This window comes from Gigantopelta aegis, chromosome 4 (assembly GCF_016097555.1).
Source record: "Gigantopelta aegis isolate Gae_Host chromosome 4, Gae_host_genome, whole genome shotgun sequence".
Classification (NCBI taxonomy): Eukaryota; Metazoa; Mollusca; class Gastropoda; order Neomphalida; family Peltospiridae; genus Gigantopelta; species Gigantopelta aegis.
In genome coordinates, this window is record NC_054702.1 from 23,251,248 (window position 1) to 23,323,336 (window position 72,089).

At 37.3% G+C, this 72,089-nt stretch overlaps 2 protein-coding genes across 2 annotated transcripts in view; both read left to right on the forward strand.

The window, feature by feature from the left end:
* Nucleotides 1-8,956: 8,956 nt before the first annotated feature.
* Nucleotides 8,957-54,641, forward strand: LOC121370060 (putative E3 ubiquitin-protein ligase UBR7). Its single transcript, XM_041495160.1, has 11 exons — nucleotides 8,957-9,161; nucleotides 13,623-13,756; nucleotides 17,036-17,096; nucleotides 17,567-17,662; nucleotides 18,942-18,995; nucleotides 22,744-22,849; nucleotides 29,344-29,483; nucleotides 31,976-32,122; nucleotides 34,001-34,166; nucleotides 41,419-41,480; nucleotides 54,059-54,641. The coding sequence occupies exons 1-11, from the start codon at nucleotides 9,012-9,014 to the stop codon at nucleotides 54,152-54,154; spliced, it is 1,212 nt and encodes a 403-aa protein (XP_041351094.1). The 5' UTR covers nucleotides 8,957-9,011; the 3' UTR covers nucleotides 54,155-54,641.
* Nucleotides 54,642-70,501: 15,860 nt separating this feature from the next.
* Nucleotides 70,502-72,089, forward strand: part of LOC121372136 (E3 ubiquitin-protein ligase TRIM13-like) — a 3,273-nt gene continuing 1,685 nt past the window's right edge. Inside the window, exon 1 of the mRNA XM_041498402.1 lies at nucleotides 70,502-72,089. This exon is cut by the window's right edge and continues 1,685 nt beyond it. Coding sequence (XP_041354336.1) covers nucleotides 71,185-72,089 — 905 coding nt within the window. The 5' untranslated portion in view covers nucleotides 70,502-71,184.

Consider the following 72,089-nt stretch of genomic DNA (forward strand, 5'->3'; position numbering starts at 1 on the left):
GTTATTGGTACAGCAACCTTTAAAAAAACCCACCCCATAACACATGGTATTACCATGTCTCGCTTAAGCCGACAAGCCAGTTCGAACGAATCAAAACTAAAGTGTCCACTATCGCAACGGTCTCGGACATTTCTTCCTGTCCAGTCTTTCCACGTGGTTTTAATCGCATTCACCCACAGTTTTCTTAAAGCAGCATTACTAGGAAATGCGTAAAGACTAAATCCATCGACTTTAATATTGCTGCAGCCGCCAACAACACACCGTTTAACCATAATAAACGCAAAAGAAGCAATGAAATTTAATCACAATGGCGCTGGCTATCCAAAGAGTTCCCTGCGTTTTGGGTCAAATCTTATAAAAATTCCCGAAACGAATCCAGCTGGTTCTGTTTTTCAGGGCAATATTTTTTAATCGGAAATGTACCGGTATATATATATATGTGTGTGTGGCCGAGTGCATAAAGCACTCTCACACAAAAACTACACAAGTTCGATCTCGATTATATTCTTTAATTCATGACGATAACATATAGACAAAGTATATAATATGGAGAATTGGCCCCAAACGTCTTTCTCTCGTGCCAAATATTCTCTCTCTCTCAGTCTCTCGGTGAACTAGCTTTCACTCAAGTCACTCTGATAACATCACACACACCTGACCAATACTGGCAGACCATTACTGTCCTGGGTTCCTTAAGATAATCCCAGTGACAGTGTTTACCATATATTAATGTCCCAAGTGTCTTGGAGGAATTTCCCAAGCACCTTAAGTCTAAACAAAGAAAAATAAACCTCAGACGCCTTAGTGGTGTTTATGCATGTTTAGTGTTTAGTATAATAACAAATTATGCTGGGTGCTTTAGTTGAATCCCTCATATATATATATATATATATATATATATATATATATATATATATATATATATATATATATATATATATATATATATATATAATAATAATAATAATAATAATTTTCTAATCATATTAAACAATGTTTTGATTGATATAGCTCAATACATCATATATCTGGAACAGCACTTTAACTACTATTTTGCCAAATGCCCATTTTACTCTACTAGGCCTACGTCTTTCTTTTTTTTTGGTCTGGCATTAACTAACAGAAGGACCAAAAACATATTGGAATTATCAAAACTGATAATCCAAACAAAACATTTCAAATAATGTTAACGTTAAAAAAACTGCAATGGTCGAAAATAGTTTACACTGCTACATTACCTCCGAGCGACGGTGCCAGACGAAACGAGATCTGTGGCTTGAAACCATTTTTGATGCCAACATCTTCAGACGTACTGTCAGCCTCTGCCTTTTCAACAACCATTGCTGCAGCTGAAGGTTATAGGTCCACTAGTTGTGAATGTTAATATAGAGGAAGCAACAGCACAGCAAGTACACTCAATAGAGTTATTTCAAAATGTATTCACACTTGTAAACGATTCTTTTCACAAACCTTTCCTTTACACGACGTGAGCGAATATTAACTGCACCACCATCATATTATCGTTGTCACTGCTTTCAAAATCAACATTGTCTTCGGAAATTTTTATCCAATCTTTTTTTGATATACTTGTTCCACACTTCGAGTTTGAATCTGACTTGAGTGAAAATGATTGTCAAATTCATACTACAAAAAGAATACGAATATAGCCTGGCTAACGATTTTAAGTCTCGTAAGTTGGATAACTTGTTCCCAATCCTTTTGTATGTAATATGTAATATATATGTATATATTATATGCAATAAAATATGTTTTCCATCAAACGATTCTGTTTTCAAAGTTCAAAAGCCACGGACATGTTATTCAATGTAGTCTCGATAACATGAAGAAAACAATATCCCGAAAAGTTCTTTGATTTTCAACAGTCTTCAGTGTATTGCAAATTTCCAGCAGAATATTTGGCTTAATTGAACTGTATTATTTCTTCCAAATAAGTTTCAAATTTTGCACAATATTTTTGTCAATATATTACGGTCTTCTATTTCCATGTATTAATATTGTTATCTTTTCTTTTTTTTTCTTTCTTTTTGGAGGATTTTTCCCCCCTGATATCGTATATACTGTTATAGAACTTTAAAAAAAAAATCATCTAAAACCTACACAATTACAAAAGAAAATAACAAAACTGCTCTCCACTGGGGGTTTTCACAAAAGTGAATGACAAATCATTTGTCTCTTTATAAAATATCTCTACGGCTCTATTTGGAAGGTGAGAAAGCGTAAAGCTAACAACACGTGCTATGGTTAGACAGTATGGCAAATAGACATGTTGCGATAAAAGAAAATATTTACCAACAAACCTCGTGGTTTAGAACATGTGACTGAGCCAATTTCGGCTTGCCACTCTCGTTGTTGTTTACCGAGACAATACTGGAGCACATGGAACAAACAGTCTTAAACTGTGTCCGTGACTTTGAACTTTGAAAACAAAATTGTTAGCCACTATATTGTGTCATCATGTGTGTGCAGTTTAATGAAAGTTTATTAATATAAATAAATGTTGTTGTTTTTTAATTTTAATTGAAATATACTTATATACTGAATGATTACATGCATTTATTTAGAAAGAAGCCCCATTGGCCTATTTCTCGTTTCCGCCAGTGGACCACGACTGGTATATCAAAGGCCGTGGTATGTGCTATCCTGCCTGTGGAATGGTGCATATAAAAGATCCCTTGCTACTAATGGAAAAAATGTAGCGGGTTTCTTCTCTAAGCCTATGTCAAAATGATCATATGTTTGACATCCAGTAGCCGATGATTAATAAATCAATGTGCTCTAGTGGAGTTGTTAAAGAAAACAAACTTCTTTATTTACAAAAATCCCTCATAAAGAATTCTGTTTGCATTTGACAATGTTGGTCACAATGATTTCCTCAATGAAGAGTGATAACAGTAAAATGTAAGCTTTTTATAATATGATCCACAATTTCCGCTGGAAATAAAACATTCTTCCTGTCTGTTTCATTTGTCTTTGCTTTCTCTGTCATATTCTCTTTCAGTCTGTCTTGTTCTGTCTTTTTCTTTTCTCAATGAATATATGATATCTGTAGTGCAAATATAAATTTCTGTTATTTTTTTAAAAAACTTCAAATATGAACGGGGAAACCGGGATGTAGACAAGGTGTCTTTTTATCTCCTTGTTTGTTCATTATACAATGCATATGTCGAATCACTATCTCTTAAAGTTAAAGAAAATGAAGATATTAAAAGCAGACACATAAATAATCATATGTACACATATGTATTACAATATGCAGACGATACAAACTTAATTTAGCTTAGATTGATAAAAAAGAACGTTATTAGAACTAAATGTAACGAATGTGTTGTGTTCTGGATTTAAGCTTAATACAGATATATAATAGTGTTGTGATTTGATTTGGCTCCAAATTAGGTTCAAATAAAACAAACTTTTCCCTGCATACCTACCATTGGTCAAAAGAACCGTTTAAAATTTTCGGTATATTCTTTTTTATAGGTCTATGGAAAAATATTCTCATTTTGTTTAGAAAAAAAACAACTATCAAAATATAAAGGATACTAATGTTTTGGTGTCGGTCTAACATGTCTTTAACAATTAATGAAAAAATAACTATAATTAAATCCCAAATTATTCCTCTCTGTACCCGCCTATTCGTTGTTCTTCGTGATCCACATACAACATGAAATACACTATTTTACAAATTTATCCGGCACGATAAGAGGGACAGAATCAAGCGAACAGTGCTAATGAATGAATGATAGAGATCCGATGTGTGTGTGTGTGTGTGTGTGTGTGTGTGTGTGTGTATGTGTGTGTGTGTGTGTAACGTGGATACGACTATTAGTGTCAATATTAAGTATTAAAACTAAGGTTGCTGCTGTTGCTGTTATTGTTTTGTTGTTGTTTTGTTTGTTTTTATGTTTTAATTTTGAACTTCAACTATACATGTACTGTTTTGCCAGACGTATTATATTATTTGTTCTACCGAGAAGAAAGTTTGCAGCAGAAATTAGTGGTTTCCTTTATCCTTCCGTGCAACAATTTAATTATGGTTTAAGGACTCTTGATATTTGTTATTTTCGTTGATAATTAAGCATTATGATTTTATTTATACACTGACCCACATTAAAACGTTACAGTATTAGTTTATATATTTGTTTCCTTGTAATATATGATCCACACTTTTATTTCGTGAGTCACCTTGTTATCCCAAAACTGAAGCAGTAGTTGAATTTATATAGACCTGATCTATACTCTGTAACAAGTTTTATACATCTGTTACAAACATTAAACATTACTCAATGTCTTTGTTTTCTAGATATTGCATTATTTATGAAAATATGATGCGTTTTCATTCATTATGGGTCATTATGTTAATGGCTAATGTCATGTCATTGCATATGTAATTAAAACAAATGAGATGCAATATTGTCGTTATCGCAGTCAACTAAAGCAAGAGCCGCACACATTTAAAAGCATAACATACAAACCTGATTAGTATTAAAATATATCTGGGTTGTATATATTTTTTAAAGAATATAATTAATAATTTATGTTCCCTAAATTGCTATGAGTAGTATAAAAAATGTCTAATTATTTTGACAATTTCTTCTGAAATGTACGGAGATCAGCAAACACATGGCGTCAGACAGATGTTTAATCACCACATAGATAATGAGAAAGGAAACACGCTGCCGCTACTCCATAGACTATACGATTAGCACCAACTTTTTTTTTTTTAATGTACCATCCCACAGATAATTCATACCACATTACCATGATTATCAGATGGCACCAAACATGTCTTGGACAGGGGTGCAGAAATGGAACATATTTCACTAGTCAGCTGGACCAGAACCAACTAAAATTTACTAGCCCGCAATAATTTCTACTAGTCCGCAAGTCTTTAGAATATTATATTATTAATGGGACATTCCTGATATTTGCTGCAATTTTTAAGATGTTATCGACTAACACAGACTTTTTAACGATTGTAATTACATATCAAATATGTATTCCTGCATACCATATTAGTGGCTGTATAGTAACGTGTTTCTGATCATTCTAATATTTGTACTAGCGTAAATTTCATTTTATTTCCTAAAATATGTTTTTTCATACGTAGGAAATTATTTGAAGACAATTTCCAGTTTGGGCTTCTTACAAATATTAAGACGACCAGAAACACATTGAATATACAGACACTGATATTCTAAACAAGAAAATATATTTAATATGTAAGTTTAATCGTAGAAATATTTTATTAGTCAGAAACATTTTACAATGCAGCAAACTCAGGAATGTCCCTTTAATATAACGAATATATTTACTGGTCACACGAAACAACATTTATGACAACAGGTTCTGTCACATATCTCACCAATGACAGGCATGACCATATTTACTGTGCTCTTTATAGTTAGGCATACTTCGAACTTTGATTGGGTGAGATGCTATTTAACATTTTACTGGCTACAGCGGCAATAAGGAGGCAAGAAGTCTAGAAGCATTTTCAGTATTTCCTGACAGTGTTCTCACAGGCCTTCGTATTATAATAAAAAAAAGAGAGTAAAGTTTGTTTTATTTAACGACGCCGCTAGAGCACATTGATTTTTTATCTTATCATCGGCTATTGGACGTCAAACATATGGTCATTCTGACACTGTTTTTAGAGGAAACCCGCTGTCGCCACATAGGCTCTTTTTACGACAGACAGCAAGGGATCTTTTATTTGCGCTTCCCACAGGCAGGATAGCACAAACCATGGCCTTTGTTGAACCAGTTATGGATCACTGGTCGGTGCAAGTGGTTTACACCTACCCATTGAGCCTTGCGGAGCACTCACTCGGGGTTTGGAGTCGGTATCTCGATTAAAAATCCCATGCCTCGACTGGGATCCGAACCCAGTACCCACCAGCCTGTAGATCGATGGCCTGCCACGACGCCACCGAGGCCGGTCGTATTATAATAAAGGCATATGGATTAATTTCATTTATTTTAATTTAATTTTCGTGCAAATATCCAATTAAGGTTAAAGCACACTGTTCTTCAGACGGTACGGTTATCCGGGCTGTTTCTAAAAGACGGGACCGGCCTCGGTGGCGTCGTGGTTAGGCCATCAGTTTACAGGCTGGTAGGTACTGGGTTCGGATCCCAGTCCAGGCATGGGATTTTTAATCCAGATACCGATTCCAAACCCTGAGTGAGTGCTCCGCAAGGCTCAATGGGTAGGTGTAAACCACTTGCACCGACCAATGATTCATAAATGGTTCAACAAAGGCCATGGTTTGTGCTATCCTGCCTGTGGGAAGCGCAAATACAAGATCCCTTGCTGCTAATCGGAAAGAGTAGCCCATGTAGTGGCGACAGCGGGTTTCCTCTCAAAATCTGTGTGGTCCTTAACCATATGTCTGACGCCATATAACCGTAAATAAAATGTGTTGAGTGCGTCGTTAAATAAAACATTTCTTTCTTTCTTTCTAAAAGACGGTGAGTTAATAATTAGTTGTTAGTGAAAGGTCGGTGTTGTGGTCATTACATCATTAAAGCCAGTCTGTAAAGCATATTGCATGAGTAATACCGTACTAGATATTGAGAATGACATGGAAATCACAGCAAGTGGGAAGTAGAGTACATAGCATACGTTATGCTAAAACACTGCATATTTAAACGGTTTACAAACGTTAGTATTATTGAATTTTGAAACACTTTTTTAAAGTGTTAGATGGCTGTTAAAGTTATTATCATGTTTAATTGAGTTACTAGTTGAATACAGAAACATAAAATTAAAATGTTAGTGTCCCCTAACTTATTTTAACTAGCATATTTCCAACGTTGAATTTAAAATTGTTCCACTAATTATCTTGTTCTACATTTTTGATATATTATTTTGTACTACACACAGAGTTGAATACAGTTGAAATTAAAACTGTTTCTCTTTGTGATGGGTCTTTAATTATTTTGCCTGGACTATTATGCTGTATATAGTTATACCAATTCATAGGTTCTCTTTAGCAGCAAACGGACTAGTACTGTATTTCTTACAAACCCGTTGGTTAGAACACCATGTGTTATATTTGATAACACATAGTTGTTTACACACATACGTGTGTTAACAATTTCAAGACATACGACTGGCTGCTCCTAGGTGATGATCAGGTCAGCAATGCCATACGTCCAATAATAATTTTAAAAAACCAGTACGGTGAAAATCGATTACACTGTGACGTATAGTTAACCTGGCAATCACGTAACCTGTGACGCGTAAGGCAGCTACAAGTGCAAAGGGTTGTAAATATATTTTAGTCGAAACAGATGTTAAAGGAACATTCCTTAGTTTGATACATTGTAAGATGTTTCCGACTAATAAAATATTTCTACGATTAAACTTACATATTAAATATATTTTCTTGTTTAAAATATCAGTGTCTGTATATTTAATGTGTTTCTGGTCGTCTTAATATTTGTAAGAAGCTCAAACTGGAATTTATCTTCAAATAATTTCGTACGTACGAAAAAATAATATTTTCGGGGAAAAAAAGAAATTTAAAATAGTAGGGGCTTACAAATATTAGAACGATTACAAACACGTTTAATATACAGCCACTAAAATTTTATGCAGAAAAATATATTTGATATGTAATTACAACTGTTAAAAAGTTTCCGTTAGTCGATAACATCTTTAAAATTGCAGCAAACTCAGGGATTAAAACATTTGCTTAAAACCTGGTTTTGGGGGATATGTAAGAAATAGAATAATACATTCGTGTCCGTTAGAAACCATTTATCTCACAACTCGTTGTTTAAAAACATATCAAACTCGCTTTCGCTTGTTAGATACCTTTTAAAACAACTTCTTGTGAGATAAATGGTATCTAACGGTCACCCATGTATTATTTTCTATTTATTACCCACATGGTCTACAATAAACGGATCCATGAATGTCGAAGTTTTATCACGTAATCTTTATTGCCTGGGTAATAACAATACCTTGAAAACTGTTATTGTACACTACTGACGTCACGAGTCGCTATAGCACCTTCAAGCTTGCGACAGTCACGGTTTCGAAAATTGACATCAATCCACGTCACTGTATTTGACATCGCTGAGTGTTATTAAGGTCGATTGTGAAGCGATTACAATGATATTTAACGTCTGTTTTAAATCATAGTTTGTGGATAATTAATTTATAAATTATAACATTCGCAGGAGTGCTATTCGAAATTTATAAAACACGTTTTGAAATTGTTTTATATCGCTCACTCTCGCTCGAGGAATAAAATAATATTCCCATTGAGTTATTTCTCGTTCCAGCCAGTGCACGACTAGTATATCAAAGGCCGTGGTATCGACAGTTATCCTGTCTGTGGGATGGTGCATATAAAAGATATCTTGCTGCTAATGGAAAAATGTAGCGGGTTTCCTCTTTAGGAACGTGTCAAAATAACCAAATGTTTGACATTCAATGTGCTCTAGTGGTGTCGTTAAACAAAACAAACTTTTGTAACGAATTATTTGCTCATTTGATGATCAAATCCAGCAATGTTCTACATATGGCTATGATGTACTTGCACTTGTATACATTGTGAAATATGTATAGTGTTCTAAATGGTGCTCTTTTTCAGTTTTTACGTCAGAGAATCCGAGGAATCCCTTCGGGAACATTCAACCAATCTCCTCCCCCCAAAAAACTAAAAAAACAAAGACAAAAAAAAAAGAAGCAAAGATTGCGTGAATCCGCTCCTGAGCCCAGTTCAGCAAGTCATTTTTCGCTAACACACAGTAACAGTTGCAAATTATTTTTATTGGCTCCCGAAGTGATAATACGGTTTACTGTGTAGCGCAAAAACCAGTCTAGCGACGTTAGCGACAAGCGGTTGGCTGAACTTACCCCCAGTTGTAATGCGCTCGCCAGGTGGTTTTACGTAGTTTTGATTGTCCCGCGTCAATCCCATGAACCTTTGCGCACCCGGAAATTCAAAGTCGCGGGTAAACAGAAGAAAAGCAAAATGTCTGATAACGTATCTTCGAACGCAAATACCAGCGAAGAAGATCCTGGTGTTTCAATGATCGACATCTTAGCAGAAGAAGAACGTCTTACGGCCGACGCACACGCTGTCCTAGGAGATAGTGATGATAAAAACTGCACTTACTCGAGGGTAGTCAAGCGATAAGATTAATACTCCGTCACTTCGTAGTGTCACTGCTACCCTAGTAGGGTCCCTAGTCCCTACTGCTTCTACTAAGTTCTAGTGCTGGTGCTATACCTCGTAACAGCAAACATTTAAAGTTGATTTTGTTAAAAGATTTTCGGTAAATCTAGTTTGACGTGACAATTTTTTTTTATAAAAATAACAAATACCATCAACGTCCCAAACTGCGTCCACCTAACGACAAAAACACGAATACGATACTTACGGAATTACTATTCTACATTTTTGAGCTACAATACGTGAAACAAAATAAATTGCAATCAAATAACGTAAAAAATCAACAGTGTGGACGTAAAACAAATCCATTCTAATAAATAAAAGTGAAACACCCTCCGCCGGCTCCGGTAACCAGGAAAGGGTACAACGTTTCTAACTCAGTAACTGCATTCAGGCGCATGCATTTGCGAAAAAGTATCGTATTGCGCATGTGCGGTTCATCATTTTCTATTTTTAAGGAAACTACATGAAAAAATATATGTTTCTTAATTATGGAATTTATGCACAGTTACCGAACAAAACAAAAAAATTCAATTTGTCAAGCGTTCTGGTCCGGTCCGCATTTACACTCATAGCTCAATGTCGGTACTGATCGGCATTACATTCATACCTGCGAATAGTTTGTAAAATATTTTTTTTTTAATGAATTGATTCTAAATTAACAAAACTTATATACTCAAAATTATTTACAACTGTTATGCATGAATTATGAATACTATTCACTACAATAGAGGCACAAAAATGTAGCATACCTTTTGCAGATCGAATACAATAATTGAAAACAAATTCTAACAACAGGGGTCTTAAAAATTGTCAAAGCTAAATTCTTTGGCCTTGTTGATCTGGCACGTGTGAGATCATCTGACATGCACTGAATGTTAATTCATCTTTCTCCATTTTAAGTCAATTTCTACGAGTCATGTGGACCCGATATCGGTAATTTTAAGGAATAAACAAAAATGACTTAGTAAAATTAATGGTTTTAGGGGTTTGTAAAGTTTTGTATTTAGATACTTACTTTTTTCAACTTTATTGTTTATAAAAATGTTCCTGAACTGTGAAGAAAAACCTCATAAATGAACAACATGCTGATGACAACAAATTGGATGTTGATTGCGCGAATCGTGCACGAGAAAACAAAGTGAACGGAATTGGAAGCATAACGCAGTTAGGGACGTTGACGATATTGATCTTTGTTTTATCATTCATGAATGGCGTATGGTCGAGTATTGTAGATAATGTAAGTTCGACAGAGGTGCAGAAAGTACTTGCCCGCTCACCAAATGCGAGTAAAAATTCTGATGGACAAGTTAAAAAAATGCAACTGTCAGTCGGACGGGTGATCTCTCTTTTTCTGACTAATAGACTACGGAAACAGTGATCTAAGCCTAAGGTCAATACTTCACAGAAATTGCTTGTTTATGTTGAAAGAGTTGCCGCTGTGTTTTGAATAGTATGTTCTGTTAAATGCTTGCTGAATGTCACTTGAATTTTGTAAATCTTGATGAAAGAAATGTGAAAACATATCAGAATATTTTTAAAATGTATTGATTTGTCAGTCAAGGTATGGGACTTGATTTCGTTTGCCACATAATGTTTAGCACTTTCCAAGGATACTTAATAATATATAATTTGAAGTGGAGACAGTGTACATATATTATAATATTTTTAAATTGTAATATTGTCCTATAGGCTGGTAGACTAGTAGTAGATATTTCTTGTGGGCTAGTAAAGTTGGGTTCTGGTCCGGCGGGCTAGTGAAATATTTTTTTAAAATTTTGCACCGCTGTTCGAGACTGCGATTTTTGTGAAATTTGTGAGCATGCTTGCACTTCAGCCATTGTTTTTGCTACTAAACACATCAGAAAAGACACCAGTAGATTACGAACAAGTTTCACAAAAATAATGCGATACAAATAGGTATCGTTAACGTCCCTAACTGCGTTATGCTTCCAACTCCGTGCACGGTTCACGCAATCAATATCCGATTTATTGTTGTTCCTTTGTGAGGTTTTTCTTCACAGTTCGTGAACATTTTCATTAGAAATAAAGTTCAGACAAGTAAGTAAATCAATACAAAACTTTAGAAACCCTTAATAGGTTTAGCTCTGGGCGAGTGGAAACTTTGGCTAAATTATCTGTTAAATCTTCAAAAATTGCAGAAATTAGTTATTATCTAACAAAATATCAATTATTATTAAACAGTATTTAACAAAATCAAAATAAAATTTGCCAATTATTTTTAAAATTGGCGAGTGCCATAGCTAGCACTGCCTTAAAACCGTTAATTTTGCGAAGTCATTTTTGTTTATTCCTTAAAATTACCGATATCGGGTCCACTTGACTCCTAGAAATGGAGTTGAAATGGAGGAAGATGAATTAACATTCGGTGCGTGTCAGATGCCCTCACATGTGCCAGATCAACAAGCCCAAATCATTTAATTTTTGAGCCCCATATTGTTAGGATTTGTTTTCAATTATTAAAATTTGATCTGCAAAAGGTATGCTACAATTTTATGCCTCTGCTGTAGTGAATAGTATTTATAATCCATTCATAACAATCTTAAATAATTTTGAGTGTTTAAATTGTGTTAATTACGAACAACTTCATTTGAAAATTTATATTTTACAGTCTATTCACTGGTATGAAGGTAATGCCTATTTGTATTGACATCAAGTGTTAGTTAAGACACATCCTACCAGTACTAGTAAAAAAAGGCACCCCACTATTCATGTTATATGGAGAACTAGGAAGAAGACCCCTTAAATTAATTATTCAACAAAGAATTATAAGTTTTTGGGCCCGTATCGTATCTGGTAAACAAACAAAATCATAGTTTTTACTGCATGAATTAATGTTACACGACTCTTCCCGTGTTCGAAGATTAAATTTTTTGGTCAACATCCCAGTTGGATACTAACATTTCAAAATCTGGTATCCCAAGTGAGAATTTATTATCCCGCTTAAATGATATTCATAAATAAGATCATAACAAACTTGGACAACACTGTTACTTAACTTCACCGGTAAATAACAATTTTCATTGTTTCAGCGAAAAATAAAAATGCAGGATTAAAAAAATCAACAACATTATATGGTATCCCGGTGGGATACTGGGTTATTGAAGTCTGGTATCCCTGGGATATCGGGATACCGTTATCTCAAACACTGCTCTTCTGTTAATGGATATAGTTATAAATGGATAAAAATGGTCGAAGATATATTTAACCAGCTAGGCATGACAAATGTTTGGATGTCACGGAACTTTTCATACATAAAATTACTTCTTAAGCAAGTAAAATTAAGACAAAATGACCAGTATTTACAACAGTGGAATAGTAACATAGCTTTATCATCAAGAGGTAAAACATACACTATATTTAAAGAAAACCTTAGATTAGAAAAATATTTTATTATATTACCACAAACATTTTGGGCTATAATACTCAAATTTAGAACATCTAACCACTATTTACCAATCGAAATAGGACGCTGGAACAACACCCCAGTAGAAGATCGAACGTGCACATTATGTAACAATAATGACATTGGAGACGAATTTCACTATTTATTATCCATTAAAGGCTTTTGTAGGAGATGTCACTGGCACTATAATCACTTCTTATAATCTTGATTGGTTAAATTTTAATCACAAGACAATGTTTTGTTACGTCACTGTGTTTGTTTCAGCGCTAAACCTACCATTAGTGATGTCACGCCACTGCCATTCTGCTAGTTAACGAGTCTACTGCTGACATTCAACCCATATTACTGACATTGTTTACAACTGTTGCAAATGAAAAGAATGATAATGGATGATAAAAAGAATACCTCCTTCATGTCTTTTATCAACACGTGCTGATAAATTGTGATATCACAAGACACTCGGGGAGTATCCTTTATATATCTTGGGACTTTTTAACGTAAAAATTGGGAATTTTCAGTTCCACTTTCTTTTGAGAAGGTGCCTATATTTGGACCCACAGAATGCCTGGAGAAATCCCTGACATACATATATTCTCTGAAAAGACATCCGTAAGATAAACAATCTTTTTTGTGGGAACCATTTCATCTCTTTGTATGTGACACTGACTGTAAAGGCAAACAAAATAAATTTCTGGTCTCTGGTCGGCATTCACATCGATTTTGACCCTCACATGTCGCCATTTACCAAGAATTATTTTCCGCGGTATGATGTTTTTTTCTCTGCTTTTCTTGCTACTATGTAAATGCCATCGCACATGAACTAGGACGTGCATTCTGATTTCAATTTAAATATGCCCTTTATTTCAGTATTTTTTAAGTGCAATCCATACTTTAAAAAAAAAAAAAAGGAAAGCTGCATCAACTTTGGTCTGACCAGAGACCAACGTTTTTCCCCCAAACTGGACTTTTTTTTTTTTTTACAGGGATATGTTAATCGTCAAGCTCTCTATGCCTGCCAGACATGCTCTTCGGAAGATAGCGGACCAGCTGGCGTGTGTTTAGCATGCAGTTACGAGTGTCATGAAGGCCACGAATTAGTGGAACTCTACACCAAAAGGTGCTTTTATTTTAAAGTCACAGATCATGCTAGTCTTTAAACACTAATGCATATTATTCATTATTAGATACAGTGAAACCTCTGTAAACCAGAATTCCCTCAAAACCAGATGTTTTAAAGAGTCCCTTTTTAAAAACCAAGACAGAACTTAACCTCTAAACCGGATCCCTCTTAATACGGGACTTTTGTCTTGGTCCCACGGGTGTCCGGTTTAGAGGGGTTTCAATGTACTTTCTTTGTAACTGAAATCAGACATTACTCAGATTTTATTGTTACGATCATCCATTTTCTTATATCTGAAGTGTTTCTGGTCATCCTGGTGTTTTTAATATCACAAAAGGCATTTTTCATATTTTTAAAAACGCGCGTGCGTCTGAAAAGTAATGGTTATGAACTCAAGTTCTGGTCTAAGGGTATTTCACCATTTCAATGGCACAGACTCGTGTTTCACTCTGTTGTAGCTTTATCTAAGTGTGTTAAATTTTATAGATTAACCAAACTTAATGGCCATTTTTCTGGGTTGAAACTAGAGTGCCATTTTAAAGGGAATTAATCCACGTTCAGGACTCAAACTTATCAATGGCAATTGCTGTAGTTGTGACATGAATTGTTGTCAGTCTGTGGCTTGAACGGTGGCAGTTTTTTGGCTGATGGATAAATAACATTGCTGTTGATAGAAGGGACTATTTGTGTTTTTTATATTTGTTTTTCAAAAGTTACTGAAGAAGAAGGAAATGTTTTATTTAATGACTTATTCAACACATTTTATTTACGGTTATATGCATCAGGTATGGTTACGGACCACACAGATATTAGAGAGGAAACCTGCTGTCGCAACTTCATGGGCTACTCTTTTCAATTAGCAGCAATGGTTCTTTTATATGCACCATCCCACAGACAGGATAGCACATACCACGTTCTTTATTACACCAGTTGTGGGACACTGGCTGGAAATTTAGTTGTTTTTTTTTTTTTTTAAACAACACCACTAGAGCACATTGATTAAATCATCATCAGCTATTGGATGTTAAACGTTTGGTAATTCTGACTCGTAGTCATCAGAGGAAATCTGCTACATTTTTCCTAATACAGCAAGGGATCTTTAAATGAATGAATGAATGTTTAACGACACCCCAGCACAAAAAATACATCGGCTATTGGGTGTCAAACTATGGTAATGCAAACAAATAAGGTGATGATGAATATCAATATAAAAATTTAAGATTTAAATAAAAACAGTGTTAGGAACTGTGCAAAAATACAAATATAATTTTTACTCAAAATTTCAATTTGTGCTGTATTGGCCATTCTCAAAGAAAATGTTACACCCCTGCACCACAGTGAGGTTACAGCACGCGCAGGGGGGGAATCTTTAAAATGCACTTTCCCACTGACAGCAAAGCACATGTCACGGATGTTGACCAGTTTTGGTGCACTGATAGGATGTCTGTGGGAAAGTGCATATATGTGGTACATAATTCCATTTTATAGTTACTGTTTTGTAATAAGCATCTGGATTGGTTAAAATGCTATCATGTGATCTAAAAAACCAACGTTCATTCTTCCATGAATGTGAAAACTGCACTTTTTCGGTAAACAAATAAAAACAGAATGTTACTACCGGAACTACTTTTTATCAGTTACGTCAACAACGGAATCCCTGAGGATTCCATCGTTCCTATTTTTATCCCAATATGAACGAATGAATGTTACGACCGTATCCCAATATGGTCTACACTGTGAGTGACAGTGACAAACGACACTCACAATGTTAGGTGACAGACACAAACATTTTGGTGGAGACTTTACAATAAGCCACCGCAATTCAGCCTTTAAAGATTTCGGTTTTGAACTGAGACACATAATGTATATGACAGGCCACAAAAACGAAGCTTATCTATTAGAAGTTATAGCAGAGAATGCTCAATAAATCAAAAGAGAGATATGAGCACTGCTCTGTCACATTTGACAAAAACACCAAATTGACAACTTACATGCACAAAAAAACATACACCTTCGTGCACCTGTCCTTTCTGAAAATAATATCACACACTCACAGACTTCCTCTGAAATCCACATAGATAGTAACACTGAAGCCACTTTATCCCTTTCAAGTCAGTCTTCACATTCATTTTTCACAAATTCAACTCTATTGACAACTGAAATTTTAATATAGTAATTGATAAATCTTCTAAATAATTTGACGCTCTCCCTCATGTTAATTAGTTCACAATTCATACTCTAACTGCTTTACAACAAATCTTCCATTTAAGTATATAGATAGTTAAATTCTTAATTAATTATCGTTTGATATTTTTGGAAAAAAACTTTTTGCGTTGTCAGTTGATGTTCATTTATTTTACATTTTATAACTTTTTATCCATGTTCGATTCAGAAAATTAAAATTTATAAAACCTTATGTAAATCAGTATAATAAATCGGGAGATTTGACGGGATAAAACGAATGTAACTTTCGAAGGGAATTCCCTTATTTGTGTATTGATACAGTTGTAAATCATTGTGGAATAAAGTTCGGTTGGGTTTTTTAATATACATGTAGTTTTTGTATAATGGCAATATTAATGCATTTGGAATTATAAGAATTGAACGTTATATTTTTGACGTTCTTGTGATGATAAACACCAAAACCATTTTACACACTGTATGAACGGCTTCGCATTAACGTGCTACGTCATTTATACAGTGTATAAAACGGTTTTGGTGTTTATCATCACATGAACGTCACAAATATAAAGTTCAATTCTTAAATAAAATGTAAATGTGTAGCAGGTTTTCTCTAGGACTATATATCAGAATTATGAAATGTTTGACATCCAGTAATCAATGATAAATAGGGACAGGATATAGCCCAGTGGTAAAGCGCTCGCTTGATGCACGGTCGGTCTGGGATCGATGGGTCCATTAGACTAATTCTCCTTCCAGCCAGTGCATTAGTGCACAATGATTGGTACATCAAAGACTGTGGGATGGTGCATATAAAAGATCCCTTGCTACTAATGGAAAAATGTAGTGGGTTTCCTCTCTAAGACTGTCAGAATTACCAAACGTTTGACATCCAATAGCCAGTGATTAATAAATCAATGTGCTCTAGTGGTGTCACAAAACAAAACTTAATTGATAAATAAATCAATGTGCTTTAGGGGTGTCATTAAACAAAACAAACTTTAATATAACTTAATTTTAACAGTTCAAGCACTGTGTGTGCACCATATTTGTTTTTAAAAATATTTTTAATATTCTTCTCTTTTTTTTTCTTAGAAATTTTCGATGTGACTGCGGTAATATCAAGTTTCCTGGGTTCAAGTGTAAACTGTACGAGGTATGTATTTCAAATGTGACAAAATCATTATTTTTACATACAGGACCTGCTTGAATTATGGGGTGGATAGAGAATGGGTGTGAAAATATATTTTCACAAATAGAATGATGGATATACATGTTAAAAAATGTTTATGCCAGCTCATTTTGCCTGAATATCTCCATCGTATTTGCCTGAATGCGAAGATTTGCTCTAACATATGATGGGTGGTCAATTTAAAAACAGACAGAACTCGTCATTATTAGATTTTTTATTCCAATAGTGACAAATCTTTGAGCCAAAATATCCCAACATCATACTCTTATAATATCTGACTATCAAAATATGCCTCTAAAACTTTCTTCTTCTTCTTCTTTTTCTCTTTTTCACCTTATCTGTACCCATTTTTTCAAACCGTCAAATATGTTTTTGTTTAACTCTACGTACATACGGTTCTTTTGTTTTTCCGATTTAATTTTTTTTTGTTTCAGTTCAAAGATGAAGTGAACACAAAAAACCAGTACAACCAGAATTTCAAAGGCTTGTACTGTACGTGTCACAGACCCTATCCAGATGAAGAGAATGATGTAAGTAAAATGTATAAATCATACAACAGGATGTTCATCTTCATGGCACAATCCAGCTCAATTGGTAGAGCATTTAATGTTTTTGTGAAGATCTTAGTTAACCTTTAGACTACTGGATTAATTTTTGAAAAAATCTACATTGAGTTGGTACAAGTTTATAATTTGTACTCATATATTCACTTACATGTTTTATAAATCCCCCCAAAATAGTTCATTTTTGAATCGGTAAGTATTAATTTCGTGGGTTTTTATAATTTTAATGATATTTTAGATCAGTTAATGTTTATTAAAATTAGGCATTTGTGTCCAGTATTAATGTCCATTATTCACAATATTTTTTTACCAGAATTGTTTTTTAAAAAACAAACTACGATTCATATCCCAATATTTGGTGATTTTCGTTGTTTGTAAAACTATTAAATTTATTGTTAAATTAGCTGTCACAATCAGCTATCGATCCCTAAAAATTACCGCGACATGCCACCTTTGTTGTCAAGCGAAAATACTTTTTGAACTAAAAATTCCAAGGTGTTTTTTCATTGAAAAATTAAAACCAAAAGCTAGCATGCTGTCAAGTAATCTGTTACCTGTATTAAATATCTGTTTCTTGTGGGTGTCGTGTGCAAAACGGCAGGAAATATGAATTGGGAAATGCAGTTTATACAGTGTACAGTATGTCGACTGCTGTGCCGTTGGGCAAGATATCTCTGCTGCTTTAGTCAGAAGGTTAATCCATATGTCAGACACTCGGTGAAAAAGTCATTGTATTAAAATCTGCTCAGATGTTGATAAAAAAACCTAATAAAATAATCTCTTTTTTTCTCTCTGAGAAGGGGTATAGGCTGTGATATGTGCTATCCTGTCTGTGGGATGGTGCATATAAAACATCCCTTACTACTAAAGGAAGAAATTTAAACTTATTTGTGGCTGATTAGGATGGATATTACAAACATTGCAAGTGTTAAATCATTCTAAAATTCTATAAAAGTATCAGTAATAATAGTGAAAATGCAGGTTTATTCTGTAAGACTATGTTATAATTACCAAGTGTTTCACAACCAATAGCCGATGATTAATAAATCAATATGCTCTAGTGGTGTCTGTTAAACAAAACATACTTTAACTTTTAACTCTTTTTATTGACATCCAATAGCCAATGATTAATTAATCAGTGTGCTCTAGTGGTGTCGTTAAACAAAACAAACATCTAAACTTCTTTCCTTTACACACCAATATATTCATGTTTATTATAACAAGCAAATGTTTTGGTTCTTTTTAGGTTGAAGATGAGATGATTCAGTGTATTATATGTGAGGACTGGTTCCATGGCTTGGTAAGCTACTTTCAAGGTGCTTTTTCTTTTAATTTTATAGTCACAGCTTTAAATTGCATCCATGTGCAAAAATGTGTATCCAAAATATCAAATATTAAACTTAAATGTTAGAAATAGTATGGAAATGTATATGGCCAAATAAATGTTGCACACACACAAACATCTGTAACTTCTCTTGAAAGGTACTTAACATTTAGACAACTGGATTCATTTTTGACAAAAACCTTGTTAAGTGGGTACAAGTTTATAATTTTTACTCATATATATTCTCTTAAATGTTTTATAAATACTTAAAATAATGGTGCTCTGGTGGTGTTTACTACTAGTGGTGTTTAATGTTTACTATGTGCAAAACCTACATTATTGCCTCATGTATGCATACTTTGATTGAATATTGCTGACTTATAAAGAATATTACACCTCTAGATATTTTTTTTATGTTGTTACTAACATCTTGGGCTATAATTCTGACTAAAGGTCATTTCAAGGTCACATGATCCACACGGTCAAATTCAAGGTCAAACAAAAGATCCTTATGGAATTCCCTTTCCAGCAACACCAACATTATGAAGATCGGCCTACTGGTTGCTGAACTATTGGGGTCTAACGATTGGTGGCCATGCCCGTTTTGACCAAAAATGTGAAATTTCGGAGGGCCATATTTCCAAAAGTATTGGTCGATGAAGCTAAAATTTTATATTTAGGGTTTGCGACCAAAACAAACATATACCAATTTTTATCAAAATATGAATCGATCGGGTTACACCCATTGGGTGAAATAACACAGAATGACCCCAACCTCCTCGTTATCAACATCATAACTCAATCAAATCAAAAACATCCCAGAGGAGGTTGTTTCCATGGTTAATGAGTTGAATGAGTGGTCTTGACATTTAACAAACTTAACCCCAGTAACATGGGGTTTATTCAACGATAGGTTCTAATCTCTTCATGTTATCCAAATTCTGCAATCTTAGCAAACTACCTGATCCTACTGTTTCCTTAACCTGGGCGAGCTTCCTCACCATTTCCTCTAAGTCCGATAATCCCAGCGACTCTTAACACCTCTCTACATCTACCGAAACCTTTTTCTTAGCAGGTTTAACTGTACCTGCAGGTTTTTTTTTTGACAACTTTATTTTTCTTTCTTACCTCGGATCTTTTTTTTATTTTGCTAACAACTTCCAATTTATGACACTGACATAGTCCAATGGTTAAGCACTTGCCTGATGTATTATCGGTCTAGGATTGAGTCTGATCAGTGGGCCCATTAGGCTATTTTTCATTCTAGCCAGTGCTCCACTACAGGCATATCAAAGGCTGTGGTATGTACTATCCTGTCTGTGGGATGGTGCATATAAAAGATCCCATGCTATTAATGGGGAAATGTAGCAGGTTTCCTCTCTAAGATAATATGTCAAAATTAACTGATGTTTGACATCCAATAGCCGATGATTAATAAATCAATTGGCTCTAGTGATGTCATTAAACAAAACAAAACAAAGTTTTAGCTGACTGGAAACTCCGGCCGACTTACATTTCTGCATTGCACTATTTCCACACTATGTCATTTTCTTCAAAACAAACAAACTGTCATCATGACTATTGGCAATAATAGAAAGGACATCATCATCATCCCTAGTATTCTTACCATGCGGACTCAAACTTCAGTTCTCTGAATCTGAACAAAACAACTCGAATAAAGCCACATTACTCCTGGCCATAACCGACCAGATGAAACTAACAACTCAATACGTAAGTCAAAGCAAAAAGATACTCACTGTGCAGTGTAACAGAAAATAAGACAATGAGGAATGTTAGTTTTTTGGTTAAATATATAAAGAATAATGCATGAGTGACCGTTAGATACCATTTATTGCACAACGAGTTATGACATAAATGTTATCTAGCGGACACGAATGTATTATTCTATTTCTTACATATTCTCAAAAAAACAGGTTTAAAGCAAATTTTAACATCTTTTTCAACTAAAAGCTATTTACAGCCATTGCACTTGTAGGTGACTTACATGTCACAGACACATGATTGCCAGGTTAACTACATGTCACAGTGTTAATTGAATTCCACTGTGCTGTTTTTTTTATTGGATGTATGGTATTGGTGACCTGGTCATCACCTAGGAGCAGCCAGTCGTATGTCTAGAAATTGTTAGCACACGTATGTGTATTAACAACTATGTGTTATCAAAAATAATGCATGGTGTTCTCACCAACGGGTGTGTAAGAAAGTATGATTGTCACATGCTTTAAAATTAATGTTATCCAGGGTACGCAATTAACATAGGAAAACTGACCCCCGTTTGTTATTTTAAAATTTACAAAACAAAAATGAACCAACCCAAAAGCAACTACAGTCGACCTTCGATAACTCAAACTTTGATCTTTCAAAAACGTCGATCTCTCGAAGTGAAACCGTGCTCCCGGCCGAACTGCTATACAAACTAGTAATAACAGACTTCGATCCCTCAAACTTCGAACATTCGAAAAACTCTATCTCTCAAAGTAATTTTTTGGTCCCACCATAAAAAATTAAGGGATATTGCACTTCCAAAACTCAAAGTTTGTGGAGTGACTGAGCATTTTAACTGTACCGGTAATATTTTAAAGAAAAATGAATTGTCACCCAAGCCAAGCATGAGTGCCCCGACTGGTCTCGGTCTCGGCTATCGATGATACACTCGGTAATTAAAGAATAATAGATCGCCGACTATGCGGAACAAAATTATCCTACATGCCTGCATTTGGTTGTCGGTGTTTGTACACGCAAGCGGGCCTCATTACACAAAGTACGGATAGTCTTGTAATCTTCAAAGAACTGTTGTAATAACAATTAACGCTGTTTGTTTTTTCTCTTAAACGAGTGAATCAAGTCAAATTTATTTGCTATTTAAGTGTGAATTCAAAATGATTAATTACTAGTCATTTAGTTATGTTAGAAACTGATACGTCAGAGATCGAGCAATCTGGGGAAGGACCCGGCAACTGGGGGATAGCCAGATCGGTTAATAGTCACGCTTTCTTGTCATCCAAGCAATCTGGCAAAGGGCCCAGAAATGGGGGGGGTAGCCAATGTACTTAGTGCTAATCGACATCCAGTATTTTAATTTATTAATAAATACAATAAAAGTACATAGAGATGTACATCAAATTGATCGTATTTATCTCGTTTCTGTTAATATTTACTTAGTTTTATCATATACACAGAAGGAATGTGCTAACATGTGTGTTGGGGACAGGGATGGAGCAGCAAACGTGTCTTCCGATATCAATGAAATGATAATACTACAATGCAGTTTCACTTTGAGGTCTGCTGTACGAATTTTGAAAACTTGAACTCCCTGAAACTCCAACTATTTCGTCGCCCCCTTCAACTTCGAATTAACGAAGTTCGACTGTATTTTGATATCTGGGTTTGCTACATTTTGGTAGAGCTTACTAAAATTATTAAAGGGCCTGTTTAAAAAACAAGCATGCTGGGTCAGTTAGAAAAAATGCTGATTTTGTAGATTGTTACTTTTGTGGTACCTAGTTAGTAGCAGATAAATATATAAGCAAAAAAATAAGCAGAATTAACACCCACGAATTAATGTCCACGAATGGTAAAAAACCCAGCATACACATGTATGTCTTAATTATTCCCTAATTTGACTATTATTTGGCAAAACATTTATTTTGTCTAATTTTAACTTTTAACTACAGTATTAATGTAATATTATATAAAATTGCAGCACCTGGAATGCCCCCCTCTGGACAACTACGATTTTGATGAAATGGTCTGTTCCACTTGTATGAAGAAACTGGATTTCTTATGGGCATACACAGTGTCATCTACAGGTTGAATTTCTAATTTACTTTCTAAGGCCCAAAACACACTTTGGGTGAATGTGACAGACAGTCTGGTGTATTTTGATATCTAAGTGTATAACTGTTACATGTTATTAATATATTAATTGCATTCATATTTTTACACACCCAACAATAATTATGGTAATTGCACATTGATTAATATATACTTTTCCTGTTTATTTAAATTAGAAAAAAAGAGAGTAAAGTTCAGACATTGTATAACTGGCAGTTTGGCAATGTGAAAATATAGCAAATGTTCTGTGCTGTTTGTTGCCAAATCTGTAGTTTATGCCAGCACAGACGCGGTGTGTATTGAGGCTGTTATTTCATTGTGTTTCCTTTTTGACCAATACCATACCTGATCAGTGTGTTTTGGGCCTAATAGTTGCTAGTGTTGGGAAACATGAAACTTTTTTGTTGATAATCGGTTTCCACCATTTGTTAGTGTTAAATTAAATGTTGTTTTGTCTAGAGACACCACTAGAGTACATTTGGTAATTCTGACATATAGTCTTAGTGGAAACCCGCACGGTTATTTATAGCCATAAAATAACTGGCATTTTTTAGGCAGATCACGGCAAAGGCTTGAGGCAGTACAGCAAATGCCGTGGAGCCGTCGTGAATTTCGAAGCCTGTTTTGTATATACATATTTGGCTTGATAACTGCTACATGCAGCACACTCAATTCACAAAAGTGCGCATGTTAATTACGTTACATTTCGTCTTGAAACAAGTGTTGGGGTATGTTTGTAAACAAACAAACAACGTTAATTTAATTCATAAAACAATTGTTAAAACAACATATCTAGATTGTCATCAAATAATAAAACTCGCAGATAATTTGATTGCAAAAGACTTAATTAAAAAAAGAATTAATGCACTAAAAGTATACTTTTGCCAGCTTCGATCAACATGTTTTTGTATCACCTGTCAACACATGTCTATCACCGCTGTAAATTGTAATGCTCAACCTTGCATATCAACTTACACAAGTTTACATAGAAGCTTCAATACATAATTTATTGTAATTTATGAATTATTTCATCTGTTAATGTAAACATCTAAGCATAGTTTGAATTTCCCTCTGAGTGACACAACACAACCATTATGGCTGCTCAGACTATAAAGTTTACAGCATTGCCTATTTTTATCTACATTGTATAATTTGTTTCATAAAAGTTATCATTGATTGTCCTATATGGCTAACAAACACTATTTGTGCTCATTTACACGTTAATAAAACAACTTTTGTTGAATAATGATAATAAATTTATATTGATCTCATTTGCATAATTTAATTTTTATTAAAACAGACTATAATAGGAAATGTTTCTTGTCTAGAACTTACAAAATGTCGGATCCATTTCCTGTTTGTTGTTTTTGTGAACAGTAGCAACAGAAATGGTTGTTTTAATGTTTGCTGAACAGACTTATGTGTCGTCATGCAGGCCAGTAAATACTGGGGGGTGCCACTAAAAATGTGTTCATTACTGGATTTAAAAAAAATTAAAATAACTTTCAGTAGTAACATGTTTATTGTTCCATTGTACTGTCGTCGTGAAACAAATATTTGTAAAGAAAGATCTTAACTTTAAAATATAACACAAATGTTTAGGTGAGCAGACTTAGGTACCACCAGTGTACTATGGTGATGTCAAATTGATAGTCAGGGGTGCAAAAAGTACTCGCCAAATGCGAGTAAAAAATCTGCCGAACAAGTTTAAAAATGCAACTACCAGTCCGATGGGTGATCTATCTTTTTCTGACTTAATGTATTATAATTTTATTTATTTATTTTACTATTTTTTTTGTTTTACTTTGAATCCACGACTCCGCATGAGCCGCACAAGAATTCCAAACCATTCATTTTAGAATGTCGAAATGCACAACAATACATGCACTGCATTACCAATAAATGACTTTAGAGTGCTGAACTGCGCAAGAGCGACATTCGGGAAACGGGTTATAGCGGCAACGGAACTTGTCAAAACGGCCCCAAACGAAAATGGAACCAAAATGGCTAAAGTGGAACCAAAAAAAAAAATGTATACCTAAAACAGTGAATAATGATATCATCAATAAAACAACAGCTATATTAATCATTTATTATTTTGTGTTATTTTTATGTCTATATAGGGGAGATAGAAGTATTAGCAGCTAGTTAGAAGTCTGTGAATACACTGAAATGTCGCTACAGCTAATAAAAATAATAAAAAACTCATTTTTGCCATTACATTAAGGTGTCGTTATAACCAAATCGGTTCCATTTTTATCAACATAAATGGTTCTGTTTTGATAGTGGTTCTGATTTAGCCTAATTCCCAGGAAAAGGACCTGTCATGGGTCAATAGTTTCTGAAAATTATTTGTTTACGTTGAAAGTATGTTACTGGTGTATTTTGAATATATTTTTCTATTAAATACTTGCGGGATGTCACTCTAATTTTGTTAATCTATCTGAAAGAAATTTGAATAACGTAGTTGTGATCATAATATATCGACGTGTATGGATTTGTCAATCAAGGTTTAAAATATATACCCTTTGTATAATGGTAAACATTTAATGTGGCATTTTAGCCATTTGGGATCTGATTTGTGGCCCCTTTCCGCGTTAGACAGGTGACCACTTATTACAGGTTCATTTACATTATAAATAGTTTGGAACGGAAACAAGTGGTGCTTAAGGTAGCTGGCCATTGATTACAGGTGGCAGCTAGAAAAGATTTGACTATTCAAAATGTGAAAAAATATTTGCTGTCGCTAGTAAAAATTTCGAGTGGGATGTAGCTCAGTGGTAAAGTGCTCCTCTGATGCATGATCAATCTAGGATCGATCCCTGCCTGTTGGCCCATTGTGCTATTTCCTCTATCTAGTGCACCACCACTGGTATTCAATATAGTAAAGGTCATGGTATGTGCTATCCTGCCTGAGATGGTATATATAGAAGATCCCTTGCTACTAATGGGGAAAAATCACCCATCAGAATGTAGGATGTTTCGGACACCCATACGAATGTAGGATGTTTCGGACACCCATCAGAATGTAGGATGTTTCGGACACCCATCAGAATGTAGGATGTTTCGGACACCCATCAGAATGTAGGATGTTTCGGACACCCATACGAATGTAGGATGTTTCGGACACCCATCAGAATGTAGGATGTTTCGGACACCCATCAGAATGTAGGATGTTTCGGACACCCATCAGAATGTAGGATGTTTCGGACACCCATCAATGTAGGATGTTTCGGACACCCATCAGAATGTAGGATGTTTCGGACACCCATCAGAATGTAGGATGTTTCAGCCTGGACGTTTTGGCCCGAGGGTAGATCCCAGTAGGAATAAGACAGTTCCTGAATTCCCAAGAGCTGTTAGCTATGACATGCGTGGTGGTCAGCCCAGTGTGTAAACAGTTGGACTTGTAACTTTCTGAACTAAGATTTCGTGTAGGACACCCATCAGAATGTAGGATGTGTACACCCATACGAATGTAGTGTTTCGCTGTTGGATTTTACACCCATCAGAATGTAGGATGTTTCGGACACCCATCAGAATGTAGGATGTTTCGGACACCCATACGAATGTAGGATGTTTCGGACACCCATCAGAATGTAGGATGTTTCGGACACCCATCAGAATGTAGGATGTTTCGGACACCCATCAGAATGTAGGATGTTTCGGACACCCATCAGAATGTAGGATGTTTCAGCCTGGACGTTTTGGCCCGAGGGTAGATCCCAGTAGGAATAAGACAGTTCCTGAATTCCCAAGAGCTGTTAGCTATGACATGCGTGGTGGTCAGCCCAGTGTGTAAACAGTTTGGACTTGTAACTTTCTGAACTAAGATTTCGTGTATTTTTTCCCCCATATTTCGCATGGTTTTGTTGTGACATTAATAAAGTTGGGATTTTAATAAAATATTCTATTTTTTGTATTTATTAATATTTTATTTTATTTTATCAATATACATGTATGTTGGTCGAAATGTCCATCCACCCATCATACATATTTGGCTTGAAGGTGGTAATTGTTACATGCGGTACTATGGTGATGTCATATTAATAAATAATGCTAATGGAATGTATTAAATTAACCGTTCTCAACAAGTTTGTTTTCTTTTTCTGTTTAATTATTTAATTTCTACGTCATGCAGTGTATTGTCATAGTAAGTGAATCTACAAATGTCAAGCATAGACTTGACTTGACTAGGAGTTTAACATGTCCATATATCTCTATGGTTTCAAACATGCCTATCACGAGTCCGGCCTCCAATAAGATCGGGGGTCTGACTTGGGACAGAAATCACCTAACCACTAGGGCCAATTTAGAAATTTAGAAATTTAATGCCAAAAATAATAAATAGGGAAATGTGGGTTAATAAATTTTGACCGCATCCTTAAATAAAAAAAATCCTATAAACTACTTAATACCCATAATAATAATTAATTTTGATGGGGTGGTGTAAATATATTATATAATTTTTACTATAAATAAATATAATTTATACCCCAAGAGGTTCGGAGGAAGGATGAGAAGGTTGGCCCAAGCCCCCAGAAAAGTTGGTTAGTAAATTTTGAAGAATAAAATTACCAATCATATTTCGAACATTGGTGTGACCAAATGGAGGCCAGGGGCATGGGGAGGCTAGACCCTTCACAGAAACATAAGGCCAAATCGCCTACGCCCTTTGGCCCCCCAAAAAACCAACTTCTGGTATCACATTCCCCCCCCCCCCCCCCCCCCATCACCACCACCACCACGACCACCACCACTAGGTCCAACTGCAGCTCGATCCACTCATGGCAATTCACCATTTTAGTAGAAGTTATTAAGACTTAAATTAATGGTGTCACTAGTAGAGTGGTACAAAAGATTCCAATGTTGGTGAAGTTATTAAGAAGAAGCGTCTGAAAGTTTTGCCGTGAAGAGTAAAACGCACTCCGCTGACTCGCGAAGAAAGACCAGAGGCGGCCCCTCGGTTGACCCCTAAAACAACAAGATTAAGTAATTCATAAGACACTGCCACCCTTTAATCTATAAAACCTGTGACAGTACACACGGTAATACTAACCAGGATACTGCCACAGGCACAGACCAGACACCTGCCCTGTTAAATTACACTAGTTGTTTTTATTAAAAATCTAAAATAATAGTTAAAATACAGATAAAAATAGGTAAATGATAAATGAGAGAGCATGCTTGTAACCTATCATATATATTTATACCATGCAACTTTCCGGAAGAGGGAGGGGATTACTGCCAGATAAGCCCCCCTACCCCACCCAGTACCAAGTAAAACACACACACTAACATACGATAACATATAAACACAAAAGTTAAAAGATATGCCACTGTCAAACCACCAAACTAAATTTGATAGGCTGGGGCAGTGGCATACAAAGTAATATTATAAAATTAGAATTGTGAATAAACAGATATCTTTATTAATAATAATTAAAAATTCATTCTCTAAAATAATTCAAGTAACCAACCACCAAACAAATTTCAAAATATAAATAAAGAATTGAAGAGATATCTTAAATATTAAAAGTTTAAGGCTAAAACTAAAACCGATTACACAAGATGAACAGCCGATCAATAAGTGTAGCGTGTGTACAGACAGCCATGACTGACCTCCGACGTCAGAGCTGACAAGGCGAAGTTTTCACTCAAGATATCAATCGCGATGCGCCAAGTTGTTTTAAGGCTCTGTATATTAGCTACAACTAGCAATGAATACAGCAGCTACTGGCGGTGTTATATATTATAAAAACTGACTACGAAAATAAATTTAATAATTAATAAATATAAATCCTATAAAAAAAACTAATTAATAACCATCAATTAATTAATATTAAAATCAACAATCAATTATAAATTAAGCAAAATAATAGCCAGGCTACCGAAGTAATAATTAATTTATATTTTAAAAATTACAAAGTAATTAAATCCGAATAAAAATAAATAAAATAAATAATATCTATATACCCATTATATAATAAGACTACGACGCCTCCCCACTGGCGGGGAGTGTTTAGGTCTATCACCTCCTACTGTTACCAGTAGCACTGCCGGCCTGGAGGGTGGCATATTCATCTCGCTATCAATTTTTAATAAATATAAAATTTTATTTAAACTTTAAATATTCAATATTAAATTTAAAAAACGGACCGATTTTGCCCATATCCCCCGTCGAGAGCAAATCACAAGGCGAGTTCTAAATGGAGCTACTCAACGGCGGATTGTGGCTCACCGATCCAATTAAATCTTAAATAAATTAAATTTTAATTAATATTATTGATCAATGTTTAATTAAATATTTTTATTAGTCTTCAACACGTAGGCCATGAGTAATCTGTCTATAGTTAATAGACTTTTTAACTATTTTTTTACTGTATTATTTATTTTAATGAAACTGTCTGGTCCTAAGGTGTACACAGAGTTGAAAGAGTTAATACCCAATCTGTATGTTTTATTTCAGCAACCACGCTAAAAACAGAGAATGGTCATGACATTTGCGTAGATGTAGGCGAGACATCGGAAAACATTGACATTCCATCTAACAATCGAGGTGATGAGGAAAAATCTCAGAATGTGACAGCTGGAGCAGAAGTAGCTACGGTAAAGACCAAGAAGGAAATGTTTTATTTAACGACTCACTCAACACATTTTATTTTCAGTTATATGGTTGAGGACCACACAGATATTGAGAGAGGAAACCCGCTGTCGCCACTTCATGGGCTAATCTTTTCAATTAGCAGCAAGGGATCTTTTATATGCACCTTCCCACAGACAGGATAGCACATACCACAGCCTTTGTTACACCAATTGTGGAGCACTGGCTGGAACGAGAAATAGCCCAACGGGACCACCAACAGGGATCGATCTTAGACGGACTGTGCCAATATTTAACATTTGCACATTTAAAAGATGTCTACATATAGCTCAATAGCCTTTCAATCAGGTTTATTTGCTGTAAATGTCACTTTTAAAACAATTGCCATAGGCAGGCTCAAAATTGCTGTCGGTGGACTGTTTCACCCATTGCAATTCTTTTTAAAATTACCGTGGGAGACAAATTGTTACGTTGGAGCCTTGCACACACAAGTAAGAGCACTTTCGTGATGTTTTTGGTTTAGACACCACTAGCTCACACTGATTGATTAATAATTGGAAGGAGGGATGTAGCCCAGTGGTAAAGCGCTCACTTGATGCACAGTCGGTTTGAAATTGATCCCCGTCAGTGGGCCCATTGGGCTATTTCTCGTTCTAGTCAGTGCACCACGGCTGGTATATGAAAGGCTGTGGTATGTGCTGTCCTGTCTGTGGGATGGTGCATATAAAAGATCACTTGCTACTAATGAAGGAAGGAAATCGTTTATTTAATGACTACTAATGAACAAAAATATAGCGTGTTTCCACTCTTAAGATTTCAGGGTGAGCTATAAGTATTCTTTTCTTATGATGGTGGCAGAAACAATGTCTAAAAGATTTGCATTTAGATCCATTTCTTACAAACTTAAGTCCTAGATTGATCGAAACTTTGTTTACAGTTGCACCTATGGATGTTCATCACAGTGCATGTAAAAAGAATTTAAAATTAGTTAAATAAACATTTTTAATTAAAATGCTTTTGTGTTTAGCTTAACATTGTTTTGTAATTGTTCCTGTGGATATTCATCACAATGGATATGAAAAGAATTAAAAAGTAATTAATTAATTTTTTTAAATTAAAATGCTTGTGTGTTTAGCTTAATGTTAATATTTTGCATTTGGCTCCATTTCTCACAAAACTTGTTGTGTAATTGTTCCTGTGGATATTCTTCACAATGAATTAGTAAATATCTTTTATGACGTCTAAATTTGCCATGGTTGAATAAACTTGAAAGAAAACCAGATCCTCCTGTCGTGTTAAGGAAAAGGTTGATGAGTTTATGTTGTTTGTAAATGGTAAACATTTCAGATGTGAATACTAATTAATAAAAATAGGTTAATTTATAAATGTTATGACATTTCTTTTAACATTAGCTAAGCTTTCGTGATACCAGAATTTCCTCAAAACCAGACGTTTTAGGCAGCCCTTTTTTAAATATATCTGTACAGAAACTACTGTAAACCGGATACCTCTTAAAACAGATTTTTTACTTGATCCCGAGGGTGTGGGGTTTTGAAGAGTTTCACTGTATGGTGTTTGCTTATAATCAGCTACACCAAATTTGTTCATGTTTTGTGAGACATTTAATTCCATGAACATCTTGTGTTTTAAAAAAGGATACAGTGTCAAGACTGATCTTTTAGTAAATTTTACACAAAAGGTAAACTGATTATGCCAAATAAGATTCTGTAACTGGTGCATGAATTAAATATGAAATGGGGGAGACCTTAACATGTACACTGCCTGTTGGTCAATCCCCAATGTTGATACAAATCGTAATAAATATTGTTTTAAAAAAAAAGAAATATGAAATGCAAGTTGTGGATGCCTGTAACTTGTAACTCAACTTAAAATCCATATATATTGACTTAACAATAATGTATTGAGGACTCAGCAGTAGATTTTGATGTTTTTGCATTGGAAAAGCATGTATTAATAATTTAGACAATGAAAACAGACTCCTACTGACACAGCAGTCACAGCATTTGAGCAATCTGCACTCCTAGTGTCTGACAAAGCATGTCACAGCATTTGAGACAATCTAAAACAGACTCCTAGTGTCTGACACTATAATGTCACAGCATTTGAGCATCTAAATACAGAAGTCTGACAAAATGTGCACCGAAGAAACATTTGATAGTTTAAAAAAAAAAAAAACGCCAACTGAAATGGGACCATTCTTGTTCACCAAATCCATATTAAAAATCTAATTATCATCAAAATATACCATACATGTATCTAAAAATTAATCTACCTGCCAGTTTAACTTACTTTTAAGAATGTGTTTATTAGCAAATCTCAATTTTGCCTTAACACCAGTTTGAACCTCTTGTGTCCACAGCATAAGTACATATAACAGATTGCTTGCTGAATAACAAATCTGATGGGGTGTTGTGTGGACAGACATTTCTGTGTTGTAATTTAAATCTAAATGTGTTTTGTGGCTTTGTTTTTGCAGAGTGAAGAGGAAATTCCTTCCACTACTGAAGAGACATCGGTTTGCAAACTTGAAGAATTACAAAAGAGGGAGATAACTGTTCCAGATACTAATGCCTTCTGGCCTAAAGGATTTAGATCAAAACTGTGTAGATGTCCTCAGTGCATAGTAAGAAAGTTAAAGTTTGTTTTGTTTAACGACACCACTAGAGCACATTGATTTATTTAATCATAGGCTATTGGATACATGTCAAACATTTGGTTATTTTGTCATAGTCTTAGAGAAAACATGCTACATTTCTCCATTAGTAGCAAGGGATCTTTTATATGCACCATCCCACAAGACAGGACAACACATACCACGGCCTTTGATATACCAGATATGGTGCACTGGCTGGAATGAGAAATAGTCCCGTGGGCTCCACTGGGCTACATCCTGCCCTTTGGTGCATAGTAAGGTGATCTAGAACATTTTATGGTTAATATTTAATGCTTTTCATTGTGACGGATAGCAAAGAAGAAAATGAGAGATGAATTTTTTTTTTTTTTTTGTTGCTTTTTATCTGATTTCATAAAATGTTAACAAAGATTCGATCTGATCCACAATGTTAAAATGACTTTTATTTAAGAATGACATAGATTTTGAACTTTTTACAGATCAATTCAGCTTTTATTTTTTAAATATACAGTGAAACCGGACCCTCTGTAAATCAGAATTCCCTCAATCTTTACGTCTTACAAAGTCCCTTTTTACAAACCAATGAATGAATGAATGAATGAATGTTTTTAACGACACCCCAGCACGAAAAATACATCGGCTATTGGGTGTCAAACTATGGTAATGCAAACAAATAAAGTGATGATCAACATCAATATAACAATTCAAGATTTAAATAAAAACAGTGTAAAGAACTGTGCAAAAATACAAATATCACAGATAGATACTGACTTTTACTCAAAATTTCAATTGTGCTGTATTGGCCATTCTCAAATAGAATTTTACACCCCTGCACCACGGTGAGGTTACAGCACGCGCAGGGGATTTTTTGAAATACCAGGACAGAACTTGACCTCTCTAAACCGTATCCCTCTTAAAACTGGACATTTGTCTTGGTAACAAGAGTGTCAGGTTTAGAGAGGTTTCACTGTATATCGCATCCCTGAGAAAAATGGTGGTCAAAAGAGGGATTCATTTACACATGTATATGCCTCCAACAGGGCACAATATTTCACAAGAACAGTTGTTCTGTTGACGTGTCGGTTAAGCAAGTGGTGAACAATTACATTGTAAAATTAAAAGTACCATATATCAGTAATGAAAGAGAAAATCAGTTTGTTTTAAATACATTTCAACCACCAATGTAACACAGAACCATAGTTCAAGTGTTTGAGGATTAGGTAGGCCTAACATCGGTTACAAGAAATATATTCACGTAACCGAACATTCGCTTATCAGAAGATTGAGGCCTTGTCACGTGAACTGACTCCCAGTTACCTAAGATTTTGAAATATTGTCCCCTGCTCCAACCCTCACTGATGATGCATACATGAATGTAGTCTTACCATTTTGATTATAAATACATCACATTTTACCATGGAAGTCTTTTTCTCTGAAATCTTCCTGTTAGCTCTGGTTTAAGCTTCAGTTTTGAGTTTAACAACCCTTATTTACATGTCCTTGCACAAACTGAAAATAACCAGCTTGGTAACAATGGTCATTGGAATGAATGAATAAATGTTTAACGACACCCCAGCACGAAAAATACATTGGCTATTGGGTGTCAAACTATGGTAATGCAAACAAATAAAGTGATGATCAACATCAATATAAAAACTCAAGATTTAAATAAGAACAGTGTAAAGAACTGTGCAAAAATACAAATATCACAGATAGATACTGACTTTTACTCAAAATTTCAATTGTTTCTCGAAGAAAACAAGGGAATTTTTGCTGTATTGGCCATTCTCAAAGAGAATGTTTCACCCCTGCACCACGGTGAGGTTACAGCACAGTCATTGGAAGGATTGGGGTTTTTTTATTTACCAGGGGATGTATGAAAACAAGGGTGTGAGTTTCTTGCTGGATGTCAGTGATACGGTTCACGCCTACGAGGAGCGAGGGCGACTGAAGGCGGGGCCAGCCTCTCGGGATGCCCAGGAGATTGAAGCCTTGTCACAGATGAATCGAGTTCAGCAAGTTGAAGTCATCTTAGGTATGTTTAGGATCGATTCCCATCGATGGGCCAAATGGGATATTTTTCATCTTTCCAGTCAGTACTCCACAACTGGTGTAGCAAAGGATGTGGTATGTACTATCCTGTCTGTGGGATGGTGCATGTAAAAGATCCCTTGCTGCTAATCGAAAAGAGTAGACTATGAAGTGGCGACAGCGGGTTTCCTCTCTCAATATCTATGTGGTCCTTAACCATATATCCAACGCCATATAACTGTAATTAAAATGTGTTGAGTGCATCATTAAATAAAACATTTCCTTCCTTCTTAGGTATGTCTTTTTCAGGTGTCTGAAAATTGCGAGAATTGTCGTTTGTTTTCATATTAAGTTTAGGACATCATTCACAAGGTTATAAGAGGTTAAATTAAAAACAGGAAATTGTTTTCCCTAATATATTTTGGCATTGCACATAAATTGGTCGCGTAAATTTTTTAATTCTTTGCGGCCTGATTCTAGATTTTCATGGATGTGGTTTGTCATTCTAGACATCAGTCAGGGATGTGGTTTGTCATTCTAGACATCATTTGGGGATGTGGTTTGCCATTCTAGACATCGTTCAGGCATATGGTTTGTCATTCTAGACATTGTTCAGGCATGTGGTTTGTCATTCTAGACATCATTCAGGGATTTGGTTTGTCATTCTAGACATCTGTCAGGGATGTGGTTTGCCATTCTAGACATCAGTCGGGAATGTGGTTTGTCATTCTAGACATCATTTGGGGATGTGGTTTGCCATTCTAGACATCGTTCAGGGATGTGGCTTGTCATTCTAGACATCGTTCAGGCATGTGGTTTGTCATTCTAGACATCATTCAGGGATTTGGTTTGTCATTCTAGACATCTGTCAGGGATGTGGTTTGCCATTCTAGACATCAGTCGGGAATGTGGTTTGTCATTCTAGACATCGGTCGGGGATGTGGTTTGTTATTCTAGACATGGTCAGGGATATGGCTTGTCATTATAGACATCGATCAGGGATGTGGTTTGTCAATCTAGGTATTGTTCAGAAATGCTGTATATCATGCTAGATATTGTTCTGAGATATAGAGGATACCAAATGAGTGGCCATTTGATACCATTTATCTTACAACAAGTTGCTTAAAAATGTATCTAACGAGCAAAAGCGAGTAAGATAAATGGTCTTAAACGGCCGCAAATTTAGTACTCTATTTATCACCCACCTACAATTACCGTGGCATTTGTTGTATATTCTGAAAATGTAAATATTTACGATGCCATGATAAATGGTGTTTCATTCTAGATGTTCAGAGATGTGCTATATCTTTCTAGATATTGTTCAGGGATGTGGTATATCATTCTATGTCATTCTAGACATTCAGGGATTTTGTGTGTCATTCTAGACATTCAGGGATATGGTATGTCATTCTAGACATTGTTCAGGGATGTATATCATTCTAGATATTGTTCAGGGATGTGGTATATCATTCTAGATATTGTTCAGGGATGTATATCATTCTAGATATTATTCAGGGATGTATATCATTCTAGATATTGCTCCGCAAGGCTCAATGGGTAGGTGTAAACCACTAGCACTGACCAGTGATCCATAACTGGTTCAACAAAGACCATGGTTTGTGCTATCCTGCCTGTGGGAAGCGCAAATAAAAGATCCCTTGCTGCTAATCAGAAAGAGTAGCCCATGTAGTGGCGACAGCGGGGTTCCTCTCAAACTCTGTGTGGTCCTTAACCATATGTCTGACGCCATATAACCATAAATAAAATGTGTTGAGTGCATCGTTAAGTAAAACATTTCTTTTTCTTTCTTTTTTTTGATAGTGGCTTGCTTGTGCTATATTGCATTCTGACAGTGTCTTTCTAGATATTGTTCAGGGATGTATATCATTCTAGATATTGTTCAGGGATGTATATCATTCTAGATAATGTTCAGGGATGTATATCATTCTAGATTTTCCGTTTCCGATTTTTCCCTTTTCCGTTTCATAATGTTACAAATTCTGGGTTTTTTCTGTTTCAGTATTAAACAAATTCTGATTTTGTTTCACTCACACACACACACACACGCTCAGTGATGCAAATGAGCACACACACACCAGTGGCATATAACATGGCAATGCCGTAAATGTTAAAAATTAATAAGCAAACATAACATAATATATCTTTCACTTGAGTAAATATCGGACAATTTTAGCTCACAATGTTCGGTTTTTCCTGTTAAATCGCCGGGAATAAGCGAAGAAAACATGACTGGTAAAACGTCTAGATACTCTACATTAAACATTTGGCGTAACATACAAAGGTACTAGTGTCGTAGCGTAGCACAGGCAGATGTCGGTGTCCATAGTTTCTAGTTTGAAAAATAAATTTTAATTAATCAAATGTGCTATTTAAAGTTAAATAATGTTTTGGAAAAAAATCGGGAATTCCGTTTCAGATAGGTATTTCCGCGATCGCGGGAAAATCAGTGCTTCTAGGTATGTCATTCTAGACATTCAGGGATTTCGTATGTCATTCTAGACATTGTTCAGGAATGGGTACTATATCATGCTAGATATTGTTACAGGTGTGGTATATCATTCCAGGCATCAGCAAGCAAGATTGATATTAAACAATATATTAACCAACTTGGTAAGAAGATTGGAACAGTGCACTTGTTAACAAACTTCATTCTGTCAGCCCACTCTGCCCCCTCCCCTCAGGAGCTGTTCCTCATTTTGGTGTAGAGGTGGCAAGATTCCCATGCGTTACCTTAAAAGTGGCAAGAGTCTCATGGGTTACCTTGAGAGTGGCAAGAGTCTCATGGGTTACCTTGAGAGTGGCAAGAGTCTCATGGGTTACCTTGAGAGAGGCAGTAATCTATAAGTCTTTCTGACATTACTAATGATAAACCTACCTGTATCAATTTAAATATTTTCTGCAGATATGGAATCAATATCTCAAATAAAATTTGAAGGGAAGAAACATCCAACAAAAACAATAGCGTCTTAGCGGTTCCCAGTCTATTGCTACGCAGCTATTGCTCCAGTGTAGCATTAGACTGGGTACGAGTTGGGGGAGATATTGTTACGGCATAGCGTTAGACTGGGTACGAGTTGGGGGAGATATTGTTACGGCATAGCATTAGACTGGGTACGAGTTGGGGGGAGATATTGTTATGGTATAGCATTAGACTGGGTACGAGTTGGGGGAGATATTGTTACGGCATAGCATTAGACTGGGTACGAGTTGGGGGAGATATTGTTACGGCATAGCATTAGACTGGGTACGAGTTGGGGGAGATATTGTTACGGCATAGCATTAGACTGGGTACGAGTTGGGGGAGATATTGTTATGGTATAGCATTAGACTGGGTACGAGTTGGGGGAGATATTGTTATGGTATAGCATTAGACTGGGTACGAGTTGGGGGAGATGTTGTTATGGTATAGCATTAGACTGGGTACGAGTTGGGGGAGATGTTGTTATGGTATAGCATTAGACTGGGTACGAGTTGGGGGAGATGTTGTTATGGTTATAGCATTAGACTGGGTACGAGTTGGGGGAGATGTTGTTACGGTATAGCATTAGACTGGGTACGAGTTGGGGGAGATATTGTTATGGTATAGCATTAGACTGGGTACGAGTTGGGGGAGATGTTGTTATGGTATAGCATTAGACTGGGTACGAGTTGGGGGAGATATTGTTATGGTATAGCATTAGACTGGGTACGAGTTGGGGGAGATATTGTTATGGTATAGCATTAGACTGGGTACGAGTTGGGGGAGATATTGTTATGGTATAGCATTAGACTGGGTACGAGTTGGGGGAGATATTGTTATGGTATAGCATTAGACTGGGTACGAGTTGGGGGAGATATTGTTTTATTACCAATATGGGCAGTGAGATACGGGTGAATATATCTTCCATCTTTTCCTAGGGACAGATGATCCGTAATTTCGAGTATGGAGTGGGTTATTGTCTATATATGGCATAGCATTAGACTGGGTACGAACTAGAAAATACTGTTACTTAACTTCACCAGTAAATGACGACTTTCATTGTTTCAGCAAAAAATAAAAACGCACAATTAAAAATGCCTGTATGCACCTTTTGTCAAAAGAACAAGAACATAAAATGGGATGGTTTTCGATGGGGTGGTTTTGAATAAGTGCTAATAATAGATGGGTTTATTGGCCAGTGACGTCAAAGTACTGTGCGCAGCCATGTTTAGAATCATGTGATCAGTCCGCCATTAAGTGAGTGAAACTCGCACAATAATAACATGTGAAGGCATTGCATCTGGCTGCATTTTTAGTATTTATTACCTTTTTAGTACATTTTCTGAAAAGAAAACCAGTATGTCGGATAATTCAACCTCATTTAAAGACTGTAGATTCATATAAAAGTTGGTAGAAGTGTGATAATTAAAATCGTAAATAATTAGCATGATTCTGCAAGTAAGGTTTTGATTGGTGGACATGAGCTCCAACTGGCTGGTGTTAGATCCACATGTAATAGTGGAGCTAATTTTAATTAGATTGTGCCGTCACATGTAAAACCCATCTATACTACTAAATGCTAATAATAGTAATGGAAATGATCATTTTTGCAGTGACATACACACACAGACTCGCAAATAAATAAATAAAAAAGTAAAATACAAATTAAAGAAACAGTATTATTATATTATTTTAGGGCTAAAATTAATTAATGCAGAGTACTGAAAATCAATTAACATTGTTGTGGCATTTCACAGTATTTCCTTGCAGTAAAAACACCAACACCTGTATAAAAATGTAGACTAAATTAGGTTATAAAGCAACACGTTATCAAATAATTTTATTGGTCGCCACATACCATGACATTAGATACTGAAAAATACATGTACCGCTTCTTCATTGCTCATCTTTACGTTGATCTGATGGTGCTGACAAAAAAAGATCCCATTGGTTGACCTGGAATATTAAAGGTCATTTCCATCCTAGATGATAGCCAAGTTGCTTGCCTTTTCTATTATATACCCGACTTTGAAAATGTAAATTTTTTAATTACTTTGTATACGGTAATATCTACATTTGACATTTTATAGCATCTTTATAAACCAGTTTAGAGATTTAAAAAGTTTAATTAATTATTTTTCCAATTATTTCAAGTCTGATTTCAAATTTATATTTTTGTGTTCAGTGTTGGGAAAACACTTGCACCAATATAGGCTACGTGTTAGGGGCCGTCCATAATTTTCAACATTTTCATGAGCGTACAAACCGTACGCGGAGGAGGAGGGGGTTAAGGGGCCAGCGTACACTTTTTTTGAAAATGAAAAATGTCGATCAACATTTTTCATTTGGGGATATACGCTTTTAAGGATGGGGGAGGGGGTGGTCAAAAGTGTACGTTTTGTACGCTCGTGAAAATGTTGAAAATTATGTGTTTGGGATGCTAATTTATGGAAATAAAACAAGCTTTCTAATAATTATTGTAAATATTAGTATCTTCTTTTTTTTTTCTTTCTCTTTGACCATAGCAATACTTTTAAGGGTTTGTATGTAGGCTAGTGCGTGTCTTAGAGGGTTCTCTTCTTTTTTTTTTTCTTGCACCCCCCACCCCCTATATTGTGGTATTGAGAATAATTAAATTATCCTGTCATCAAGTGCCTATGGGACTATTCGAAACACAATTAAAAAAAAATTAAAATTATATATATATATATATATATATACACACACAGACATACAGACACACAACACACACACATATATATATATATACAGACATACAGACAGACACACACACACACACACACACACATATATATAATTTTTGTTGAATAGTTGTACTCAATATAATAATCATTGAAAACAAAATTTCGGTTCCATCATTTTACCGACATGGTACCGGAAACAATTGTTTCCGTGAAATGCAAAGGCTTGGTTTCCTTGAGAGTGACCAGATGCTCATGGGTTCACTTGAAAATAGGAAATACAGCACATATATTTAGAAGCATCGGTGACTTTTCGTTATGTGTTAATAATTCTGTGCAATATCCGTTTGTTGACCAAAGTGCCAAAAGACTGTTTTCATGGTTTGACCACAGTGTTAATTTTTCTGTTTTCGAAGATTTTATTTTTGGTATATCGTTATGATATTTTACAGATTTTACTGGTAAATATGTTTTTCATTTTGTATTCATAATTCAGATTTTATGGACTGACCATAGTGTTTATTTTTGTCATTTTGATGATGATTTTTTTTTAAAATTGTATTTAATGTTAATATTCTTCATTTTGTCTTTAATATTTCATTTCATTTCAACTTATTTTCGTGCTTATATCCAATTAAGGTTCAAGCACACTGTCCTGGGCACACACCTCAGCTTTCTGGGCTGTCTGTGCAAAACAGTGGCTTAGTTGGTAATTGTTAGTGGTTAGTGAGAGAGAAGAGGGTGTGAAGGTCTTACACCTACCCACTGAGTTGTTAAAACTCTCTCTGGGTGGAAGCCGGTACCGGGCTGCGAACCCTGTATCTACCAGACATGTCCGATGGCTTAACCACGACACCACAAGACCGGTATGTCTTTCATAAATGTGACTCTCTACACTACCCTAATTTTATTAATAATTTTAGAACTTTAAATTAAGGTTGATCGACATATACATGTACCATTGTTTGACACACCCAGTGGCTACATCCCACCCTGTCGAGATATTATGGCTAGATAAATTTCTATATTTCCGTTCACTGAAATTATTTGTTTGAGTCGGGGCTGCTAAAAGTTTTATAAAATCCACTTGCAATGGGATCAGTGATTTTTAAAAATTTCATAGCCACGATTAAAAATTCACTGGTCCCACAATTTTACTAAATAATAGTAATAATCAGATATGTCACCTAAAAGGGGAGATAGAGCTTAAAAACACATACACTGGGGGTTGGCTGGAGACAGGATAGTCATATTTACAACTGCAACATTTGACTCTTCTTCTTTTTTTCTTCTTTTTTCAATAGCCGTTGGGCATGGCAATAGTAGTTATTTACTAGCCCAACATTGAATATCATTATCACTAATCATGGGAGTGGAGCTACTATAATCTAGAAGCCCTGTGTTTGACACTCAATAAACGATGTATTTTTTGTACTGGGGTGTCATTGAAAGTTAATCAGTTTATACACATGATACCCCCTTCCCTCCACCCACCCCCCACCCCGAGCATTTCTTTGTTGAGCAGCCCTTAATTTATAACACAAAAATAATCAGTTAATTTTATTCTTTTTCAGGATATAATGATCTTAAATCGGAATTAAACAATTATTTGAAGAAGTTTGCTGAAAATGGAAAGGTAATACTCATTATTATTATTATTATTATTGTAAAAATTTACTAAATACAAATAACTCGCCAAAAACATGCTATAACTATGATTTATTATTATCATATTATTACTATTAAATGTTTATGTAATAATAATATTACAGGCTACAGTATTTCACATGAGCCATTGTTCTATTTGTATGTCGGTTACACCACTTTAACTTCACACAAACTGTCTGTTACACCACTTTAACTTCACATAAACTGCCAATCTGTTACATGGTAAACAATATTTAAAAATTAAAAGTTGTACACATGAGGATGTCTAGAACGTTATTCATGTATTGTAAGAAGGTTCTAGACTGATTTTTGAACTACACTATCAGCGTTCGAAATAAGCACCATGTTCGTTTGTCCTGACAAGTAAAAAGCTGCTCGGACAAGCAAAATGTGCATCAATGGTTGTCCAGTGGACAAGTAAAAATGTTTTAATGCAGTTTTATTTTGAGCAATCAAAAATATGGGTGAAATTACTTACCATATATATTCGCCTATAAGTCCAGTTTTTTTCATCAAAATATTATTTTATAACTTGGGGGTTCGACGTATAGTGGGGGGGAGGGGGGGGTGTCAGAAAATTGCACATAAAAATATTAGAATTTTGGGGAAGATGTTGCAATAGGTTTTTTGGTTGAATTATCCCAGTGTTTATACTCAAATGTTAATTTTACAATTTAATTTTTTTAATTTCCTTCTTTTTTTTTTGGTCATTAGATCGGTTTTGGTTGTAAAATGTGTCATGGAAAGATGACTGATCTCACATGCTAAGACAACAGTCCACTTAATTAAAATAACAATCATCACTAACAGCAAAACTGTAAACCACTATTCTAGGGGGCGGGACATAGCCCAGTGGTAAAGCGCACACCTGATGCACGGTCGGTCTAGCATCGATCCCCGTCGGTGGGCCCATTGGACTATTTCTCGTTCCAGCCAGTGCACCACAACTGGTATATCAAAGGCTGTGGTATGTGCTATTCTGTCTGTGGTATGGTGCACATAAAAGATCCTTTGCTACTGATGAAAAAATATAGTGGGTTTTCTCTCTCTGACTGTCAAAAATGACCAGATGCTTGACACCCAATAGCTGATGATTAATAAATCAATGTGTTCCAGTGGTGTCGTTAAACAAAACAAAAACAAATTTATGTCCGAGGGGACCCTAGTTTGTTAACTTGTACCTTCGATGCTTTGATTGGACAACCCCATGACATTAGTTATTTATCCTCTAGCCGAATGTTTTCTCTGCAGGGAGGGGCCTTTGATATGTAATAAAGGATTACGGTTTATACTTGTAGCTATGTAAAGGTATTTCAGTATTCAATGTTTATTACATACCCTTAAATCTTACTATGTCACGAAGACAAACATTAAAGACACTTTTCTGTATTCAACTCAAGAGCTGGAATTATGTTTTTCCAGGCACGATGCAACTACATGTATTTGTACAACAAGGCTACGTATAACTGTTGAGTCTATTTAGAAATGTTTGCAACACGTTTGCAGGAAATAATACATCCTGGGCATTTCCATGCCAAGAGGGAAAATGCAATCCTTGGGTTTTGAAAAACCATGGCGAGTAAAACATCGCACACCTCAAAATGCTACGGCGAGTGAAAACCAAGCATTATTACTTGATGAAGTAATTGGTACATGTAAATGTAGAGACATATGTTGCAATAATGAACCAATAAACCAAAAATGTGTTCTAATTTTGTTGTTTGGTTCATTAGTGTAGTCTGTATTCTGTTCCCTTTCAGGAATGGAGTTATTAAAACATTTCAGGAGCAGTGCTAAAAAATATAGTTATGACATGCACTGATGCAGACAATTTTATTTCTTAAAATTACAATATGTACTATTGAGATAATTTGATGCACCAATTATACATACCTTTTCAGTGTTAGATGGTTTGATAAACATGCAGCTAAACATGTGTAGTAATAAACTTGTCTTGAATTTCATTATTATGTGCAACGAACATGATTAGGATAGTTGGGATTGGAAAAACCCACTGGTTGTGAGGAGTTACTATGACCCCACATCTCAAGTGTGCACTACCGACCGAATTAGATCCCTCATATTTTTTTTAATTTTTTAATAACTCGTTAAACGTAGGCCTACAATTAGTTCAATTGAGAGTGTTGGTTGAGGCACTGACATTCACATGGCATTTCTATAGACATTACCTGTCCTCAAACAAGTGCACCTCCCCCCCACGCAAGTGGTCTGGTCCGAACATCCCAACAGCCAATGGGATGGCCTAAATTCTTCTACTGTATACTGCTCTCTAGTTCCGGTCACATGACTGTAACTTCCTTCTTTTTCTCTTCGCGAAAGGGTCTGGACGTCTTTTGTTTGGCTCTGTTTTGGAGTCAACTTTTTTTATAAGACCTTTGGTTTTGTATTCGTGTTGGGTGAAATGTTTTTCACCTTATATTTCGTTAGCTTCGTATAGCTTCGTATGTTCTTCGCGTATTCGCTTGACTTTCAAGCGTTATTACATGAAATGTTGTTATATTGCCGGTTGTCGTGTCGGACGCCATTTGCAAAATGGCGTCTGTATTGACTGGCTTGGTGTTAGGTGGAATGTTTTTTTTTTCCACCTTATTCGTTACCTTTCGTATGTTTCGCGTATTTCGCTTGACTTGCCAAGTGTTAATTACATGAAATGTTATTATATTGCGGTTGTCGTGTCGGACGCCATTTGCAAAATGGCGTCTTTGTTGACCGACTTTGTGTTTGTGTCATGGTTTCTTTTCTTTCTCTTTCACAGATTGAAAACTTATTATCATGTCAGATGTTAATGTTCAGCGTCAGGTACGAGCGTGCCTACGCTGTAAGAAGTTCACTGCAGGCGGCGACCCTCATGAATTATGTCCGGGTTGCCGTGTTCCTTGTAGCCTCTCTTCGAGATGCGACCTGTGTTCGGGCCTGTCTACTGTCGAGTTCGCGGCTTACTTGAAGGTGCTGTCGGCGAGAGCCAAGAAAGTGGAATCTTCGCCGTCAATTGCGGACTCCATAGCAGATGTATTACGTTCGATGCTACCTACTATGCTGAAAGAGACTATGGCGTCAATGGCGGCCTTACCACAACCGGCGGGTTTGGGACCAGGTCCGGTTCAAGTCCCCTCTTCGGGGGGTGCGGCTCCAGGATGCAAGACTTCAGATGACAGGCCTGCAGTTACTACGCAGCCCTCGGACAAGCCGACTCAATCAGTTAGGCGTTCCACGGCCTCCAAGGATCACCGATCTTCAAAGTCATCTTCGGCGCAGCGGAGCCGGGAACGGAGCCGGGCTCGTAGCCGTTCCCCACGACCTGCACGTCTCCCTACGGGTTCCGTGGATCGGCAGCGCAGACCTTCTATTGACGCTTCAGAGGGTTCTCGACGGGACCGTCCACGGTCCGGTTCACCAGTGAATTCTGTTTCGGCGGATCGATTAGCCTGTGCTCGAGTGCTTCGAGACTTTGGAGATGCAGCGCCTACAGCGGTTTCCGTCATTGATGAGACTGAATCTTCTGATCATATGAATATGAGGGATTGCTTGGCGGCAGTCTATGACATGTTGCCGTCCTTGCCACATCCACCAACGCCGTCCAAGAAGGGACCGACACCGATGATAGCGACTGATGTCCCTCCGGAAGATGTGGTGATCCGTTCCTTGGCTGCCGGTACACTCGTATCCGAGGTGGCGACGGATTTAGACCGCACTTTTAAAGACACAGCGTCTTTCGTCGCCTTCCCGACTTGGGGTCACCGTATGTATCCGGTATTTGACATGACCTTTACAGATGTAGCTCCGTCCTTGGATGAAGACGTTCACCGTCTTGGGAAGTCGTCAACCGTGGATTTGACAGACAAACAAGTACAAGCCATGGATACTGCCCAGAGACGTTGCTTGTTTGTATTATCTTACTTGGACGTTTTCCTTGCGGCGATGGCCACCCAGGCAAAAGATGCACGGTGCTACGCGCTATTTCAGCAATCAGCGCAGATGCTAGCTTTCCTGACGTCTTCGGTGACTTCGATGTCCTCGATGTTAATGCAATATCGTCGCCAGGCTTATTTAAAGAGATCCACTTTGGATTTTCAGCATAAGAAGGAGCTGTTAGCTCAACCGTGGTCAGCAACTAAGCTTTTTGCAGGCAAAATTTCTGAGGTGGTGAAGGCCAATGATAAGGACCAACAGTCGACAGCAACTGTCAAAGCGTTGCAACTTATTTCAACATTGGAATCTACAAAGCGGAAGTCTACATTCACACCACAACCACCATCTAAACGCTGGAGAGGTTCCTTTCGAGGTCAACCTTCTCGAAGGTTTCCGGTCAGACGACCATCCGGTCCGCCAGCTCGGACCCAGGGGAAGCCTGGTCGACGTTGACGCCAGCCAACAGATCGTGGATTGCTCAGATTGCTTCAACCTACGCCTGCCCCTGATTTTGAACCAGAACAACGATTCGGTTTTGACGCTTCCGGTGTGTACCACACCGGTCGAAAGATCCATGGTCGGAAGTCGACTTCGCCGTTATTGGCGAAACTGGCAGACACTTTGCCAAGATCCGTTTGTCACGTCGATCTTGAAGACAGGGTATCGTCTGCAATTGTCTGCCATCCCTCCATTGACCACTTCACCTCGAGAACCGCGGCATTCCGTTGCGCAAATCAAGGTTCTACAGGAGTCCGTCAACAAGCTGGTGGAGAAGGGAGCCGTTCGCAGCATTTCGGAAGTACAATTAACACCCGGATTTTACTCGGACATCTTTCTCGTACCAAAGAAAGATTCTCCAGAGCTGCGAATGATTCACAACTTGGCGGTCTTCAACGACCGCTATCTGTCTCCTCCTCCGACCTTCAAGATGTTAACGTTGCGAGATATCATAGCCGTGATCAGACCGGGGGATTGGCTTGCCTCGCTAGATCTCAAGGACGCCTACCTGCACGTTCCGATGCATGCCGATTTCCATCACTACCTACGGTTTGTGCTACAGGGTCGGCATTACGAATGGAAAGTCCTGCCCTTTGGGATATCCATAGCGCCATGGCTGTTCACCAGAATCACGACTCCGATGTCACGCTTCCTGCATCGCAGAGGTATATCCTTTTACCCATACCTCGACGATTGCCTGATGAGGTGTCACAGCAAGACAGGGCTGACTGCACATGTTGCCTTCATCATGGACTTTCTCAAGCAGCTGGGTTGGATTATCAACATCGAGAAATCTCGACTGGCTCCCACACAGTCTCTACAGTTCATAGGCGCTTGGCTTCGACCCGACCTGGGCCTCGTTCAAGTTCCCTTAGACCGTTGGGAGAAGATCCAGACCATGATTGTCATAGCCCTCACCGCTCCAATGACCTTCCGCGGTTGGCAGAGTCTCCTGGGTCTCCTCACTTCTGCCCAGGATTTGACACTCAGAGGTCGTCTCCAGTTGCGGCGCTTGCAGATGTTTCTCAACCCGTTTGTTCGTTTCAACAATCCGGACTTGATCATCTCACTTCCAGACGATCTACGCTCCAGCCTGCAGTGGTGGCAGCTCCGATCGAAACGTCTTAGAAGGTGTCTCTATGCGGGCCTTCATAGCCACTCATCACCTATTCGTCGACGCGTCACTGGAAGGTTGGGGAGCCCATCTAAGCAACCAGACTACTTCAGGGCTGTGGTCTCCCGTCGAACTTGGACTCCACATCAACCTGTTAGAGTTGTTGGCAGTCTACTACGCTATCCTTCATTGGCGACAGATGTTGACGGAAGCCTCTCTCATGGTGGCCACAGACAGTACGACCGCGGCGGCTTTACATCAATCGTCAGGGCGGAACTCACTCCAGCAGTCTGCTGCAGTTGACTTATCGTCTCTACAAGCTGGTCGACGAAATTCCGTTGCAACTTCGGGCTCGTCATATTCCAGGGGTTTGCAATGTACTAGCCGACACTTTGTCCCGGCCGTCGTCTCCACAGCCGACGGAGTGGATGCTCCATCCGGAAGCGTTTCGATGGGTGTGCGACAGACTTTGGACACCAAACATCGATCTTTTCGCCACACGATTCAACCATCAGCTGAGGGTTTACGTGTCTCCGGTGCCGGATCCCGAAGCTCTGGATCTCGACGCATTGGCCATCAGCTGGGAACAGATGGACGCGTACGCTTTTCCTCCACCAATCCTCCTTCCAAGGGTGCTTCAGAGGTTTCAGCTGTACCATTGTCGCCTGTTGCTCATTGCTCCGATGTGGCCATCCAGGATGTGGTATCCAGATCTAATACGTCTTGCCGATCCACATCCTTTACCGCTGCCAGACTGGGATCATCTGTTGCTGCATCCCACGTCAAGACTGTACCATCCACGTCCGCAGTTGTTCCAACTGCACGCGTGGACTTTATCTCCAAGAGTTTGAGGAAGAAAGGTTTTTCTTCACAGTCTACGGCGGCCATTTTGAAAGCGCACAGATCATCTACTACTGCGGCTTACAACGTCAGATGGCTTTGCTTTCACCGATGGTGTGTTAAAAAAAAAGATCAAACCTCAGACGATACAGATACCTCGTCTTGCTGATTTTTTGCTATATCTGCGGACCACTTTACGATTGAAGGGGTCTACCATCGCTGGGTACGTTTCGGTCATCGCTACTGTTCGTGATGTAACTACTGGAACGAAGTTATCGGGTATTCCTGAGATCCATAAAATGATCAAAGGTTTTCGCCTTGAAGATCAAGTACACCGGTTTCGGCCACCAAGATGGGACCTGAATTTGGTGTTACGAGCGTTATCGACTGCACCTTATGAGCCGATCGAGTCCTCTTCCCTGCAAGATTTGACACGGAAGACGGTGTTTTTACTCGGTTTCGCCACAGCTGCTCGTGTCTCAGAACTTCATGCTCTTGATGTCGATTTGGTACGTTTTCACCGAGATCGGCGTGCAGTCAACTTGGGGTTACTCATGAACTTTATTGCAAAGAATCAGTTACCAGACCAAGCGCCTCGCTCGTATGTTGTGCAGGCCCTCTCCTCTATCGTTGGTCCGGCGGACGTTGAGGACTTGGCGTTGTGCCCTGTTAGAGCCTTGCACCAGTACATCGAGAGGACCAGATCTTTTCGACAACATCGTAAAAGACTTTTCCTTTCCTGTAACCAGAGTCGGTTTGAGGGATATTACCAAGAACACGGTGGCCACCTGGATCCGGTCTTCTATCCTGACCGCGTATCAGAAGGAGGGTTTACCTGCTCCGTCTGCTTCCAATCCGCATGAACTTCGTGCCTTGGCTGCCACGATGTCCCTGCATTGCAACACATCCATTCAGCACATCATCACTGGCTGTTTCTGGGCGACGGACTCCATCTTCGCCAACTATTATCTGAGGGATATCTCCACAGAAGACGTTGAGGGGTTCCATCATCTGGGTCCGGTTGTTGCTGCACAGACTCTGTTGAATACAAGCCATCCTCGTCGCCGTTGATGTCTGTCTGATTCTGGGCTGCATACCGAGATGTCCACCGAATCGACAGGTGAGGATTGCTTAGACTTTTGTTCTTTTGCACAGTTCACGCACTGGTGCCGGAACTTTTGTCTCGATAACCTTAACCCTTCACTGCATGTGGTTATTGGCTGTCGTTATTGAACTAACAGATCTTTGGTGTACTAGACAGAAAACATTCGGGGGTCTTGTTTTGTTCAATGTTCTGACGGATGCACCTCATTAGGTTGTCGCTTGTTATTGAAAAACTATAACACTTCAATACGTGAGGGTTACCTAACACCTGCATCCCTGGTGGCTACGTCTTCCCACCCTGTCAGAACCAGCATAAGATGTGGCTTCCGCCTCCTGGTTCATGTGTTCTAGGAGCCGTACCGCCACTGCTGACGGATGCCACCATTCTGGTTGTTGTTACTAACATCACCTGCATTGGTCTGTGACGGGCATCCCTAGGAGGAGGGTTTACCAAGGTTGGCCTTATTCTTCCACTAGTCAGCCTCTTTCCGGTTGGGGAGTTATCACAAGCATCTACGGATCTCGGCACCCACCACCATCTGTTGAATGCTGCACTTGTTTGAGGACAGGTAATGTCTATAGAAATGGAGAAAACTTGAGTGTTTTCTCTTTTATAGATACATTACCTGTCCTCAAGATTCATCCCGCCCGGGCCTCCCCGCTTCCTGTTCTCCGTGCGATGCGCTCATGGAAAAAGAAGGAAGTTACAGTCATGTGACCGGAACTAGAGAGCAGTATACAGTAGAAGAATTTAGGCCATCCCATTGGCTGTTGGGATGTTCGGACCAGACCACTTGCGTGGGGGGGAGGTGCACTTGTTTGAGGACAGGTAATGTATCTATAAAAGAGAAAACACTCAAGTTTTCTCCATTTTCAATTCAACAATTACGCAAACAGTCTCTCTCCCTTAACATTTGGTTACATCATTTGACCTACCACTACCAGTTACGAACAGCTATGACATCTGTGTCAAGTCTGTATCACGTTATTGATCTAGAACGTTACCAATGTTGTTGATAAAAAATATACAACTCTGACAAAATCTGTCATTACAAAGGATTATATTTCAAACGTGGGATGCCATAATAAAGATAATCTTAAAAAAACCACACCATAATTTTAGACATCATCATAAATGCAAAATAAGTTGTCAAGTAGAAAAGCAGCCAGAGTTCCAAGAGTAATGTGGGTAATCGTTTCACGTAGAAAACGATTTTAATGTTACTCTAAGTACGAGGGTTTGTTCGGCACATTTTGTAGGAGGGAAGCCAGTGAACGTATAAGGGACCAAAGTCTTACCGGTTCTGTACAGGACGTTCCTACACAGGGCGGTCTAGTATACTTAGATATGGTGGAAAACACATTAACAGTAAAGAAAATAAATATATATTTTGTATATAAAGAAAATATATGTATATTTCGGATTATACTCAATAAAATATATAACGTGTGCATGTGTAAATATATAAAAAAGATATATGTAGTCAGGACAGCTCTGTACAGAACGTTCCTATACAGGGCAGTCTAGTATTCTCTACTTAGATATGGTAGTAAACCGTAAATAAAATAAAATAAATATATATTTTGTATATACAGAAAATATATGTATATTTCGGACAATACTCAATATGTATATATGAACTTTTAATGTTATTATTACTCAGTATGTTTCAAATTTAATTATAAGTATTGTTTCTTATTACTTTTACGTTCATCTAGGTATGAACAAAAAAATCATCCGCAAACTTATGTGAGAACGGCTTCGCCGATTCACACAGTTTACGGATGATTTATTTTGTTCATACCCCGATGAACGTAAAAGAAATAATAGACACTCCTTAAATAATAATAATAATAATAATGATATATAAATATATATAGAGTGATGACGGCTCTGTACAGGACGTTCCTACACAGGTCCGTCTAGTATTTTATATACTTAGATATGGCGGAAAACACATTAACAGTAAAGAAAATAAATATATTTTGTATAATACTCAATGCGTTCATGTTGACACTGTATAAAAATGTGTGTATAGGTAAACAGGACGGCACCTACCTTCAACACCCAACAGTCCCAACATCTCCACTGTGTATCAGTTAAGGAAGTATGAATCTGACATGTATCTAATTGCCTCTGGGCACGCTACGCTTGACATTTGTAGATTCACTTACTATGACAATACATCGCATGAAGTCGGAATAAATAATTAAATGGAAAAAGAAAACAAACTTGTGGAGAACTGTTAATTTAATATATTCTATTTGCATTATTTCTGAAGGAGACAACATGTCAAAAGTTGATTTATAGTCGACTATGAAGCACACATCCATTAATTAGCAGTACAGATGGTAAAACAAGAAACAACAACAAATGTTTTAAAGACTAAATATGTGGCAACCTGTACTCAGCGGCCACCTGTCTTAAGCAGCCACATTTATCTACTCCCTTGTGTGGCCGCTTAAGACAGGTTTGACTGTATATATACATGTGTGTGTGTATATATATATATATATATATATTCTCTCTCTCTCTCTCTCTCTCTCTCTCTCTCTCTCTCTCTCTCTCTCTCTCTCTCTCTCTCTCTCTCTCTCTCTCTCAACCGGCCTCGGTGGTGTCGTGGCAGGCCATCGGTCTACAGGCTGGTAGGTACTCGGTTCGGATCCCAGTCGAGGCATGGGATTTTTAATCCAGATACCGACTCCAAACCCTGAGTGAGTGCTCCGCAAGGCTCAATGGGTAGGTGTAAACCACTTGCACCGACCAGTGATCCATAACTGGTTCAACAAAGGCTATGGTTTGTGCTATCCTGTCTGTGGGAAGCGCAAATAAAAGATCCCTTGCTGCCTGTCGTAAAAAGAGTAGCCTATGTGGCGACAGCTGGTTTCCTCTAAAACACAGTGTCAGAATGACCATATGTTTGATGTCCAATAGCCGATGATAAGATAAAAAATCAATGTGCTCCAGTGGCGTTGTTAAATAAAACAAACTTTACTTTACTCTCTCTCTCAAATATATATATATCGATCGATGCCATAACCTGTCGATGCCATAACCTATGGAATCTGTCAAATGTTTTGTTTACACTTTTTACGAGATAGTCTTTTAATCTGGCGTTATCAAAACCCTCGGGTACGAGTCGCAAAGACTTTGTCCAAGTTGTTGCACTGCTTTTTAATTTGAACCATTCCGCTGTAAATTTCAGCGGACCATTTTCTACGGCCATTATACCATCTAATTCAAAATATGTACATGTTAGTTGCCAAAGTTTAAAAGTCTCCTACGAAGCTACTCAAGTCGCCCATAACAACCTGTCTGTCATGCCCCCCAATTTGTAAATAGACTAGTTTCAGTCTGTTTTGTCAAGGGACTTTACTCTTCGCGCGCATGCGTAATAGGAATGCAAAATATCTCTATTGTGTTTGTCTAAATTTCATTTCTTTTTTAAAGAAATTGGAAAGTTATACGCTTGCCATATTTGGGACCTCACGTAAGCTTTGTAGGCTAACAGTTATGAACTAATCGAGACAATTCTACCGACTTCGCTGATTTTTGTAATGAGTTCATTTGTGTAGGCTCAGAAGCCACTATTTAATTCAATTCCCTTCTTCTTTTTTTCGTAACTATAGAACAGTATAAATGAGTTGGCCCTATCAGACGTTGTGATCTATTACCTTACAAAAGTGGACTGTTTCTAAGTAATAATAAATTAAATAGGCATGGGAGTTTTGATTGGATTGGTACGTCTTCGAAGATGTCTATTAAACAATTGTTTTCTGATTGTATAGCAAAGATAAAGTACCAGTCATATATTAAAAGCTTGCATAGACGCCATCGTTATCGTCACTTTTTTATCTTTTTTTTATGGTATTATAAAACGGGTCTTTCTATCAGCTATTTTTGTTCAAGAGAATGTGTTGTTTCAACAAAGGACATAGTTTTTCTCCAAGTCTTTGTTGAAGACTTAAAACTTCAAAGTGTGAGACTGATACTGATACGGACTGTATGGTGCCAAAAAAAAAAGGATTTATTTTGGGCATGTAATTTTACACGACTTATTTTTGGGTACATAATTTTACCCTTTTACCCTGCTTGCAGTAACACTGGGCTACTATAATCTAGAAGCTCTTCTAGCTTCAGTTTTGTTTCTTCAATATACCGCTGCTTTCACTTTTAGTTAATTTTACCCTTTTACCCTGCTTGCAGTAACACTGGGCTACTATAATCTAGAACCTCTTCTAACTTCAGTTTTGTTTCTTGAATATACCGCTGCTTTCACTTTTAGTTAATTTTGGTGATAGGAGAAAAATGGCAAATCTTGCATTCACCGTCAGTTTTGTGGTTTAAAAAAAACAGTGCGCATTATATTGTGGTTCATGGGGGGGTTTTCTTGGAATATACGGTAGTGTCAATTACATATACTTTTAAAAAACTGAAATTTTTTAGATGGTATATATTGATGATGATTAGATTTTGATATGAGATTGGTAAATAATTGGGAATTTATAGCCAAGAAATTGGGGACTTTCTGTGACATTTGCTTTTGGGAAGGTGCCGATGTTTGGTACCGTACAGCACCTGGATAAATCCCTATTTCCAAACTTATTTTCCCGTAATACCTCAAGATATTGATCTAAAAAAATGTGTATCTATTTTTATCATATATTGTTACAGATCAGGTTTGAATTTCATGGCGATTTACCCATTTTTTACAATTATAGACCTTGAACTGGATTTCTTTTCCTAATCCCTCAAGATACTAAGCTGAAATTTGTATAGCTTTATCATACCGTTACAGATCAAGCTTGACTTTCATGATGATTTACCCATATTTCACTCAGTTTTGGGTCTTGAGGAGATACGAAAATTTAGTTTTGGGTCTTGAGGAGATACGAAAATTTAGTTTTCCTGACTTGTGTATAGCTTTATTATGTACTGTTGCATATTAAGTTTGACTTTCATGACAATTTACCCATTTTTCACATAATTATGGATATGTATTGCTTGTTATATTAAATAGATGTGTAATAAAAGTTGTGTTTTTGTTGGGGTTTTTTAGATCGTCAGGGAAGAGGATATTCGAGAATTTTTCGAGGACCTGAATGCAAGAAAGCGACGGAAGGTTGGATCAGGGGTGCAGTACCTCTGCAAGTGAAAAAATCCCTGCATTCTCTGAGATGAAAAGCAAACGGCTGTCATTTGACTTCTGTGTTAGAGATGATCATAACCGGATTCTGTTACAATTATAAGATGCATAAAGAAAATATCTGCACATCTGAAAGAAATCATGTATGGATAAAAAAGAAGAAAAACCTCCAGTTTATAGGTCTGTCCGATTAACATGAAAATTTAAAACTTTTATTCTTGAATTTTTAATGTTCAAATTCTGTTCAATAGATTTTTAAAATGTTACATTGGAATGGACTAGTATTTTATAACCGTCAGATGATCATGTTTTTAAGCCATAAAATGTCTCAACAAATTGTCATTCATAAGATTTAAATGGATATTGTATCAACAGGGCTTCTAGATTATGGTAACCCCACTCCCATGGCTTATGATATTCAATGTTGGGCTAGTAAATAACTACTATTGCCATGCCCAACGGCTAGTGAATTATTTTTGGTCAAATGTTGCAGTTAATATCCTGCCCCACCCCACCTCCCAATGTTAGTGTTTTTGAGCTCTATCTCCCTCTTTAGGTATTATATCTGATTATTACTATTATTTAGTAAAATTGTATTAACTTAAAGTAAAGTAGGGCTAGTGAATTTTTAATTGTGGCTAGTACATTTTTAAAATCACTGATCCCATGGCTAGTTGATTTTATAAAAATTCTACAAGCCCTGTGTATGTCTGGTAGTTCGTCATTTGATTTTGGTATTTTAACTTTTTGGTTGTTGTTATACTTAGGTCTGAGCATGCAACTATGAAGCTCTGTTAATGGCATGGGATAAAAGATGTTACAGGATAGTGATTTTAAAGACATTTTGTAGCAGTGGATCAAAATACATTTACTTTAATTGTGAGCACTAATTAGTTTAAGATTTGAAATCTATTGTTTTATTTTTATGTATTTTTCTGAGTACATTTTTTAAATAGAACTGTTACACATAATCAAGTAGGTCATATCCATCAAATTATTGTAAAAATTATAACTTTGTTTTGTTTCATTATTTGAAGATACTAAAAAAAATTACTGTAAAATTAAAATATACCATTTGTTTAGGTGCCTTAGATAATTATAATGAAATTTGGTATGTAGTTGTATTGAGGTGGGTTTGTGTCTCTTTTTGTTTTGAAAGGTAAACTATTAGAAAACAAAACAAACATTTCCACAATGAAAACACCTTAAAATTTATGTCATGACACAAATTTTAAATAAAATGTAGGGTATTTTAGCATCAACTTCATTTTTTTCCCCCCTCATTTTTGTTTAATTGATCATTGACTGTTTTGAGATTCTGCTTTTGGAATTATACTATATGTATGTCTGTGCATGCTCTAGTAAACTACAGATAAATGGTCATTGTTGAATTCTTAAATGTTGTTATTCTGTTGGTTGTTGTTGTTGTTGTTGTTGTTTGTGTTTAGTCCCCTACCGGTTTAACCAGAAGGGACTATAGGTTTTATCTCCCTCCTGTCTGTGACTGTCTGTTCCACATATAGTTTTCAGATGGTGTTTTGTTTTTTAAACAATGCCTTAAGATATTGAGGTGAGATTTTTGTTGACATATTTGCATGTTTTTACAACACAAACCCGCGACAGATCTTACAGGCAGGAGATAGCCCAGTGGTTAAAGTGCTTGCCTTATGCAGTCAGACTAGGATCAATTCCCGTAGGAAATATTGGGTTATTTCTCGTTCCAAACAGTGCACCACAACTGGTATATCAAAAGCCGTGGTATGTGCTATCCTGTATATAGGATGGTGCATATAAAAGATCCCTTGCTACTAATGGAAAAATGTAACGGGTTTCCTCTCTGAAACTATCAAAATTATCAAATGTTTGATATCCAACATCCGATGATTAATAAATGATTAATAAAGCAATGTGCTCTAGTGGTGTCTTTAACTTTTCAACAGCTCATCCAAGTGACACATCTCTACTTACATTCTCGTAAACTACCCCAGTCCTCTGAAAATTAGGTGAACAATCATTCATTTCATTCGCATATTAAATTTAGTGCATGATTTACATGGTCGTAACAGGTTATGTAAAATGAAATGGGCTGACTGAATATTTTTTTTTTTTGGTCAATCCTAAAAATAGAAAGAAAAAAGAAAGAAATGTTTATTTAACGACACACTCAACACATTTTATTTACAGTTATATGGCGTCAGACATATGGTTAAGATATACTCAGATATTGAGAGAGAAAACCTGCTGTCCTCACTTCATAGGCTACTCTTTTCGATTAGCAGCAAGGGGTCTTTTATATGCACCTTCCCATACAGAATAGCACATACCACAGCCTTTGTTTCACCAGTTGTGAACGAGAAATAGCCACCAACAGGGATCGATCTTAGACCAACCGTGCATCTAGCGAACGCTTTACCACTGGGCTACATCCCACCGCCCCCCAAAACTGGAAGCACTTTTACTAAAACAGTTTACATTTGGGTACGGTACAATCGTAAGTGATTTGTGGTGTATGTTCCAGTGATATTTATGCTGCAACCACTGTGTTATTGACCAGTTATAATGACTATTTGTCATTTCATTTCAACTTATTTTCGTACTTGTATCCAATTAAGGTTCAAGCACACTGTCCTGGGCACACACTCAGCTATCTGGGCTGTCTGTCCAGGACAGTGGAAATGACCATTAAAAGTAATGTAATTAACTTATAGTGGCTTGGGAGGGGGGGGGGGGGGGGCGGGACGTAGCCCAGTGGTAAAGCGGTCGCTCTGGTATCGATTCCCGGTATCGATTCCCGTCGGTGGGCCCATTGGGCTATTTCTCGTTCCAGCCAGTGCACCACAACTTGTATATCAAAGGCCACAGTATGTACTACCTTGTCTGTGGGATGGTGCATATAAGATCCCTTGCTGCTAATCGAAAAGAGTAGCCCACGAAGTGGTGACAGCGGGTTTCCTCTCTTAATATCTGTGTGGTCCTTAACCATATGTCTGACGCAATATAACTGTAAATACAATGTGTTCAGTGCATCGTTAAGTAAAACATTTCTTTCTCTTTTTTTTTTTTTTAATAGTGGCTTGCTTGTGCTATATTGCATTTTGACAGTGTCACTGACTAATAAGAGTGACAAAGCTAAAACATGACCAAGTGGGTGAAACAACATATAAAAATGCACAATGCGACGATGTTACCTGGATTAATTTTGTTGTGTACCATTTGTCACACACTTTGTATTTGGACTGGTAAGTGGTGCATGAAAAAAAATATAAACTAAGAAAAAATGGAGACTCAGGCTTTATAATAGATTTCTTCAAACCATTTCACTGCTATTTGAGAAAATTCATAACCTGGACCAAAAAAACGGTTATAGCTTTCCAGATCATATCTCTGCTTAAAAAATACTGACTATCCTTGAATCGGGGGCGGGATGTAGCATATTTGTATAGCATTCGCTTGATGGGCAGTCGGTCTGGGATCGATTCCCGTCGGTGGGCCCATTGGACTATTTCTCACACCAGCCAGTGCACCACGACTGATATATCAAAGGCCATGGTATGTGCTATCCAGTATGTAGGATGGTGCATATAAAAGATACCTTGCTACTAATGGAACAATCTAGCAGGTTTCCTCTCTGAGAGTGTCAAAATTACCAAATGTTTGACATCCAGTATCCGATGATTAATAAAGCAATGTGCTCAAGTGGTGTCTTAACTTTTCAACAGCTCTTCTAAGTGACACACATCTCTACTTACATTCTCGTAAACTACCCTAGGCCTCAGAAAATTGGGTGAACAATCATTTCATTTCGTTCGCATATTAAATTTAGTGCATGATTTACATGGTCGTAACAGGTTATGTAAAATGAAATGGGCTGACTAAGTTAAAAAGCAATTTTGTTGATCCTAAAAATGGAAAGAAAAAAGAAAGAAATGTTTTATTTAATGACTCACTCAACACATTTTATTTATGGTTATATGGTTAAGGACCACACGGATATTGAGAGAGGAAACCCGCTGTTGCCACTTCATGGGCTACTCTTTTTGATTAGCAGCAAGGGATCTTTTACATGCACCTTTTTACAGACAGGATAGCACATACCACGACCTTTGTTATACCAGTTGTGAAGCACTGGCTGTAACGAGAAGCACTACTGGCTGGAACGAGAAATAGCCCAATGGGACCACCGATGGGGATTGATCCTAGATCGACCGTGCATCTAGTAAACGTTTTACCACTAGGCTACATCCTACCCACACTGCCCACCCACCCCCCCCCCCCACCCCCCAAATGGAAGCACTTTTACTATTACAGTTTACAATTGTGTAACATAGCCATTGTAAGGTACAAACGTAAGTGATTTGTGGTGGATGTTCCAGTGAAATCAATCAAATGATATTTATGCTGCAACCACTGTGTTATTGACCAGTTATTATGACTATTTTTCATTTCATTTCAACTTATTTTAGTGCTTATATCCAATTAAGGTTCAAGCACACTGTCCTGGGCACACACAGCTATCTGGGCTGTCTGTCCAGGACATTGGGAATGACCATTAAAAGCAATGTAATTAACTTATAGTGGCTTGCTTGTGCTGTTGCATTTTGACAGTGTCACTGACTAATAGAGTGACAAAGCTAAAACATGACCAAATGGGTGCAACAAAAATTAAAATGGCACAATGGGACAATGAAAGAAAGAAATGTTTTATTTAACGATGCACTCGACACATTTTATTTACGGTTACATGGCGTCAGACATGGTTAAGGACCACACAGAATTTGAAAGGAAACCCGCTGTCGCCACTTCATGGGCTACTCTTTCCGATTAGCAGCAAGGGATCTTTTATTTGCGCTTGCCACAGGCAGGATAGCACAAACCATGGCTTTTGTTGAACCAATTATGGATCACTGGTCGGTGCAAGTGGTTTACACCTACCCATTGAGCCTTGCGGAGCACTCACTCAGGGTTTGGAGTCGGTATCTGGATTTAAAATGTCATGCCTCGACTGGGATCCGAACCCAGTACCTTACCAGCCTGTTGACTGATGGCCTGACCATGACGCCACTGAGGCTAGTAATGCGACAGTGTTACCTGGATTAATTTTTGTTGTATACCATTTGTCACATACACTTTGTATTTGGACTGGCAAATGGTGTATGAAAAAATAATCTAAGAAAATATGGAGACTCGGGCTTTATAAAACATTTGTTCAAACCATTTTATTGCTATGTGAGGAAATTCATAACCTGGACCAAAAAAAATTAGTTTTCCAGATCATATCTCTACTTAAAAAAAGACTGACTATCCTTGAATCGGGGGCGGGATGTAGCCTATTTGTAAAGTGTTTGCTTGATGCTTGGTCGGTCTGGGATCGATCCCCGTTGGTGGGCTCATTGGGCTTTTTATCACTCCAGCCAGTGCACCACGACTGGTATATCAAAGGGCGTGGTATGTGTTATCCTGTCTATGGGATGGTACATATAAAAGATCCCTTGCTGCTAATCGAAAAGAGTAGCCCATGAAGTGGGTTTCCTCCCTCAGTATCTGTGTGGTCCTTAACCATATGTCCTACGCCATATAACCGTAAATAAACTATGTTGAGTGCGTCGTTAAATAAATAAAACATTTCCTTCTTTGGACTGGTATGCATATTCAACAATATATAATGCACCTTATTGCTTAATATCAACAAGTATATTGTTATATTTAATTAATAAAACCGTTAAATGTGATGGCTATTATATATCCCAGTGAAAACGCCCTCTGGTGAGCCAGTGGTTACATAATATTTAACGTGTCATGTTAGGAGTTAGTTTTAGAACTGAAGAAATAAATGTACCTGATTTTTGTGGGATGATGAAACGGGCATGCATTGCAGTTTTCTATAATAATATCCATCCCAGTATGCCACCCCTAAAATGGTTATGAACATTATCAGCCATCAGGCTTTATTACTGTAAATAATTCTGTACAAAACTGATTAAGTAGACTATCCCATCTAAAATCACAATACTGACCAATTACATAGTCCCAAATAAAAGAAAATTATCACTTGGTTATCATGGGTGGTTGTTTTTGCTCCAATGTAGCCTACCAATAGGCCTAATAGTATGCATTTTTTCCTTTGGATTTTTTGAGAGAGAAAAATACTATAACCCCATTTTGTTCTGTTGAAATATATTTAGTTAAATAGTTTCTTATACTATCAAGAAGGAAAGAACTGTTTTATTTAATATGCACTCAACACATTTTATTTACGGTTATATGGCGTTGAACATATGGTTAAGGGCCACAGAGATATTGAGAGGGGAAATCTGCTGTTGCCACTTCATGGGCTACTCTTTTTTGATTAGCAACAAGGGATCTTTTATATGGCACCATCCCACAGTGAGGATAATACATACCATGGTTTTTGTTGCACCAGTTGTGGAGCACTGGCTGAAACAAGAAATAGCCCAATGGACCCACTGACAGGAATCGATCGTGCATCAGGTGAGTGTTGTACCACTGAGCTACGTCTCATCCCCCTTATATTATCAAGTCATTTATGATTATCTTACAAGTCAGGGTTGATCAAAGGGAAGCATTTTGTCGTATATTACGGCATTTGTTTACATTGTGCATACAGGAGTTGGTAGGAGTTGACGTCACTACGAAACAGTACCGGACACGACGAAAACAAAACAAAATGGTTGCCCCCAGTTTTTGCAGGAACAATCACGTTTTTTTTATTAACTCTAATTCCGTGTTTTTCATGTCTTAAAGTGTGTGTATGTGTTGGAGGTCCGGGTGTGCATCTTTCCAACACTTAAGGCTCTTGTTTGACTTTACCTCTCCTATCAGAGGCAGCAACACCAAGTCTGGTTTAATCAACCGAAACCTGTACAAGACAAACATAATGGATATTTCAGGGTTAAAAACTAACATGAAAATGATGGTCGCCAGCAGGGTCAGTTGAGAAAAAAATCTTATTGGCCCTTCTCAAATTCAACTAGCCCTCCAAACCAAGAGGGTTTTTTTTTTGTGTTGGATAATAGCCACGTGCTCACCATATGTAGTTGTTTGCGTTGAAGAAAACCGATGAATTGGCATTTAACTTCATAATGAAAAAAGTTAAAATTAATACAAAAACATGTTTTAAACCCATACCAACTCAAATTAAAAAAAAAATTAAAAAAGAAATCCAGTATAAATAAACATGTTTTTTTACAGGATACCATTAAATTATACATAAATCACATATTTAATACAGGGTAAAAGCTAATGCAATACAAAGAGACTAAAGGTAGAACTGCGTGTGCTTTAGTAAACTAGTCTGAGAGTGGCAGTCCTCTGGCGATGCAAGAGGGATGGAATAAACTTTGTGGCGGTGCAAGAGGGATGGAATAAACTTTGTGGGGATGCAAGATGGGTGAAATTCCCTCGGGAGTGGCTGTTCTATAGTCGAGGCACTAGAGATTCATGGAATCGTCCACTATTTCGCCAAATGCCCATTCGATTCTGCTTTGTGCAGAGATCCAGCTCTGAGCATGTATTACGGTTGTCATTCAGATTACCGTAATCAACTGCCTTAAAACATGTATTAGAAAAAAAAGAGTTAACCTTTGTAGTTTGATGGTAATTTGTAAATAATTTTTGTTTTAATTTACACTGCACTGTTACCCCCAATTTTTTTTATTTGAGACGGTATAAAACCCATACCGGGTTTAAAACTTAATAAATTAATATGTTCTTATATGAATTTTATCTTTATTCATTATGTTGGTGCTGTCAAAATATAGAACATGTTCTATGTATTGTGCTTCCAGATGTGTAGTGTGTTTTGTCATTGGATTCAGTATCAGTGTGTTTCTTTTTTTAACTAGTACCATACTTGCCAGACCCTAAAATCGATGGTCGCCCAACGGACTACCTTTGTAAAAATTCTTAGTCGCCCTTAGCCAATAAAGGTAGCCACGGGCGACCGGGCGACTGCTAATTTTCAACACTGATATTATTTAGACAGAAGAGATAACATTATAACCCTGTCCATATGTAATTCGCTTTGACAATACAAAATTAAAGTGGTTTGTTTTGCATCAATGTCACATCGAATCATGTGTTCACACTAGAGAAAAGCAAGCCGAGTGTGATTCATGACGTACAAGTCGCTTTTACTTGCTACTCTCTGCAAATTATTATTCTTTTTATTATTATTATTATTAAAAAAATTTTACGTAATCTGAAATCGCGTGTTAATTCTCGGATATGCTTATAGCATATACCATTACGATTTAGTCCAGTTATTTTTGGTTTTGTTGACAACAGTATAGTCAAAAAGGAAAGTATTCGTAGATGTCTCTTTAGCCGTTCCCGTCCGTAACGAAACGTACGCTCCTTCCGTGCGCTCCTTCCGTGCGCTTATTACACGTTTCAGATGAAAAACTTCGCTATCACCATGTTTTATGTTGGATGAAATCTTGTCCCCCCCCCCCCCCCCCCAGTATGCATTGCGCTAAAAAGAATATAAAAACGAAGTCGATGTGAATTCCCCCCCCCCCCCCAATTTTTTTTTTTTAAATAAAATAAATAAAAATAAATTAATAATAATAATAATAAAAAAAAAAAAAATCCAAATGTCACGGCGATCCTATAATACCCGTAACTGAATAAAACACGATTATCCAAATATCTCTTCTAACTGTATATCTATTAGATCTCTCTGTATCGGGCAGTCTAATACCCGAGTGGCTCGGCTTTAGGTATAATCAGAGATAAGATCTTATATAAATATAGTTAATATAGCACGTTTAGTTCACTAGAAAACACAACAAAACACAATACACTTTGGAATCTGTATTAACACTACGCTGACAAATGTACTTGCCGCAGTAGTTAATTAACAACAACAATGTAATAACAACCCAGAACTAATCACTTAATTAGTTAATCACTAGGTGTCTAGTTTACACAATATTTTAAACACTTCACCGTGATACAACACACACACGAGTGATAATTCAGAAAGGCTGCCAGGGGAACTTAATTAATAAAGGAATTACAACTCTATTCCTAACTGGTTAATTTTTAATTAACCCTTAACTACTCATTCAGTAACCTTGTAATACAGAATTAATACTGGTACATATCCCAATAAAGACAATAACCTACAGTTTACCTAGGTCCTCTAGGATGACTGGCTAAGCTTTAATATTTTAGAACAGTGAAGCCTACAATTTACTTCGTCAGATTACCGGAGACACTGTCTAAATAATATTGGTATAATACTGTATTAAAATATTTAAAGTCACATCAATCACATCAAGGTTATACAACAGAGCAGAAAAATATATTTACCAGTCCAATCGGACAACGTTCCCCGGGAGCCTTCCAATGTTTCTCCCCGATATATCTAAAATCCTATCTATTTATTCAAAAATCTCAGAGACGGCGAATATCGCCTGGGGGCACAACGCGGTACCTCACCTATCATGTGATATTTCCACAACTCTCAGGGACGGTATTTTTTCTTAGATGTCCAGACTTACTGTCGCCAGTTCGCTAGAAATGCCCAGGTCGTAAACCGCACTACCGGAGTTATTACGTAACTACTGGCCACATGGCCTCCACATCTGGTCTAAGTGCATATTGGGACGCAGCTCTACCACCGTCGCGCGGGGATATTACGTAACCAAGCTGCACACGGCCCTCTAAAACAATTAACATCGCCACAGGCGAAAAGATAAGAGCATGTACCGTCACACCAAAAAAACAAAAAAACAAAAAAAAACCCACCCGGTAACCCATTATTTAAAATGGGAGGGGACTAGTTTTAATCTTTCACAATCATTACTATATGGATATTTACCACGTTCAGTGAAAACTGTAGGCCCATGGTAAACAAAGGTTAATAAACAGTTCACTGTTTTGGGCATCGCATTTTTTTTAACTTACAGTATTTTGAATCTGTTGCTATATTTTAACAATATTTGACCTACGGACTTAAATTTTCACTAAATGTGACACATATCCATATAGTAATGGGTGAAATATTAAAATTACAGTCGCCATACGTTTTAGACCATACCATATTCAGTATGGTTATCTTCTTCTTTTTTTTTCTTTTTTTTTTTTGGGGGGGGGGGGGGGGCAACTTAATTTTTGGCATCACATTTTTTTTTTTTAATCTGTTGCCATGTTAACAATATTTAACCTATAGGCCTTTAAGTTTGACTAAAGGTGACATATCCATATAGTATTGGATGTGAAATAACAAAGTTACATTCACCATACTTTTTATACGGTAACAGGTCTATTCGCCCTTATTATTAGTTCACCCGAGTTGTTTTGAACAGGGTCGATTCGTACCTCTAACCGAGTCGTTTCGCCCCATGTTTCGATTCGCCCTAATTTTTATTTTGTTAATAAAGTACATCTATTCATTGGTTTATCCTATATCCATTGATTTTTAAGTGTCACACATTGCGTGTTTATATTTACAGATAAAAGTAAAAAAATTTTTTTTTTTTTTTCCAATATCTTTTACTCAAGCCATATACATGAAATATGTATAAGCCTTAGACAATATACAGACAATGTATTCACATTAATAATTAATTTATGAACAGTCACACTGCATACTACTGATGTGCTGTGGTTTCTTATTAAATACACTACATACCCAGCTGAGGTTAAAATGCCGAATACGGTATGTTGATTTCGCCTAGCTTCAGCTGACAGAAAGTAAACAGCTGATAAAGCATTAATATCCAAAGACAGAAAATTACCTAATATTTGGTAATGAATAATGAATAAATAGAAGGAAAAAACAGACTTCAAAACTATAATAAATATATTTATTTTGTGGGGCGAAACGACTCGGTACGAATGAGGGTGAATAGGACTAAGGGCGAAACAACGCAGAGTTCGAAATGGTTTTAGGGCGAAACGACCCGGATTCTATACTTGAGGTGCTTGCGTCGCAGGATCGAACCACCTTGGAGGATATTTTGTTTTCTCGTTCCACAGTGCACTACCACTGGTCAAAGCGTAAACATTTGTTTTGTTTAACGACACCACTAGAGCACATTGATTTATTAATAATCGGCTATTGGATGTCAAACATATGGTGATTTTGACACAGTCATAGAAAGGAAATCTGCTACGTTTTCCATTAGTAGCAAGGGATCTTTTATATGCGCCATCCCACAGACAGAATAGCACGTACCGCGGCCTTTGGTATACCAGTTGTGGTGCACTGGTTGAAACGAGAAATAGCTCAATGGGCCCACCGATGGGGATCGATCTTAGACCGACCGCGCATCAGGTGTGCGCTTTACCATTGGGCTATGTCCCGTCCCCACCACTGGTCAAAGGCCGTGTTATGTGCTGTCCTGTCTGTGGGTATCCTCTAATGACTACATGTCAAAATTACCAAATGTTTGACATTCAATATCTGATGATTAATTCATCAATGTGCTTTAGTAGTTTCATTAAACAAAAAACAAAATTAAAACTGTCAATAACTATTTGGCTAGCCTTCAAAATTTTATGTTTATTTTTTTGTAGTAGTTTATTTCCTTTAAGCCGTGTGGCTCATAAGCATACAAGTATATACAATATTATAAGTCATATGTAGATAATCATCAGCATAAACATAAACAAGTGGATGTGTATTTGGAGGATGGACAGATATACATGTTGCGATCTTTAATGTAATGCATGTTCTAAATATTTTCCAAGGTTACAAAGTTGTTTTCTATTCTGAACAAATAGTAATTGTATTAATTTAAAAACAGACGGTCTTAACCAGTAGTATTTTTGTTTACATACAATACGCGAATATGCAAATACAATGGACATATTAAACTAAAATGAAATTCATCTTCAATGTTATCCAGATTACAAATACGACATTTTCTCTGTGTTTATTTTTTTGTAAACAGTCTGACGCACTTTGTTTTTGGATGCCCGTCTAAATTGCTCAAATCATCTTAAAACCTTTTCGGCCGAGGGATGGAGCAAATCCTCAAATTCGGACAAAATGAGCTTGGCTGAAACTTTTTCACCGTGTATCTCCTTCACTCTACTTACCACAATATTAGTTGTAATCCATTGAAAATGCATAGTGATTCTTTTGCAAGCCCATATAGCTGTTCACTAGTAATGTTAATATGAATAAATGTTGTTATCCATATTCTGGTATTTTCGTTTAATTCGGCCAAAACTCAACCTGCCCTACTACAAAAATTGGAGTCCGTACGTAGGTTATAGTAACCTATGCGACAGCTAGTTAACTCTGTTGACCAAGTATCGAAATAACCATATATTATACATCATAGAGACATAGTTTAAAATTTGCTTAGGATTCTTTAAACAAATATTCCTGTAATTTCCGTTAAAACAAGCATCCGTTTTTTTAACAATACATTTCCTAGATTAAGGGAACTTCAGGGGAGGTTTGGAGGGGGTGAAAATTAATATATGATAAAATTATAACTCGCAAAATTTAGGGGGACGGGCCCTTAGCAAAAACCCCATCCCCCCCCCTAGATCTGCCTCTGAACACAGTTTGCAGATGCCGATTTTGCATAACGGATCCATCCGTACTTTCTATCGTTTGCATCTACGATTTACTATTGATGTTAAGTCAGATGAAGAATACGTATTCTGCAACAGATGGTCAGTGATTTGGGAATAAATAATAAATACGTGTTGGCTCCCTCGTGGTATTAGTAAGATATCGCGATGCATCTTTCTTTAATTGAATTAGTGAAGCAGACGATTGTATGCGCAATGTGAATAACCGGGGCTGATTGTTAACCACACAGAGTAGAAAAAGCGTTCGCTAGTCTGGTTTAAATGTACTCGAAGGAACACTTATCTGTGCATGTTTTCCACAACTATAGATTTAATGGTATTGAAAGGGGGGTGGGGGTCGTGGCAGGCCATCGGTCTCAGGCTGGTAGGTCGTTTTTTTAATCCAAACCGACTCCAAACCCTTAGTTATTGGTGATTACGTAAACGCTCCATACCAGAACTGGATCAACAAAGCGGTGCGGTGCGTGCGGTCCGATTGTTGCATCTGATCTGTCTGCGTCTTGCGTTTTGGGCATATACACCATATACGAGTATTTCATTGCGGCTGGCCGCATGCGTTCTGTAAACGCACGCATCTAATCTAGACACTTTCATTGGAACAAACTTATTTCGATTTCATTTTTTTTACGCCGGATGGTACGCTCGCGCCGCATCCAGTCTATATGAGCCGTAACACGTTAGGAGACGATATGCATAATTATTGTATATTGTTACACACCTGTTGTGCGACAGCGGGTTTCCTCTCTCAATATCTGTGTGGTCCTTAACCATATGTCTGACGCCATATAACCGTAAATAGAATATGTTGAGTGCGTCGTTAAATAAAACTTCATAGGCTACTCTTTTTGGATTAGCAGCAAGGGATCTTTTATATGCACCATCCCACAGACAGGATAACAGATACCACGGCCTTTGATATACCAGTCGTGATGCACTGGCTGGAACGAGAAATAGCCCAATGGGCCAACCGACGGGGATCCACGCATCAAGCGAGCGCTTTACAACTGAGCTACGTTCCGCCCCTAATCTGGACAAATCCCAGAGGCCGCGGAGTTCCCCTCTCTTCCCTGTTATTGGCTGAAAATGCCAAATTTGAACACTTAAAATACAACTCTTTTTTTTTTACTTTTTTTTTTGGGGGGGGGGGGGGGGGGGGGTGGAGCATATGCCAATCTCCACTAACAGGTTCGGGCCTTTCAGACCCTCTAATTCCCATCTGCCGAGCCATCGCACTGACCGTGGTCCGACCTCCCCACTTTGAAATACACATGTACATGTACACCCCATGAGCCAGGAATCTAATGTCTTTCTGGTTATCCTGGTAGTGTGGGGCGGGACGTAGCCCAGTGGTACAACGCTCGCTCGATGCGCGGTCGGTGTGGGATCGATCCCCGTCGCTGGGCCCATTGGGCCAGTGCACCACGACTGGTATATCAAAGACCATTGTATGTACTACCCTGTCTGTGGGATGGTGCATATAAAAGATCCCTTGCTGCTAATCAAAAAGAATAGCCCATGAAGTGGCGACAGCGGGTTTCCTCTCTCAATATCTGTGTGATTCTTAACCATATGTCTGACGCCATATAACCGTAAATAAAATATGTTGGGTGCGCCGTTAAATAAAACATTTCCTTCCTTCTCATATAATCTACACCTGCTGTATACATTTCGAACCTTTCATTTATCCAATCTTCCAATCGGTGACTACTGAGTTTGCTGTCATTGTAATATGCTTTCGGCTAATAGAACTTTTTAAAACTTTTTTTTATTTTTTAATTTTTAATTATTTTTTTTTAAACTGTTTTAAGAATATCAATGTGTGTAGCCTATATATGCATCTGACACCCATCTTTTAGATAACGTCTGACTTTTAATAGAAACTGCTCAGTGCCCCCCTTCAAATGGCGCTCATGGCATGTACCATACCTGCCATACCCTAGGTACGCCACTGTATATCTGCAACTACTTGTGTTTGCTTGTGTATGTAATTAGCCCAAACTGGATTTTTCTTTCCAATAATTTCGTACGTAGGAAAAATATATATTAATAAAGTGACAGACCCTAGTTTTTAAACACTACGACGTATTTTTCACTTTTAAAGCTTTCTTCTTCTTCTTTTTTTTCATTTTTTTTTTTTTTTTTTTTTGGAGGGGGGGGGGGGGGGTCATTTAAATTAGAAGTATTTACGTTTTATTATTTAGAATGTTAATTTTCGTACACCTGAAGTGGTTCTGGTCATACAGGTTTTTGTAATTTTCATAAATACTTTATTCATAATTATTAAAACGCACGTTCGTCTGAGAAATAATGGGTATCGAGAAAAGTTCTAGTTATTTTTAGATGGTATTTTCCCATGTAAACATCACAGACTTCATCTTCTCTCCGTTATAACCTTATCCAGATATGCTGCATGTTTCTAGATTAACTAAACTTGGTGTACATTTTCATCGGCTAAAACTAGAGTTTGCGCCTTTAAAGGGACAGACCCTAGCTTTTAAACACTGATACATATTTTTCACTGAGACGATTATCATCACTGAAATCAAACTTTACTTGTATTTTATTGTTTAGATTATCCATTTCCGTACAACCGAAGTGTGTCCGGTCATCCTGGTGTTTCTAATAGCACAAAATGCATTTTTCATATTTTTAAAAACGCAAGTGCGTCTGAGAAGTAACTGTGATGGAGTCGCGTTTTAGTCTATTTTTAAGGGTATTTCAACGCCACAGACTCTTGTTTTACTCTGTTGTATCCAAATTTTTTACAGGTTTGTAAATTAACCAAACGTAGTGTCCATTTTTACGGATTGAAACTAGGGTCTAGGTGAAAAATATGCCTTAGTGTTTAGAAAATAGGATCTGTCCCTTTAAGAAATGAAATGAAGTTTAGTCTACAGAATTAAGACGATCAAAAATACTCGGGATATACAAACACTGATATTCTGAGTCCAAAAAAAAAAAAAAATATATATATATATACATACATGTATTAATATGTGAAAGTCGTTAAAACTATCTTAATGGCAGTGCTCTAGTTGTGTCGTTAAACAAGATATTTTAATAATCGTGTAGCTAAAAGTTAAATGGTGTTTGAATGTTTTTTTAATAATTGCTCCCAAATTATTAATCTGTTGATCTAATACGTGTAAATAAAATAAGAACATTAGAAGCTTGGATAAGACGAGGATTTAAAAAAAAAAATGTACCTTCATAAAATTATACATGCACGTACAGAAACCCATGCACCAAATCATTCATTCGTGCATCCAGAGGCGGATCTAGAGGAGAGGCAGTGGCCCGGACCCCTAAATTTTGCGATAGTTATAATTTTATTATATATTAATTTTCATTTTTTTACGTTCCCCCTCAAACCTCCCCCAAAGTTCCCTTGGCATTCTACCTCATGTCACTGCCCCCCCCCCCCCCCCAAAAAAAGAAGGATTTTCTGGATCCGCCACTGGCATCCATTCTTGTTATATACATACCGCAATTCTAATTACAAAAGAAGAGTACATATATTTATTCGTCAGTATTGAACGAATGCGGACTGCTCACTTTGCTTTAAATATTGACCATGCGAAAGATCAAATACACACACACACACACACACACATACACACGTTGAGTCCAGACAAGACATCAAATAACCCAGGTGGTGAATAAGAAGATGAGTAGTGCACATGCGCAGAACATAGGTATTGATTTACCTTCGCGCTGAAATTAGTAACAGCAATATACCTGGCTAGCGAAGTTCACGTGTGTTATGCGGTATGGGGCCGATGCGAGCTATATATATGCGGCATGTTATGTCGATTGTTCATGGAGTAGGCCAGATTCGGCGCTAAATTCCCTCACAAGTTGTTCCGTATCTCGACAGTATGTGCAGAGGTGAGATTAGACATTAAGGTGCAAAGCAGTGAAGAGTGAAACAGCTTTAAGATCTTAGCTAGAACTGACATTGATTAGGCTTACGACTGCAGACATATCAAGACACCACGTTCGGTTGCAGGTACGTTATTCATCGCGTAGGGAGGTTATTGTATGTTCTGTCGAAAAAAACCCAGAAGCAACAACTATATGACCTCAACACTTGTAATAATAATGCAGCAATCTTAAGTGGAGTGTGTTTTTGTTTCTGATGCAACAGTCTTGGTGTTTCGTTTCAAATCAACCAGAAAAGGGTGTTTAAAGTTTTACAAGACTTATGATAGACGCATTGTGACTTATACTAAGTGAAGTGTACGCGAAACATATTGCTGATAAAAAAAAAATAGTAAGAAGCGGGGATTATCCTGTACATTGCCAAATTAGCCAAATGCTAATTTTTAAACAAAGTGGCTACACAATTTAGTCTTTGGCTAACAAAATGTTAAATTAGCCTCTTTTTTTATAATTTTCAAGGAACTCTGAAAATTGGCTGCAATAAAATTGGTTCCAGTGTGTTTGTTTCAGAAGAAGAAAAGATGGGTTATGGTACAGCAAGATTCGTGGGACCGGTGGATCCTAATCTTATCTGTGGGATATGCAGCAGTGTTTTAGAGGACGCAGTGCTCACGACGTGCGGACACAGTTTCTGTTCCCCCTGTCTGGAGACGTGGCTCTCTCGTCCCAGCACAGATACCTGCCCTGAGTGCCGCTCCGTGGTGAACCCGAACGAAGCAAAACCCATCCATTCGCTGCGTAACCTCATCAACGGGTTCCAGGTGGAGTGCGACAACACGGAACGCGGCTGTAAAGTCCTGGTGAAGCTGGAGAGGCTGCAGTCCCATCTGGAAGTGTGTCCCTACTTTCCAGTGATCTGCGCGGGTTGTGGCGACACGGTCAACAGGTTCGAGCTGGCAGGACACCAGATCCAGTGTCGTGCGATTGCTGCCTCAGTGGAGGACGAACATCAACAGCAGGATGAGGATGAGGATCTGTTCTGGTTGCGGCGTCGAAGGACCTTCAGGGGCAGCGACAGCATGGCGGATGCTGACATGGCGGAGCTGGTGTACAGGATCAATTGCCTGGAGATGCACGTGAACACTTTCAGACGGGAGCTGCACGTCACTGACGCCAGGAACCAGTTTCTCGACAGGGAGTACCAGAAGGCCAAGAAGGATCTGGCGGAGAAACAGCAAGAGGTCCAGGAGCTGCAGTTCTCCGAGTTCGACCCCAAGTACGACTACGGCCACACCCCTCAAAGTATAGCTCGTCTGTCGCTGCTTGTTGCAAGGTTTCTCCTCAAGAAACCCAGCTATGTCGACAGCAATCGGATATTTCTAGCCATTAAGAAGTGTTATGAGCAGTATTTTCGAAGCGGGACGGAATTCGAGCATGACGTACACATGCTCTTGGCTACCTCCTATGCCAGCAACTGGTTCAATCC

Bases quoted from the DNA above. Each gene is read 5' to 3' on its own strand.
- LOC121370060 (XM_041495160.1), top strand. From the start codon at position 9,012: ATGTCTGATAACGTATCTTCGAACGCAAATACCAGCGAAGAAGATCCT. The intron at 17,097-17,566 runs GTATGTATTTCA...TTTTTGTTTCAG, and splicing joins TCAAGTGTAAACTGTACGAG to TTCAAAGATGAAGTGAACAC. The intron at 18,996-22,743 runs GTAAGCTACTTT...ATAAAATTGCAG, and splicing joins AGGACTGGTTCCATGGCTTG to CACCTGGAATGCCCCCCTCT.